Here is a 72,089-nt window from a genome sequence, read left to right on the forward strand (position 1 = left end):
CCATTTTTGCCGATAACTTTTTCGCATGGATCCGAATTAAGTCCATGATCCTAAATAGAAGCGTCCAGACCTCCAAGTATGCTTCAAGAGCACATGTATCACATTAGGGATCATGCCACCTTACAAACACGGGCAAAAATTTAGGTCCTTTCTGTGTAGGAGGGGGTTATATAGGGAAGGACTTCCTGTATGACTATCTGCCAGTGTCCGTCCACCAGTAGGTGGCGTATAACCCATATAGTCCTTATTATGGTTGCTCTGTGTCCTGTGGTGTAGATAAAAACAATATTTTATATATATATATATATATATATATATATATATATATATACATATATATATATATATATATATATATATATATATATATATATATATATATATATATATATATATATATATATATATATATATATATACATATATACATATACACAGTATCTCACAAGAGTGAGTACACCCCTCACATTTTTGTAAATATTTTATTATATATTTTCGTGTGACAACACTGAAGAAATTACACTTTGCTACAATGTAAAGACACAGCCATTAATGTCTAAACCACTGGCAACAAAAGTGAGTACAGCAAGTGAAAATTTCCAAATTGGGCCCAATTATCCATTTTCCCTCCCTGGTGTCATGTGACTCCTTAGTGTTACAAGGTCTCAGGTGTGAATGGGGAGCAAGTGTGTTTAATTTGGTGTTATCGCTCTCACTCTCTCATACTGGTCACTGGAAGTTCAACATGGCACCTCTTGGCAAAGAACTCTCTGAGGATCTGAAAAAAAGAATTGTTGCTTTACATAAAGATGGCCTAGGCTATAAGAAGATTGCTAAGACCCTGAAACTGAGCTGCAGCACAGTGACCAAGACCATACACCGGTTTAACAGGACAGGTTCTACTCAGAACAGGCCTCGCCATGGTCGATCAAAGAAGTTGAGTGCACGTTCTCAGCATTATATCCAGAGGTTGTCTTTGGGAAATAAACGTATGAGTGCTACCAGCATTGATGCAGAGGTTGAAGGGGTTGGGGGGGTCAGCCTGTCAGTGCTCGGACCATACGCCGCACACTGCATCAAATTGGTCTGCATGGCTGTCATCCCAGAAAGAAGGCTCTTGTAAAGATGATGCACAATAAAGCCTGCAAACAGTTTGCTGAAGACAAGCAGACTAAGGACATGGATTACTGGAGCCATGTCCTGTGGTCTGATGAGACCAAGATAAACTTATTTGGTTGAAATGGTGTCAAGCGTGTGTGGCGGCAGCCAGGTGAAGAGTACAAAGACAAGTGCATCTTGCCTACAGCAAGAATGGTGGTGGGACTGTCATGGTCTGGGGCTGCATGAGTGCTGCCAGCACTGGGAATCTACAGTTCTTTGAGGGAGCCATGAATGCCAACATGTACTGTGACATACTGAAGCAGAGCATGATCCCCTTCCCTTTGGAGACTGGGCCGCAGGGCAATATTCCAACATGATAACAGCCCCAAACACACCTCCAAGAGGACCACTGCCTTGCTAAAGAAGCTGAGAGTAAAGGTGATGGACTGGCCAAGCATGTCTCCAGACCTAAATCCTAGTGAGCATCTGTGGGGAATCCTCAAATAGAAGATGGAGGAGCGCAAGGTCTCTAACATCCACCAGCTCTTTGATGTCGTCATGGAGGAGTGGACTCCAGTGGCAACCTGTGAAGCTCTGGTGAACTCCATGCCCAAGAGGGTTAAGGTAGTGCTGGAAAATAATGGTGGCCACACAAAATATTGACACTTTGGGCCCAATTTGGAATTTGAGTGTACAGCACATTTACACTGTTATACAAGCTGTATACTCACTACTTTACATTATAGCAAAGTGCCATTTCTTAAGTGTTGTCACATGAAAATATATAATAAAATATTTACAACAATGTAAGGGGTGTGCTCACTTTTGTGAGATACTGTAATAGGCCAGGGGCTGGCTCCATTTATAAAAAATATCACCTTTGGTGGGCTGACCCCCTAATTCTTCTCTCTACAAAACACAGCGGGATGGAGAGGTTGAAACAGCCCCTTCCTTTTTGTACTCTCACACACACACATGCATTTTTCATTATCCTTTGACTTTTGTCTTATTACATTTTGATCACAACTATAAATAGGTTAAATCAGACCAAGTCATACATGGAGAGAAGAGGGCTGTGATTTTATATTACTACTTCATGCTACCTAGTCCAAAACACCACTTACTATTTCATTGCAAACCATGTACTACTTTGCTATCCTTGTGTAGGATAACACCTAGTGAATAAGTATACTACTTCATCATTGGGTAACTAAAGATACATGCTGATTAGCGACTTCCTGTTTGATATGGGGTGCTGCCAGTCTACATAATAATAAACTAGTCTCTGGACTATTTTTTACTAGTTCATCATTATCCCAGATAAAGCAAATATTTGCCTGTTGAAAAAAATAGAGTGGATTGTCCAATATTTGTGTATCTCTAGTTCCTAATATTTTGGGCAAAATGTCATAACCATTACTGATCTTTAGGCCACCTCCAAGAGGCAGCCTGCCAAGATCTGAAAGTGTTTGGCATGAAACATTAACCCATATGCTCTGCCCTTGTTTAACCTATCAATGGAAGACATTTACACAATGCATGTACTCCATACTTTTCCTCAAGGCCGTTAAGTCCAAATTTGACAACCATATATACCAAATCCCAAGAAACAATTATTCTGGTTATTCAGGTCCATTAAAACACACACACACACACACACAAAATAAAATCATACTGATGAATGTGACATAATAATAATGTAATCATCAGTTAATATAAATATCCTCTGTCTGGGTTTGTTAACCACTTTTTGTGTCTTCTGTCGGGCTTACTTTAACAGAGTTTGTTGTGTAATAGGGCCATCTGGCTACAATGGGTTATTAGCTAGTGGAAAATGATGGCTCTTGCCATGATCTCATGGAGATATCATGACAAGGAGCTGCAACAAGACTATTTACAGTGGGCTTGGACTGCAGTTATAGATCTTTATGTGATTCGGATTCAGGTAAATAAAAATGAACAGATGGGATTGGGGTAGACGGGATGGATAGGTTGTTATCTGATTTTGCCTGGTGAGGGGCTTTCATTTAGTTTGGTCTAGATGACAGCAACTTCATATACACAAAATATATTGTAGAAGGAAACATATAGATGTGCCTGGTATGACATTAGTTCAAAAAACAGTTGCAACCAAAACATATTGTTTTAGTTTTGGTAAGGGTCTGAATGGTTTAGAACCTCTGTTGGGTTTTTTCTTTTTTTTTTGCAGTTTGTATTTTAATTGGAAAGATTTCTGCTCAATTTCTGTCCTGGTGAAAATGAGACATATTTCTCCCCACTGGGGATACAGAAAATATCTAAAAACCTGAGAGAGAATTTAACCTTCTGCTGAACATCTAAAAAATAAAAAAGACTGCCTGTAAGGAGATATGTTGGTGTCTTGTGTGGCAAGAGCCTGCTCACCTTCATTGATGGTAGAAGTTAAAATCCAATTGGGAGGAAGACCATATGGAGACTGGGAATTGTAGTAGACTTAGCTTGACTAGTAAGGCAAATACATCCTTTCATGTTGTGGGGAAAGAAATCTATCCAGGCCCACTTTATAAGGTGTGCATCATTGTTCCCCTTCATGATAATGCCTCCAGGGAATATGTGGTTCTCCCTATTGGAGTGAGTTGTCATTATATCACCAGTCATGAAACAAAGTAAGGGTTATAACAGTGTGCCTGGGCTGAGATGTTTGCTGTCGTGGAAATTCCTGTATTACTGTCAATAGTAAACAGTTGCCAGGTTTACTTCAGATTACTTAAAATAAGACAAACTCTTCAGGTTATTTATTACTACATTATAATTATACCCTTATTGTGTACTTATTTTACTCCTACAGCACCAAAAGAACACCCGCTTGAGAAATAGAGGTAGCAGAGGAAAGGGAGGCTATTTATCTAATCATCCCAGATAAAGCAAATATTTGCCTGTCAAAAAAAATAGAGTGGATTGACCAATATTTGTGCATCTCCAGTACCTAATATTTTGGGCAAAATGTCATGACCATGGCTAATCTTTAGGCCACCTCCAAGAGGCAGCCTGCCAAGATCTGAAAGTGTTTGGCATGAAACTTCAACCCATATGCTCTGGCCTTGTTTAACCTACCAATGGAAGACATTTACACAATACCTTTCCTCAAGTCCGTTAAGTCCAAATTTGCCAACCATATATACCAAATCCCAAGAGACTACTATTCTGGTCATTCAGCTCCATTAAAACACACACACACACAAAAATAAAATCATACTGATGAATGTGGCATAATATAATGTAATCATCAGTTAATATAAATATCCTCTGTCTGGGTGTGTGAACCACTTTTTGTGTCTTCTGTCCAGCTCACTTTAACAGAGTTTGTTGTGTAATGGGGCCATCTGGCCACAATGGGTTATTAGCTAGTGGAAAATGATTGCTCTTGTCATGATCTCTCAGGATATGAAGCATGAATTAAACTAACAAGATTAAAAAAGCAGGAAATACACCATCACACTGAACAATAAGTAAACGTAATTTGTTGAAGGAAAAAAAGAAACAGGATGAAAAGTATATTCTGCTATTAACGGCAAAGTGACTAGCAACACACAAAAGGTTGGTCATTGTGAATATAAATACAATTTAAAGCCTGTGCACAGTAGTAAACTCATTCCGTTTTACTGATAATGAAGTCACCGCAACAGTTATGAACTGTGAATTTATACTACAATAATTCATGCACAATCCAGTGGTGGATGTGTGGTTAGGTAAGTGGGGATTGATTTCTGCTAAATAACATCAGACATTCACTATATAAGACCCCAGCTGGGACAATTAATGGAAACTGATGAAAGGGAGTTCTGAGTCAGAAACTCAAATACATTCAGCACCTGTTTTACCAAAATTGTCATGTCAAGAGGCTCTTGTGTACAATATTGCAACACTGGAGTTCAGCTTAGGACAAGAAACATATTGCCGGGCTTCATGCATTAAATGTCTGATGGAAGAACGCCTTCTTCTAAACACAGCCACCTAATTTGACTCTTCATTTTACTTTGTGGTGCTGGAAATATAAAAGAAAGACCAAAATAATTGTTCTACGTCAGTTTTGCTCAACTTAATTCCGCAAGGCATACTTGCAGCACTTTTTCAGTATTACTAGATAGACGCTTATTTAAATTAATTATTGCAGGTTTCTATAAGTACCTTATCATATTAACCATTTAACACAGCAATGCTTTCTCAAAAGGACATTAAGGCTCCAAATGGCCTTCTGAGAAAATACTATCATGCTAAATGAGTGTCAGGGTTGTGAACTTAAAGTGGAAGTAAACCCTTCTATCATTTTCAGTCAATGAAGCTGCCATCTTGGCCTCTAATGATTCTTCAACTGCCATAATGCTGCACATGTGATCAGTTATGAAACCAGCTATTGGATGGTTTGAAAGGTTGGTTTAGAGCACAACCAATGTGAAAGGTAACATTTCCGGCATGCCGGGAATGTAAGTGTTTTTTGAAACTGGGTTTACTACCGCTTTAAAGAAGCTTGCTAACAGTTCCTCACTGTGCAGTTTGAAGGTTTAAGTAAGCCTTTCTCAACCTTTTTAACATGGAGGAACCCGTGAAACTATTTTCTGGTCTCAGGGAACCCCTGCTAAAAATTACTATAGCTACAACTCATGATACTCTATATGTAATGGCCAGTAGGAAGAATGCTCCTGACACCTGTGGTCATTGGGAAGAATCACCCCCTTACAGATAGCAAACATTTTTAATGATGTGAGTGGGAACTTCTCTGAGAGGCAGAAATTGCTCATTGCTCAAGGAACCCCTAGCAACCACTAGAGTGGGAATATGCAATTAGCGGACCTCCAGCTGTTGCAAAACTATAAGTCCCATCATGCCTCTGCCTCTGGGTGTCATGCTTGTGGCTGACAGAGTCTGTCTGTCTATGCATCATGTGACTTGTAGTTATTCAACAGCTGAAGGTCCACTAATTGCATATCCCTGCTCTAGAGGAACCATATGGTACCATGAAACCCTGGTTGAGAAACCCTGGTTTAAATATTTGTAGGGCTACCACTGAAGGAGCTACTGGAAATTGCCCAGGCTCTTTTCCCAGTGGCTCTTTTCCCACAGTCAGGCACATGATCACTGTCAATATTTGGCTCAATAACAAGTCCAGGGATGTTCTTTTTGGTGTTTTTATTTTTGGGGTAGCTTGGATAGGCTTAAGGAAAACGAGTAGAATACTCCAAAAAGAACTATGTACAAGTTAAGGACAGGGCAAAAGCCCTTGCAAAAGCGAACTGTGTACTTGGCTTTGTAGTGGAAGCAAAACGTCTCTAAGATCTCTCTCGCTGTCTGTACTCACAAATGTCAGTGAAAAGTTGGTTGACTCCCGCCAACATCCACATAACACATTTCTCCTGTAATACCAAAATAGATCTTCAGACAATAGCCCCTAGTAAACTCTCTGTAACTTCAGCATTCAGGCCGCTCAGCTAGCCCAGCTGAGGCCTCACAAACAGCAAACACATGGCAGGAATGCCCAGAGGGCAGAAAGCCCTCCAGGCTGGAATTCCACTCTCTAGGACAAGACTCCCAGCAGCCTTCAGGGCCACCCTCCCTGGAATTGGCCAGGGCTGTATAAATATTCATGCTGCAATTTGCATTGCTCCACACCTATGTTCCAGAGAGTTCTACTGTTCTCTGGAAAACAGAGGAAGCAATCAAACCAGCAAACCATATCAAAATATGTTTGCTGTCATGGAAATTCCTGTATTACTGTCAATAGTAAACAGTTGTCAGATTACTTCAGATTACTTAAAATAAGCCAAACTCTTCAGTTCATTAATTAACACATTATAATAGTACCCTTATTGTGTGCTCTTTTTACTCCTACAGCAACAAAAGAACACCCGCTTGAGAAATATAGAGGTAGCAGGGGAAAGTATCATCAAGAGAAAGGATGAAATATTTGAGAAGAGCAGTGAAGTGAGGAAGAATAGTTAGATGTAACTCCTGAGTTTGGATTTTTCATGTCATGGAGAAGAAAACCATCTGCTATGGCTGCATGCTGGAGCTATTACATTTGAGCAGAAATTAGGCTTTTTCTTGCATAAGCCTGCTGTCATCAAATTGCATTGTGAGTTGCATGTGTAGCACCCTAGTGTTTAGGCAGGGTTGATAACAAATTTAGATTGCCAGTTAGTAATTGTCCTGGCTAATTGTTAGAAGATCCACTGATTTCCCTCTAATTCTGGAATTGCTGCACCTTTTCTCATCTGTCACTAGGTGGCAAGCACTGTGGCTGGTGACATTAGATCATAGGGGCATAGCAAGGTCAGATCATGAATGGATGGGGTGTATCATCTAATTGGCAGGGGTTTCTTTAGTCCCTTGGTCTGCTGGGAGAGTCTACTTATTTGGGTGGAGTCAGGTGATCAGGGTTCTGTGCCACCTGGGAGGCTGTCTAGGTGGATGTGTGGTATGTCGCTCCGGGTTGCTAGGCATGAAGCCAGAGGCCTATCGCAGGGACACCAGGCTGCTAGGCTGCCTGAGACCTATGCAGGAGCAGAAGAAGCAGCATAGGGTTGGGACCGCAGGACTGGAGTCCAACTGAGTTGCGAAGGTTCAGCTGGCCAGGCAACCAGTTGTGGTCGGAGAAAAAGGGGAAGCAGTCGCCACTAAAGGACCATCCACCTTTTTACTGGAGACTACTGTGAGTAAGCTTGAGCAAGTACCAGAGCAGTCTTCTCACCAGCCAGGAACAGTAAAGAAGTAGGAAAGCTTCAGCGAGTGCCAAGCCAGGGACCCAGCAGGTTAGTGGGGGGTGACACTTGAGGAGCATACAGTGGGTTAGCTGTGGAGGAGGAGATCCGGTGATGACAGGGATCTGGAAGTCTAGTGAGAGAATGGGAGGTCAGCAAGTGAAGACCTACAGTGGGATACTGTGAGATAAGAGAGGAACTCTAGCTGGAGACCTTTCCCTGTATAGTTGTCAAGTCTACCTATAGTGTCTCATAGTAAATACGTATATAAAGTGTAGTGCTAAAGATGATAGTCTGGTTAGAACATGTCAGGACCCCCAGACATAGAAACCTACATGAAATGATACTATAGTGAACTGGTGATCTATACTAAAAAATATCAAATAAAATTACAAAAGGATGTGATAATATCAAATTCAAAAATACACAGAGTATAATTGGTGATACATATTAACGACCCGTGCAGATATTAACATTTCACATATGTAAACCTGAAGCTAGGCTAGTGATGAACCTGCACAGAAATCCTAATTAATACAACATAGGTAAGCATAAAGCATGTGAAAAAAAAGTCTTTAGGTGAAAAAGTTCAATGTACAAGAAAATCCCACGTGGATGGATATGGGCTTTCTTCAAAAACCTCAAAGAAGAGAAGTAAGTTGATGCGCAATCGCTACTGTGACAGTCCCACCACCTGTAAAGATGTGAGCTTACCAAATAGCTCAGACCCGAACGTGCGTTCTATGAGACAAAAGAGCTTAGAAGTGTCAGCTGGCAACCTGGGTGCGATATCTGGAACTGCGTCCATGAACCTTTCAAAAGGGGTCCATCTCCACACAGGGATCCTGTCTCCATGTGTTCATCTCTAGTGTCTCATAGTCTGCCAATTAACATTGCATCTACCTAAGGGTGTCCTGGCCCTAGCCTGCTCTCCCACAGTTCTTGTCTCCATGTGTTCATCTCTAGTGTCTCATAGTCTGCCAATTAACATTGCATCTACCTAAGGGTGTCCTGGCCCTAGCCTGCTCTCCCGCAGTTCTTGTTATAAGACAATATCTCCTGTTCGCATTCAAAAAGTGACTGGCGCCCAATTATTCTATCTTGAATTACACCCACTATGCCTAGTAACTCACTCTACAAAGAAGGATGTCAGCTCTCCCTGACTCTGGAGGCCACCATCAGGCCCCTAGAGTTCCGGGAGGTGGCTACACATGCACTGTGTGGAAAGTAGCCTGGAATTAGTGTCCATAATCTGTTTCACTGTGTCTATACAGAAGCATCTGACAGTCAGTAAAAATTCCTGGTCTCTCTGTGTCTATGAGCCCCATAGGTATCTACCTCCCTGCAGCCTACACTAGGCAAAGTAAGAGCCTCAATGCATAGGAGGCACCATATGAGACATAGAACTCTGGCAAAACCCCCAAAGGTATGGGCTATTTCTCAGCTGGACACTTATCTCTGCTGCTATCTGTCTGTAGCTTAAAGGGGAACCGCAGTCTGCTCATATGATTTGTAAAAACGGCTTCCCTCCAACCACTTTGCATATTATTTCATATATACTTTGATTCTCTACTTGCCAAATATGTTGCAGACATCTCCCTCCACTGAGTCTGGGTGCAGCCATTTTAACTGTGGGAAGTTGAAGCTACTGCCTGTTCCCTTCCTGGATTTACACTGACACACAGAGACACACCTCATGTAGCTCTCATTGGTCCCTCTTAAGACTCTCCCCACCCCCCTCCTGGTAAACTCTCATGGGGGTGATGGGAGAGAGAGCTGCGCATGATGTTATAAGCCTAGGCTTTTTATCAGACAAGAAACAGAAAGTGGGCTGTATAAGGTATTTACTGGCAGAAATGTTTTACTATCCAAAGTTAAAACAAGGGCAGAAGATTTAATAGACGGAAAGATGAAAAATGACTGAAGTTTCGCTTTAAGGAATGTGCTGTGATTGTTGGGATGACTGAATGTAAATATGTAAATCAACTGTGTTCCAGTTGTCACGTACCTTGTAATAGAGCCTTTCTTGTAGAAGGAGACCTCTGTTACAGCCTTGGCTCAGGGACCACTGAAGTTGGGACAGTGACCACGAGAGCACAGAGAGGTATGAGTGCCTATGAGATCTGCGGTAGCTGGCACAGTTGGGTAGATGATGGGTTGGCAGGACAGACCAGAACTTGGATGGCAGCAGATGCAGACGCAGGTCAGCGACCCAGGGCACTAGATGATGCAGGATCAGCAGCAGGCTGGAGTAAGGTGAGACAAGTCAGGTCAAACACAGGTAATTAGATATAGCAATGCAGCAGGCTGGAGCAGAGTAAGACAAACTGGGTTAAACACAGGTAATCAGATATAGCAATGCAGTAGGCTGGGGCAGGGTCAGTAAACAGGCAGAAGTTAGCAGCAGGATATCAGGCATTTAGTGGTTTAGCAGAGTCAAGGCAAGCCGAGGTCAGGGTTGGAGATAATGGATGTAGTCAGCAGAGGCAGGTCAATACAGGTATCAGATACAGGTTCAGAACTCAGGTAAGCTGCAGATCAAACAGCACTGCACAAGTGCAGCTGCTGTTCTTTTAAAGGCCTATTGGCACCAAGCAATGGCTAGCGTGGGCACACGTGCGCACACACACATCACTGCCTGGTCCGGCGGACCAACAATGGAACCCGTGTGTGCGTTAGCACACGCATGTATCTCTGCCCTGCTGCAGCGCATTCCTGACATTGTCCCCTCCCAAGGGGAAGCCTCCGGATGCCTAACTGGCCTTTCTTTTCTGGGCAAGAAAAAAAGCATGAACTAACTTTCTTGCATGGATATTACATTTGGGCTCCCAGGAATTGTCTTCCGGACCGTACCCTTTCCACTTTATTAGGTATTGTACTTGGTTTCGCCTTCTCCTACAATCTAGAATAGCCTCCACTTCATATTCTTCACTAACATCAACCAGAACAGTTCCCCATGGTCTAGACCCTCTGTCAGGGAAGGGATCAGGTACTGCAGATTTTAACAGTGAAACATGGAACACAGGATGGATTTTTAATGAGTCAGGTAAAGATAATTCATACAATACCTCATTTAGTTTCCTTTTCACTTGAAATGCTCCTATAAACTTGGGTGCCAGCTTCTTAGATGGGCATGCCAACCTGAGGTTAGTCGGGGAAAGCCATACCTGATCGCCCAGCTGCAGATTCGGTTCCCCTCTTCTCTTCCTATCGAAAGCCTTCTTGTTGTCAGCCTGTGCCTTTACCACTTCCTCCTGTAGGTGGTTATTGCCACTGAGAAAATCCATGGTGCTCCGGCCTGCTGGAACTGAAGACTCTGGAAAAAAGTCAGGTAAAAATGACAGATGAAATCCATAATTAGCAAAGAAAGGGGGCTGTCCTGTAGCTGAGTGACTGGCATTATTATAGGCAAATTCTGCTATGGGCAGTAATGACATCCAATCGTCTTGAACAAAGGACATGAAACATCTAATATACTGCTCAAGTTTCTGATTAGTTCTTTCTGTTTGCCCATTTGTTTGGGGGCGGTAAGCTGAGGATAAGGCCAATTCAATTTTCAAGACTTCGTATTAAGGCCTTCCAGAAACGTGAAGTGAATTGCACACCTCTATTCAACACAATGTTTGCAGGGATTCCGTGTAATCTAACAATTTATTTTATAAACACTCGGGCAGTTTGCATAGCAGATGGGGTACCCTTTAGAGCAGGGGTCTCAAACTGGTGGCCCTCCAGCTGTTGTGAAACTACAAGTCCCATGAGGCTTTGCAAGGCTGACAGTTACAAGCATGGCTCCCACAGGCAGAGGCATGATGGGACTTGTAGTTTCGCAACAGCTGGAGGGCCGCCAGCTTGAGACCCCTGCTTTAGAGTCAGGAAATGGGCCATCTTGGACAATCGTCCCAATACTATAAAGATTGCAGTACATCCTTCAGAAGATGGGAGTTCCGCTATAAAATCCATAGAAATTATCCTCCATGGTCTATCAGGAACAGGCAAAGGTTTCAATAGTCCCCGGTCCCTACTTCTTGCCCCCTTGTTTTGAATGCAGAAAGAACAAGAATTCACATACCTCTTGCAAAATATTTCCAGACCAGGCCACCAGAATGTACCAGCTCAAGAGTCTTATAGATGCTAAAATGACCTGCCAGCAGATGATCATGAAGTAGCTTCAAGACCCCTACCTGTACATCTTCTGGAACACAAATTTTACTTCCCCTCCAAAGCAAGCCATCTCTAGATGTCAGGGTGACCCCAAAGGGGCTAAGCATGTCCGTGGAGGCTTGTTTGGTTTGTGAGAGGAGATCTGTTTGTAGTAGAAGAAAGTTACCCACAGACAAGATAGTGTCTGGAACAGATAGATCCTTGGGGTCATCGTACATACAGGACAGTGCGTCTGGCTTTACATTCCTTGATCCAGGTTGGTAGGTAATATGGAAGATGAAGGGTGAGAAAAACAAGGCCCATCGAGCTTGCCATGGTTTTAGCTGCCTGGCAAATACTCCAGATTTTTATGATCGGTGTATATTAATATTGGATGAACTGCGCCCTCCAACAAGTACCTCCATTCTTCCAATGCCACGTTGATGGCCAGTAATTCACTATCCCCTACATCAGGGATATGCAATTAGTGGACCTCCAGCTGTTGCAGAACTACAAATCCCATGAGGCATAGCAAGACTCCGATAGCCACAAGCATGACACCCAGAGGCAGAGGCATGATGGGACTTGTAGTTTTGCAACAGCTGGAGGTCCACTAATTGCAGCTCCCTGCCCTACGTCATAATTCCTTTCTGCTAGGGAGATCCTCCGTGAGAAAAAGGCTACAGGATGCATTAAGTCCTTAATACCCTGACACTGGGAAATAACTGCCCCAAGTGTCATTTCAGATGCATCTACCTCAAGGATGTAGGGCAATGACGGATCAGAATGACTGAGGATCAGGGCTGAAGGGAAAAGTCTCTTTAGTGTCTTAAAGGCATCTTGTGCCTCAGGGCTCCAGCAGAATCGCAGGTTTTGTTTGGTCAGCTAAGTGATGGGGGTGATTATGGCAGAAAACCCTTTAATGAACTTCCTATAAAAGTTTGTGAAGCCCACAAAACATTGTACTCCCTTCTTGTCTGCAGGTACAGGCCAATCTAGTATGGCAGACACCTTCTGAGGATCCATTTTAATTCCTGTCGTGGAAATCACCAACCCCAGAAATGAAATGCTCTGCTGCTCAAATTCACATTTTCTGTGTACAGTCCGTGTTGGTGGAGCCGGCATAACACACTGCTGACATGTCCTTGATGCTGATCAAGAGATCCTGAGAAAATCTGACTATTGTCCAGGTACTCGATTACAAAAAATGTTTAAAAAGTCTCTAAACACATAGTTGATGAAATGCTGAAAGGTAGCAGGAGCATTTCAGAGTCCAAAGGGCATGACCAGATACTTGAACTGACCAAATCGGGTAGGAAAGGCTGTCTTCCACTCTTCCACCTCCCGGATATACAACAGGGTATAAGCTCCCCTTAGATCCAGTTTAGTGAAGATAATTGCAGACCTTAATCACTGAAATAGCTTGGCCCTCAAAGGCAGGGGATAGCGTTTTTTCACCGTGATTTTGACGACTTCTCGATAATCCACACATGGACGAAGGGACTGGTCTTTATTTGTTACAAAGAATATCAATGCACCTGCTGGAGAGGTAGAAGGGCAGATAAACCCCCTTTCAAGATTTTCGTTGATGTATTCCTTTAGTGCCTCCTGTTCCCGTTCTGACAGCAGAAAAATGCATCCAAAAGGAATCTCAGCTCCAGGGAGAAGTCTGATCGGGCAGTCGAATGGACGATGAGAGGGAAGTGTGTCTGCCCCTTGTTTGCTGAAGATGTCAAGAAACTCATGGTACGGTTCAGGCACCGACTGGAGTATGTTTTGATCAGTGTCCATACATAACAATGTGGCTGGTGGATCATGGGGCTTTGATATACAATGTCTCTGGCAGTATGATGACAAGAACTTGACTTCTCCGGACACCCAATTGATTTGGGGGTTGTGGGCCTGAAGCCAGGGTAGGCCCAAAATAACAGGGAACAATGGGGAAGTGATGGTGTCAAGACTCAGTAGTTCCTTATGTTGGGTGGAGGTAATAACAGGTAATGGGGTGTCTCCTGGGTTACCAGTCCTGACTTGATACATGAGCCATCAGCCTAATAGACAGAAAATCCATGCTTCTTTGGTTGCAGGGGGATATGTTGTTGAGTGGTGAAAGTCAAATCAATGAAACAGCTGCATACTCCGGAATCAATGATAGCGTTGACTACGATTGTTCCTCCTTGAATCTGGAATTAGAGTGGAAGAGCAAAGCGAGTTGCATTGGCAGACAACTTCGACAGGCTAGCAGGAACAGAAGATGGGCACTTACAAGTCTTTGCAGGGAAGCTGCGCACATAGTGGCCAGTCTCCCCACAGTAGAGGCAAAGGTTGTTCTGCCGGCAGTGTACTCGCTCTTCAAGGGACACGGCGGTACGCATTAACCCTAGTTGCATAGGTTCGGGAGCATCGGATGCTGAACTAGTACTCTCGCTACCAGGCTAGTACCGGTGTCATCCATACAGGACCGCTCTGATAGGCGCTCACGGAGCTGTTGATCAATCTGAATGGCCAGAATGATTAATCCCTGAAGGGTATTGGGTATTTCTACTCGGGCAAGTTCATCCTTAAGGTTTTCGGAAAAACCCACGCGAATCTGGTGTCGCAGAGCTGCGTCATTCCACGGAGTGTCTGCACTCCAGCGTCTGAAGTTCGTAACATAGCCCTCAGCCACTCTGCGGCCTTGCTGGAGTTCATTGAGGGTGGTCTCTGTCATGGCAGTCTGCTGCGGGTCGTCATAAAGCTGGGCCATGGTATCAATGAAGGATGACATGGCATGCATTTGTACATTGTTCTCTTCAAGCAACCGGTGGGCCCAGGTCTGGGGTTCCCCTTGAAGCAGAGAAATCATACCCTACCTTGGTGGATTCTAGTGAAAAAGTCCGGGATTGCAGAGCGAAATATAGCTGGCATGCATTGCTGAAGGCCCAGAATTTAGTTTGGTCCCCTGCGAACATTTCCAAAGTGGGGACTCAGGGTTCAGGTTGTAGCATCACCACAAAAGGAGTGTAGGTGCAGCAGAGGATGCTGAGGCTGCACTAGGTTTGCACTCGTTCTTCTAACTTAATGGCTTGTGTGAGGGCTGCGAGGTGCTGACAAATCTCCTCCATTGGTGAGGTTCTTCCTGCAGGCTCAGACATGGCTGTTTGATACTGTCACATACCTTGTAATAGAACCTGACTTGTAGAAGGAGATCTCTCTTACAGCCCTGGCTCAGGGGCCACTGGAGTTGGGACAGTGGCCATGAGAGCGCAGCGAGGTATGAGTGCCTTTTAAGATCTGTGGTAGCTGCCAAAGATGGGTAGATGATGGGTCACCAGGACAGACCAGAATGTGGATGGTAGCAGATGCAGACACAGGTCAGCGACCCTGGGCACTGGATGATGCAGGATCAGCAGCAGGCTGGAGCAGGGTGAGACAAGCCGGGTCAAATACAGGTAATCAGATATAGAAATGCAGCAGGCTGGAGCAGAGTGAGACAAGCCGGGTCAAACACAGATAATCAGATACAGCAATGCAGCAGGCCGGAGCAGGGTCAGTAGACAGTAGACAGGAAAAAGTTGGCAGTAGGATATCAGGCAATTAGTGGCTTAGCAGAGTCATGGCAAGTCAAGGTCAGGGTTGGAGATAACGGGTGTAGTCAGTAGAGCCAAGTTAATAGAGGTATCAGATACAGGTACAGGTTCAGAACTCAGGTAAGCTGCAGATCAAACAGCACTGCACAAGTGCAACTGCTATTCTTTTAAAGGCCCTTTGGCGCCAAGCAATCACTAGCGTGCGCACACATCTGGCATGTGCCCCCGCTCACACAAGTCGCTGCCTGGCTCAGCGGACCAACAACGGATCCTGTATGCGCATGCCCTGCTGCAGTGCGTTTCTGACACCAGTAAAGAGTTTTACTGTAGGTCTGTTGATCTCTGGGCTATCAGGCCATAAGGTCTGAGGAAGGTATAAAATGGATTACCGATGGTACCGGTTATCAGTGGGCCTAGACTGCTGCTCATGGAAGGATCCCCTGCGCATAGCACCTCAGTGAGTCTAAGGGGGCCAAAATATGGCAGGTAGAAATGGGTTGAGTAGAAATGAGTATATGTGCTCCCCCACAAGTTGCCTAGGTAGCCACTAGAGGGCCCAAGAGTAGTCAGTGGGATGTACTATAGATATTGATGTAGTGCCAGCTCAGCCCCTGCCAGTGTGGAGCATCTTGGGAAAGAGGGCTCCGTAGTCTGGCTGGAGATTGCCTGTTGTTGGTCAGGTCATCATGATAAGCATTGTAAGGACCAGGATTTGGCAAATATGTAATCTTTGTGGCATTAGCTTCCAGGAGCTTCACTTAAAGGGTTAAAGGGTGCACATGCTCTTCCACCGCATATATAGCTGTGCACATGCTGGCAATGCAGCCCATCATGTGGATAGGCCACTTCACAAGTGATTAAAAGCGGCAAGTGAAACTCAAACTAAAAGAAGGAAAACATACAAAGTGCATCCCTGGTGGGAACTCAGAACTACAAGGCTAAAGTATTAACAACTAAACCATCAGTGTACTTCTGCTGTCAACCTTTACACAGAACAAGTAATTTAGATTAGCAGTGGTTTCTCTAAAAAGCTCTGTTTCCAATACCTGTTTAACTGACTATGTAATAGCTTTGTAAAATAAAGGCAGCCGTAAAAAAGGGCCCACAAGGGGAAGCCCTCACTTTTGATCTCTTGACAGAACATATATCTCACTAAGTCAGGTGTGTCCATTTTCATATATTACTTCTTTGAGTACTGAGAATATAGACAAGTGGAGAGACGGATCAAGTAAATAAAACAATGGAAAATAACCATTTCTCCCATGTGTTCTATATAAAGACATTTTTCTTCTACGTAATGAATATTTTACAACAATACTGACATCCAGAGTTTTCATTCTTAGCTTATCTAAATCCCCAAGCACAGTTCGAAGCCCTGCTCACTCTGGCAGGATATGCGGTGAGATAATGGCAACAGAAATATGTTCTAACAAAAACTAAAATTCGCTGGAGGAAATGATTAACTGAAACCAAAGAAAAACAATACACCGGTCATTTTTAGGATTCCTTTTAATATTAGAGATAAATATTTGAGGTGAGATTAAACACCATAGAGAGATATTCCTTCCCCGAGACTCACCTCTACCCCCTAGAGGCTGCCAGACATTCCTGAGCAAAAAGCAGACAGTTACAAGTGCCAGTAATGGCATCATATGGGAATCATGCTTATTAGAGAGACAGCAAAACACATCTACTGCTGGAAGGGGACCAATTTGCTTCACCTAAGTACACTGGAATTCTATGTTACAGCAGAGACGTTAGAGGCATTATTTTATCTCAGTGCTCATGAGTAGGGAGTGTCCCGATGTTCAAGTTGAACGTAAGTTCGACTTGAACATCGGGTGTTCGCCCATTTGGCGAATACCAATCATTATGGGGCAGTTGCGGAAAATTAGAGGGGCGTGGAATGCCCCACAATGCACTCCGGGATCGCAGTGCATTAATGACTGTTGATTGACCAAGGCATGCACCTGACCTGCATGTTTTGGCCAATCACAGCATGATCTGCTGTGAGAGCCATGATTGACAAAGGCAGGGTACCTTTAGCCAATCATGGCTCAGGGGGCTAAGTCCACACCCCACACTATATAAGGCTTACACGGCAGCCATATATAGTGTTATGAATGAGAGAACGTTAGCTAGAGGCAGGTTTGTTATTGGTGTGCAGACAGTTTAATATATATGTAGTGAAACCCCTGAAGGAGTTGCTTAAGTTAGTTCAGTCAGCCCCCTCTGGCACACCTGGTAATAGTGTAAGTGCAATGACCAATGAGAAACACACATTATAATAAAACACAGACATTGCCTTTACTGCAATATTTCTGTGGAAGGATAAGAGACAGTAACAATATATGATCAAGTAATCAACTATAGATCAATAACTGAGATTTAAGAGCAAAATAGCTCTCAATCCAATATTCAAGCTGCTTTCAGAGGATTCCAAACCTGAGAATGTCCCCAAGAACAGACTTGCCCCCGGCGCCCCGACATCCACAGTGACAGACTGGCCCCCGACATGCCGCCGTTGCCGCGCGGAGACATTGAACTGTGGCGCCGCCCACTGCACTTTACACACACACACTGGCTGCGGGGGTGGGCAGCGCCACAGGTTCTCTATTGAAGACCAACTTCTGGTCTTCTTAAAAATGGCGGCAATGTCTCCACCGGCCACGGACCTCTAGCGGCCGGCGGCAAAAAAACGGGAAATTCAATTTCCAGGGATAAACCGAATTTCCCGGGACATTTCCCGGGACAAAATTAATTCGGGACAAATGTCCTAATCCCAGGAATGTCCTAGGAAATTCGGGACAGTTGGCAACTATGGTCTACCATTTACATCCAAAATAATTGGTGCTACATATTGTAATGGCAGAGAAATCGAATCTTGATGAAATTCTATTTTTGACACTGGCAATAATCCCTCTCTTTCAGTGACAGCACCTTGTGCCATGTTGTCTGAACTGCTGTTGACAGTCAAATTACTGATCTGTTTGACTTCAGTGGCATAAGGAAATTCAGTCACAATTTTATCTTGACATCTTTACAAAAGCTGATTTTTCATTCTTCATATCTTTAGTTTTTATTTGTGAGTCTCTCGTAAATTTACAGCAATATTTCTACATATGGCCAGATCAATGACAGTAAAGACACGTGATAGGCTCTCCTTGCCTCACTTGTCTGCACCTGTCATCGTTATTCTTGGTAAGAACTGTAGTTTCTGACATATCTGTAGCCTGACTCGTGTGTGAGATTGCTTTAATTCAGTTGTCTCCCAATTTTATCAATGAAGCTTACTATATCATTTCAATTTTGACATTCTTGTGCTATTGCTACTGAAGTTGGGTCAGGGTATTTACATTTTTTTATGAAAGCCATTTTCAAACCTGTATCATAGCAATTATCTACTCCATTTTCAAACCTGGATCATAGCCATTATCTACTCCAAATATCAATATTTGTTTCTAAAATGCCCATGGAGGGCGGGGGGTTAAGCCCAAATAGCAGGGGCTGTGGTAGTGCAGATAATGATCCCCCTGCACACCAGGGTAAGCCACAAGAGTCAGCAAAGAAGGCTTGTACACACTATAAGAAAATCGGGAGAACATTCTCATGTGAGTAACAATCGTACGATTTTCTGATAGTGTGTACACAACTGTCAACAGCCAATATCAGCCTTCTGAACAAAAATTTTGGAAGGGACAAACTCACACATTTTTCTCATATGGGGCCAGAACGAACGAGTTTTGTTTAATATGTACTGTTTTCATATGATTTACGTACAAGCAAAACAAAAGACTGTGCATGATCAGAAACAATAAACAACAATAACAACAACAAAAAATTTGTTTACCCGAATTTTCTTATAGTGTGTAACCCACTTAAGGCAGTACTGATGGCCCACCTGTGTGCAGCTGCCCCTTTCTCCAGCCCTCTTGGCTAAACTCCCACAGCCCTCCCAGACTGACTCTGCATCAAACTCAGACTGCTCTCGCCTAGTCCTCTCAGGCTGCCTCTCAGTCCTCTCCGACTGTAACACTCATCAGCCTACCTGGCTGTCTTCTTCCCTGGAGCGTGTTCTCCTCCTGCTGTCCTTCTCCTGCTCCCCTGCCTCCGGTCAGGACACCCCTGTGTGTTGTGAAGAGTGTCCCTTCCACACCCAAGCTCCCAGACCCGAGTTAACCGCCCCACACTAGGAGGCTACCCTCAAGGGTCTCCAACTCTATCTCCAGCTTCCAGCCGAATTCTACTGCCCCAGCTGAGCTGACCCAGAGTAATTGAGGGGGCCTGACCCCTGTCAACCCTGGGGATTGACCAGGGCCCTCAGAATACTCAAGACAGCTCCTCCTCACCTCCACTCACATTCTTCTGGAAGTTTCCAGATAGTTCCAGAAGTAGGGGGAGTTCTCAGAAGTGCTGCCTGTGAGTCATCCAGCCCTCCCTGAGTCACTCACCCTAACCCAGATAAAAAAAACACAGGCTTGGCTGCCAGCCAAGCCTGAACAATTTTCCTACACTAACAAAAACCTATTCTAGCACAGTAAAGGGTGCTTCTGAAGTATTTGTGGTCAGTGGTGATTTCACCCCCCCCCCCAAAAAAAGCATTGTTGGTCAGTGGTGCCCCCCCAAATGCTTTGATGGTCAATAGTGTGTTCCCTCCTTACCTCTAAAGTGGTCAGTGGTGTTTTTCCATTGATGCCATTGGCGGTCAGTGATGTTTCTCCCCTCTGCCCAAAATGGCTTTGGTAATTTGGTAATCTGTAATATATTCCAACCCCAGTGGCGGTTAGAGTTCCTCTTAATGGCATTGTTTTTCAGTAATAGAGTATAATTGGCTTACCTTTCTCCTACACTGGAGTGTCCCAAGCTGCTACCTATACTGTTAGCAGTCTGTCATTCTACTGCACTGAACATTGTGTGTGGCTTATAGGGGTGTAGGTAATTAGAGTCTCAGCCTACTTGCAGTATGCAAAGCACCAGACCAAAATGAGAAGGAAAGAGGGACAGAATGACTTTGTTCCTAATCAGGGACACTCCCTTGAAATCATGGACAGTTGGGGGCAATGCACGCCAGGCAGGACAGCTTCATTCTATATTACTTTCAAAAAATGAAACGTTTCCATTACATTTGCTTTTCTGTATACAGAATATAGACAGAGACCTAACACTTTGCCTGAGCCTATTTTAAAGAAAAACCCAATTAAAACAGTTGTAGACTACATAGAAAACAGCAACTGTTAAGGCAATGCAAACTTACAAATTGCTGCATTTAAGACAAGTTACATAGTTAAATAGCTACATACCGTAATTGGTCAGGTTGAAAAAAGTCCATCTAGTTCAACCAATAAAGGAGGGAAAAAAATCATACACTCCCATATACCCAATCCTATACCCACAGTTGATCCAAAGGAAGGTGAAAAATCCCAGCAAAACATGAGCCAATTTACTGCAGCAGGGGGACAAATTCCTTCTCTGAATCAAATTTAACCATAAATGTTAGTATACAGTTATATAAATATATTGGTCAACATAGCATATCGGATGCAGGAAAACATGCCCCAATTTTGGGAGTCAGTCCTTGGAAATTTGTGTTTATAGCAGGAAGACTACCCTAGTAAAAGAAAGAATGCATTGGTGTCACCAGGGCTGTCTTTAATATTGATTGGACCCTGAGCAAACATTTTCTTGCCCCCCCATTGCAATTTCATTGTCCACCTGCTCTGAGACATACAATAAATAACAGCTAGACTTAAATTCAGTTTACTGTATCAGATCAGGCAGCAATTGCAATTGGTTGCCAGCGGTTACAGCATATCGTTACTGCTTAATGACTGGTTGCTAGAGGTTACAGCACATATTACGGCTCACTGATTAGTTGCTAGAGGTTACAGAAAATGATTTCTGCTTGTTAATTGGTTACTAGAGATTACTGTACAATAATACTGCTCACTGATTGGTTGCTAGAGGTTACAGCACATCATCTCCTCACTGCAGGGGAGCATGATATACATATGAATGCCACCTTTATTTACATATGAATGCTGCCGCAGCTATTTACTTAGTAATGCTGCCGCTATTTACATATGAATGTCGGTTATTTACATGTAAACACAGGGTCTGCAGGTGAGTCATCTGTACACAACAATAGGGCAGTGCTGGGCAGCATTAGTAGCAGCACTTCACACTGAGATATTGGGACACAGCACAGGACTAAAACTTCAAGGGACAAGGAAATTTAAACTGGGATAGTTGGCAAGTATGAAGCAGCTGCTTTGGGCCCCAAAACAATGACAGGGCCCAGGGCAGCTGCCCCTTTTGCCCTGCCTTAAAGACGGCCCTGGGTGTCACTGGTCAGTGGGAGGAAGATTTCCCTATGTCATTTGTTAGTGGAAAGAAAGTTGCACCAATGTAATTGACTGATGGGAGGAAGAATGCTCCAGTTTTAACAATCAGATGAGAGAAAAAATGTTCTGGCATTGGGGGTCAGTGGAAAAACAATGTCTGTTCACTGGCAGTCAGTGGAAGGAAAAAAATGCCCTGGTGTTGGTGGTCAGTGGAAGGAAGAATGCCCCAGGCATTTATATCTATGGCAAAAACAATATCTTATCATCTTTGATCAGTGGGAAAAAGAATGCACTGGCATCGGTGGGAGCAAGAATGCTTTGGCATCATAGGTACGTGGAGAAGAAATGCCCTGGTGTCAGCTGAAGCAAAATTGTTCAACACTCTTGTTTGTTGGTGTCAAAGTCTGTGGAAGAAAGCATTGAAAATCCCCCCTAAAGTAGACATTCCTGTTCCACATTGCTGAATTTCTCTCTCAGGTCTGATGATGTTGATGCTGAAACTATGCAGGCATGCAAGAAGACACTGCTGAGCATCTGCCAGTGCAATGATGGGCCAGGTTCTGGAATGAAATTTCCAGCACCTGACATTGGGACACTGCCCATGACCCTATGATTTTAACATTTCATGACAATCCTGGATCTGGGATAGCTGGGGTGGATCTGGTTAAGGGATAATTCTACTAAAAATAAAGTTATCCATTAAAAAATGAAGCTAATCAATTACTGAACTCTATAGTCATCTGGTATAATATGACACAGTGACTGCAAGAGCACAGAGTTTACATTACCCTTTGCTGTCTAAAGTCTGAATAGGCAGAGTGTCACTGCCCAAATATGTCAGCGAGCACTGAGACTTTAGGAGTGCACAGGGGTTGAACCTGGGGTTCATCCTGGCATTTTACTCAAAATGCAGGACAGGCCTGGGAAATTTGGGAATGTTGGGAGGCATGCACATGCTATCCAATGTTAGTTCAGGCAGCACACAGTAACAGTCTGAATCTCCCTCTTGCACTCTTTCAGTAAACTAATCAAGGTTTTCTCTCCTGGCTTACATACCTCCCTCCCATATTCTGACATCACCCCTTTCATATGCAGCTTCTACCAGTACTGTAATGCACTACCCCAGTGTGATGTCATGTGGACAGTGTTAGGGAGGCAGAGCAGGGCAGAGTGGGATTATCCTAGGGTTCACAGGCCTTGGGATTTTACTTGGAATGCGGGACAGTACTGAGAAATCTAGGACTTTTTAGAGGTATGAACTAGACAGAATCTTGTTTCTATTTGATAAATTGGATTATTTTACTTAGAATAAAAAAAAATATTAGTTTATTTAGGGACGCATGGAGTCTCAAACCTTTAGGCTATACTGCTGCCTATAAGAGAAATGGAAAGTTCAAACAGAGAAACTGTTAACCAACCCAGAACAACCCTGCCCACAAACATCATGCTTCAGTTTTGTAGAAAAGTAGCACTAACAGCATGAACATAAAAACAACGGGGTGGGATCTGTGTCCCCCAGTGAACTTAAAGAAGAGGATTTTATGGTGAGTACAAAAAAACTTTCTTTGTGGTGTATCGATGGATACAGGAGGTTTTACAACTTCAGGAAAATGCTAACAGGCTCAAGAATAAACATAAACTGGGACTTCCTGCACCCTAAAAATCTGACTGAAGGGCCTGGCATGAAATAAGGCTCTCGCAGGTCTAGCTGAATGCATCTGGACAGGAAAGGGTAGAACCCAATCCATGAAACTATAAGCTTGGATGATGGTCTGCCTGAGCCACCTAGAGATGAGGGGATGAGAATCCAGAGCACCCTTATGGGGCCCATCAGGGATGACAAAGAAGAAATCAGTAATTTTGAAAGAATTAGTAGCTGAGAGAAGAACAGGAATAGAAGAACAATGTCCTGGTTGAGATCAAAGATAGGAACTAACTACAACAAGAAGGAAGTCCTGGGCCTCAACAACATCTTGCTCCTATTCAAGTCCAAGAAAGGGTTCTTTGCAGGATAAAATTGCCAGTTCAGACACTCGCATTGCAAAATGATGACCACAAAACATACCATCTTAGAGAGAGCAATGTCTCCAATGGAGTCAAACAGTGGTTTCTGAGAAAACCTTTTTCAGATTACATAGAGTCACGGGGAAAGGATTAGAGAGAGCTACAGTATATGAGACTGTATAAAGAGAGAGAGAGAGGGGCCAATTATCTTTAAATCAAGACAGAAATGGTAGAAAGCTGGCCCTTCAGAATTCTGAGGGGCAAATGTTGCTCCACAGCCAGCTGCAGGAAGAAGAGGAATTATTCCACAGAAAAACTCATAAGGATGGAAAATCCAAGATTCACTCCCAGTGAAATACGCCTTCCGTATCAAATGATAGACTTTGCAAAAATTTGTCTTAGCTTTTAACATTCTTAAAATTACAGATAAAGAGATGCCTCTGTCGCTCATAACCCTGTTTGCAATAACCGTGCCATTAAAGCCAACAACCATAAAGCAATATGGCAAATTGTTTTTTAAAACAGAAGAGCCTGATGATTTGGCAGAGCCCACAAAGTGTCTTACTGTCAGAGCTGGGCTCATCCCTTCCTTCTCTGAGCTGGCCACTCAGTTGTCTGTTAATTGCCAGCTCCTATCTCTCCACAGTGACTTACCTGTTGATGATATCCTGCTCATCAGTCCTGCTTACTTAAGCCATCCAGCCTAGATCTTCTCTGCCTTCACTTGGTCAACATCACAGAGACTCTCTCCTGTGTGCCTGTTAAAGACTTGCTTGACTGACGTCCCTTCTGGTTCCAGATGCTGCTTGCTGTTCCACTTGACTGACTATCCGCTCCTGTTACCAAACTTTGGCTATGTTTTGTGTTTCAAAGGTTTTTATTGGCAACAAGTACAGAGAATACAAAGATGTCAGCCGTTTAGCACCATTAGAAAATAAAAAGCGGGAGCCAGGTGCGTTACAAACAAAACCAAACGAAATACAACATAATTGCATGGTGATACAGAGTACGGATTTCTAATAACGACCAGGTAATGTGTCCCAGCACTGCAACGGGCACCAAAGGAAGCATACTACGTGGCAGGGCGGGGACTGCAGCGTATTTAATATTCGGAATACAATATGTTGCAAGCTGCAGAAGATGTCAAGGACCAAACCGGGGGTGATAATAACATGTTACCTCACTTTGGCTATGTTTTGACTACGTTTGTTCTATTTACGTTTATTATTATTATTAAACATGTGTGATTTAACTGTATTTTTGTCTTGGACTGATTCATGCTTTCTGAAACTTACCATGTCAGCTACCACATTTATCTGGACCATTACAGAGCAATAATGATCACCAGAATGCCCTCCATCACAATCCTGCAAAGCAAATGAGAAATACGTTTCGGGGAGGAAAGTCAGAGATTAGGGTGTACTGATCCCATGTCATCCAGAGCATCTACTGTTATAGCTAGATTCCTGGAGACCTCCTGCACTAAAAGGGTAAATAGGACTTCTCTCCAACTCAACAGGCTTGCATACGAATGTAAAGGATTTTAACTCCTCACAAAATGGCCACACAGCTACCATAAGCCTTTAGGGGTAGGGTTGTAGCTGTCTCATCCTCTATGTTTCCCTCCTTGTTGGGTACCAAGCAAGGGTCACATGATAGACCTACCCTGGGGTGGGTTCTTCTGGGCTATGCTGGGAACCTTGTACAGTGGCACTTTACTACACATGGGATACCTTTGCTTTGTGTCATTTTCATCATAGCTCTGTGACAAGGCCGAGGCTGCCATGCTGTACTCTTAGTGATGAATGTACACCACATACACTTGCACTGTAACTGTTCTACAGTTAACTCTTGGGCCCCCGTACACTTTCTCTGTATTTAGAAGAGACATGCTGAGCCTTGTCCACATCCACCTGTCCAGCATTTTCCACTACCACCCCCTGAAGTGGAGTGGGCCCCCCCATGCACCCTGCACAGGCTCCCCACGTGCACTCAACTCTTGAACTTTTGTACCTCCTGTAGTCTCTTCACTGGATCTCTCTCAGGGGGACTCTCTCCTGGGGAGGCTTTTCTGTAAGGGACCACTGTCCCATATTTATATATCACAGGATTAGTGGGCCAGACCCAGAGAAGAACCCACCAAAAGACCAGAGAACCAGAAAAAGCATTAACTCCCACCCTCTCGGTCGGGTCAGCGCCTAACTGGCTATTTTAACCTGATAGCTGCTCACGTCAATGAGTTACAGAGGTGAGAAGAGGAAAACTGTCTCATCTCTAGATTGATAAATGTATACAGACTCCTCAGACATACTGGCATGACCTGAATCCTGTGTGAATTGGAACACAGATGGGTAGGCACTACTCATTGCAGGATTGCCACAGAGAGAACATGAGTATAGATAATTAACTGGCTACGTGCGCTGACTGGCAAACTGGAGAACTGTCCAAGATTCCCATATCAGGCCTAAATCTTCCAGTACCTGTAGATGACTGGAGAATTTTCCAAAAATTCAGGGTTGTTACAGAGAAGAAAACATGTTTATTTTCCTAAGGACACTATCAAAATATTGAGGCATACTGGTTGTGGTTGGGGTAATTCTGGGTTAGCTAAAAGTTTTAGTTTTTTGACAGTGTCCATTCCTCCTGTAGGTGACAGTATATTCCAGAGGTTGAAGACTTTTCCTGTCCCTCAATGGAAGAGAGAAAAACATTGGTTTGCATTAGAACACAAGTTCACTTTACAAGATTGCACAAAGCAAAGTTACCCCACTGCTGGGTAGCAGGCACCACACCATTGGACTCCTGATCTGTCCATGTCAATGGGGTCTGCAACCCCATGAAAAAATCCATAATTTCAAAATGCTGACTTGAGCACTTTCACAGTACTGGTGTGGTGGTGTGGTGCCTAACCTTATGCAAATACTGACTTCCAAAAATGTTTGAATAGTATGTTAGTGGTTTGGAGCAATCGATGGGGAGCCAGACAAAACCACTATAGTTTCTAAACTCAGGATCTTACAATGAGATAGTTTGCATAAAATTGCACAAAAGGGACCTTCTAACAACTTTTAAAAATGAATAGCTTGCATTATAAAAAAAATTAACAACATAGCACATATCTTGTAAATATGGTGGCTATTAAGGCAGGTTACACAATTTATCATCAACATGAAAGGGGTTCCAGTAAGATGGTGCCTTTTTTGATGAGTTTAGTTCTAAAGTTGCCATAATAATGGAGCGTGTACTACTGCCATGCCATGCCATTTGCCATGTTAAAAATGATTTGGATGTGCACGCACTTTTTAGAGCCTTAGCACACGGCTAATCAAAGATGGCAGAATGACTGCACTGCATACTTTTTCTCAGCGTACACCGCCGCAATGCAGTGGTGTGAACCAGGCAGATAGGGAGACAAGGCATTTTGCCTTTTCATTCAGTGGGACTGCACTCAAATAGCCACCCAATGCAGTCCAAACTGCATCTGGTGTGAACCTAGCCTTAAAGCATGAATTATTTACACTGAAGTATTTAAAAACACATGCCTAATGACTCTTATACTTTAATAAACTACACCAATCCAAATTATAAAAAGAGTGGGCATAGAGAAAACAGAAAAAAGTGGCATTTTTGACTTCTCCTTTTGGAAATCCTAATCGCCAATCTGTTATGCCGGTCCTCTAGCTTCAATAAATTTAATAATTCAGAACATGTATGCAGATCAGATGCCCTGACTTCACAGGATGCATACTTTTTCTGAGTCAGTATTTTAAAACAATATATGAAGCCAAAGAGAGCAAGAGTGTGGCCTCCTGCTTAACAGGAGAGACTGTGAGGTAAAATACTGTATAGCAGCTTTCCTGCCTAACAGGGGAGCTACATTTGTTCAGCTAGAGCAGGGGACTCCAAATTGCGGCCCAAGGGCCAGATGTGGCCCTTTGCTAGCCTTTATCCTGCCCTTCGGTCACAATTCCTCCCACTGATATGACCCACTATTTCTCACAGTGACACCAGCAATCCACTGATACCAATGATGGCACTATTCCTCCTACTAATAGGGGGTATACGCCTCTTCCTATTGACCACCAACCCTGAGGCCATATTTATTCTCACTGATGCTGGGCCAGTGACATTTTCTGCCCCTGCTGGCCACAATCCGGCCCTCCTAAAGTCTGAAGGACAATAAAGTGGCCCTTTGTTTGGAGACCCCTGAGCTAGAGAGTCCTGTGTGTTTAACAGTGCTGCTGTAACTATATCCAGGCAGTTTTGGAAATTGCTGGATGGACTGGAGTGACTCATGCAGTAGTAACATGAATATAAATGCCATCCCAGCCAATTACAGGCATATTGGGCCCCATGCATGCTGGGAAGGGTATTTATATCCGGTGAGACACACTCTCCGTGTCTCTGTTATTCACCCAGAGAGGAAAGTCCAGCTGAGGAGGGGACTCTCTGCCCTTCTCAGCACCTGCTGCCATTAGGTTTGCCACTTCATCCCTTTAAACCTAAAGCTCAGTTTCCACTAGTGCAACTTGTCATGCGACTTGAGACTGCAAAGTTGCATGACAAGTCATATCCCATGATTTTCAATGATTACCGTTCATATATGTGCGGCTTCAAGTTGCAGCGACTCCAAATTAGTCCCTGCACTACTTTGGTCCCGCTTTGATGTGACTTGAGGTCCATAGACCTCAAGAATGCAGAGGCATTGCTTCAAGTCACATCAAAGTCGTGATAAAAATTGCAGAAAAATTGGGGGAAAAAATCATGGCAAAATCGAGCCACTTTCAGTTCCCAATAGTGGAAACCTAGGTGAACCCATATGAAATACACAGATTCTGAGGCTAATTTAATGCAGATAAGGCACCAAGTGAATATGACTACCACCTTAGAGGGGTTGCAAACCCTCACGGTTTTTCACCTTAATGCATTCTATGCTTTAAGGTGAAAAACCTCCTGTGCTGCAGCAGCATACCTGAGCCCCCCTTATACCTACCTGAGCCCCATAATTACCCTGACAGGAACTCTCACACCAGCTCCGGCTGGTGTCTCATGTCCTGATTGAATAGATTGATAGCAGCGCAGCCATTGGCTCCTCTGCTGTCAATCAAATCCAATGACACGGGCGCCAGGGGCAAGCCGAGTTCTGCTGTCTATGTCTATGGATGCAGCAGCAGGACATGGGAGCACGCCCGCACAGGTGTCCACGAAGAAGAGTGCTTCTCCTTGTCCACGACAAGAGTGCCCTCCTTGTCCACAATGGAGGGCACTTGAGAAGAGGAGGGGCCAGGAGCGCCATGGAGGGACCCCAGAAGAGGAGGATCGGGGCCACTCTGTGCAAAACCAACTGCACAGCTGAGGTAAGTATTGACATGTTTGTTATTTATTTATTTTTTAACCCAAACCTTTACAACCACTTTAATCAACCACAGAACCTGTGTAATTAATATATGTGTGGTTTTAAAGGGAACAGGTGGCAGCCCTAGCTCAGGTTTCAGGTGGGAGGCCTGAAAGTTGGAGAGCTGACCCAAGTGTTCTGAAGAGCTGACTGAGGGGAGCCATGCTGGAGAGGATCTGTTTGAGACTCCTGTGAGGACAGACTGTAGAGAGCAAAGTAACCAGTATATGATTAATTATATATTGTAGCTTTGTCTTGGTATGCCCTCTGTGGCTGCACAGCGCCCATGTGTCCCCTGCATCGCCTGGGTGGCTCTGGTTTGGCACTATTGGGAGACTCTGTCTGGGTAAGATATTGAATGGTTGGACATGGCTAAAATACATAAAAATGTATCTTATTTTTCTTATTTTCTTTTTGTGATTACATTTGTATTGTTCTATATTATCATGGTATATATTGTCTCTTTTAAACAGTGATTATTTAATAAATCCCCCGAGGAAGCTCTTAGTGGCGAAACATGTTGGGATAAAACATCAAATCGTCACTGTCCTTTGAAAATATCTTCTGTGATTTATCAAAAAGACAAGTTTTTTAATGTTAAATTTTTTTTATCGATGTATCAATAAAATGTGTTATTTTTATAAAACCCTCTCTGTACTATTTTGATTATTGTACTGTTAAAATCCCACTAAAACCTTCCTGTATACTGTATATATTCTATGCAGGGATGTTGGTGCCTATTTCAATCTGTCACCAGCCCACATCACTATATCTAATTGAATAACATAACTAACCTTGTTGGTATAGTGAAAGGACAATAATACTTCCCAGTGTGGAAACGTAATCTCATTAAATGCAGAACACTTAGGAAAGCTTGTTCTTCATCTGCCTACCCTGCTAAACCTATGTTCTGAGGACAGGGTCCCTTAAGGCTCTGACAGTGATATGGCAGGACAGAGCTGTAAGAGGTTCTAGGGAAATGATCATTTCAGTCACAAACTGTCTGGAGTTCTACTATTCACCTAAAAAACACTGTCAGTGGATTTCAGCTGTTACATTGCCAGTTATATAGTAATTATCCATCTTTCCTCGAGGTTTTGTTAAATTAATATAGCAATAGTTCATACCTGGGTGTGATTTGCTGTGCATGGCAAAATTCCATTTTTAGTTTGGCACACCCAGTCTTCATTTTAATATATTAATAACAAATTCAAATGACAAAAAAAGCATGTGTACATACAGTATATAATATCTCTTTATTAGTTTTGGATGGAGTGGAGAAAATGTTGACTGCTTGTCAAGTTTAATTGCTCTACATCCCTGCTAGGGAGAATCACCCCCATATTTGTCCTTGTAAACATTGTCACCAAGACAGAAAGTAAGGGGAGATTGAACATTTTATAGTTGTTATGAGAACATATTCAAATGACACATATTCTAGTGACCACTGTCTAAGATGAGAATTCTCCTAAGGGAGATTTCCTTTAATTTCCTGTTGCATCTCTGGGACAAGAAGGGTAGGGGTTTCGTTTCAACCCTTCTCTACTCTATAAAAATCTCAGAAATTTTTTTTGGGCTTTGCATACACTTTACTTATGTACTTTATACACCCCAGTTGCCTTGAGTCTATCACTTGCTGTCTGCCCTGACTTATCCATCACTCTTTGGCAGTTGCTTCACTTTACTTGCTATTGACTCATTCTACTAAGTGCCACATTATCATTAGCAGATTCTAATGAATATAGACAAAACAGATTTGCTAGATAAGTGGTCAGAAGAATTTTTTTTTTTTCACACAATCCAGAAGTTTGGCTTGATATGCATATATAGTCATATTCACAACAGATTGCAATAGCCATCTTAAGTCATCTTACATCTTAAGTAGTTTTGGATAGAGTAATGCAGGCTACATGGTCGAATTTTGAACAAATTTTCTTTTCAAAATCAGAAAATTCTTTTTTTTTGTGATCCGATGATGCCACCATTGATTTTCGAAATTCGGCCGACCAAGCCTTCAATTTCACCTCATGTTGCTACATAAAATAATTTTCTTGGCCGGGAATCTTCTTTTTCTCCATAAATTTTCTTTCATCTCCGTAAATTTTCTTTTCTTATTACATTTCTCGTACGATTCTCCCATCATTGATTAGAAAATCGTTCGTTTTTCAAAAAGTTTCCAACATGTCCGATTCCTCAAATTTTATTTCTGCACAAAAATCGGCTGTTGCTGCAGCCCACTAATGGTGCGAAATTCATACGAAAATTCTTAGGCCGCGTACACACGGGCGGACTGTTCGCCCAACTTAGTCCGCTGAACAGTGTTTCAGCGGACAGTCCGCTCGTGTGTGGGCTTCAGCGGACTGTTTCAGCGGACAGTCTGACGAACAAAGTTTTTCGGAATTTCCGTAAGACAGTCCGCTGAAACTTGGTTTCAGCGGACAGTCCGCTCGTGTGTAGGCTTGTTCGACAAACTAAGTTTCGCGCATGCTCAGAAAGGATTTACACGGCGAAGGTTGCATTGCAGTGTATTGGACGTCGAATTTCTCGTCCCGTCGTACGTGCCGTTCACGTCATCGCGCACGCTTTCAGCGGACTGTTCGTTCATCGTGTGTGGTCAAGTCCGTTCATACAAATTTTGAGCGGACTGTTTGTCGGATTGTTTGACGAACTAAGTTGGGCGAACAGTCCGCCCGTGTGTACGCGGCCTTAGATACGATTTTCGTAAGAAAATTCTTTAGAAATTCGAACCGTGTATGGCCGGCATAAGGGCCCTTTCACACGGGTGGACTGATTGGGTCCACCTGTGAGTTATTCAGACAGACCCAATCAGACCCTTCAGTCTCCTCTATGGAGCAGCAGACCAGCCATCTGCTTGCCCAGCGGGGATCAGCAAGCGGATTCACTGCTGAGTTGGTGGAGTCCAACGGAGCCCGCCCCGTATGTAAGAGGCCTAAGGAAACCCTAGTAGTTAGTGGATAGCACTAGCAGTTAGAATCTATATTCTCAGTTTTCTGTCCCAAAGACTTTACAGGAAATACATACTGTAGAAACCTTTCCAAAATGAAGGAAAATTTAATTTTAGACAGCTGTCTTTGGAAGAGATGTCACCATTAGAAGATTTCCACTCGACTCCAAATCTGATGAGAGCTGTAACATTTTAATTTCCAATCACAATCACTCCCCAGTGGGTACACAAGCAGAAGTAGAAACCTGAGCGGGGTTCTAATCCTTCCCTACAGTATTTAAAACAAACATAAAAACAAACAAGCATATTTTTATTTGAGTTATGTTTTAAATGAACAAAACAGCTGCAAGTCTAACTCCACAATACACACACTGTTTAAGTCTAATGATGTAATTGTATGAGAAGGGGCTGATCTATGGTGTGCTTGTGAATTCATACTTTCAATAGAGAATGTTTTTAGTGCGTGTTATGTTGACAAGTATAAGTTGGACAATAAAACTATTGGTATATTTAAATTCTATTTATAAAAGGCTTATCTCTACACAGCTGCATGAGATCAAATATCTGACCTTAAACATATAAGCATTCATAAAAGTCATAATAAAAGCAAAATTCATAAAAATTAAACTTGTGGCAGCTTGTAAAATAAACCCACCTAGCCACCTAGGGGTCCCTAAGTACCTCCCAGGGATAAGGGAGTCTTAAATTGATTGTAAGGGTTCCTTTTTTTTTTTTTTTTTAATAACAAATATGTCATATTTACCTCCACTGTGCAGCTCATTTTGAATAGAGTAGCCCCGAACATTCTCTTCTGGGGTCCCCCGGCGGCTCTCGCGGCTCTTCCCCACATCAGATAACCCCCCTAGGAGACGCACTCTCACGAGGGGGTTACCTTGTGGGCGCGCTCCAGCATTCGGCGTCCATAGCCGCCGAATGTATTACTCGGCCCCGTCTCCCGGAACTCGCTTCACTGGATTTGATTGACAGCATCGAGAGCCAATGGCTGCCCTGCTATCAATCTATCCAATCAAGAGTCGAGAACCCTGGGCAGAGAGACCAACCTCCAAGTTCCGGGGCTCAGGTAAGTTAAAATGGGGGGCTGGGGGACCAATCACTGCCAGGTGTTTTTTCAAGCCCTTTAAGCCTTTAGGCAGGTAGAGTTTTATGCTGCCCAGTTCAGGAAGGTTTGTGCTAATTGTGTTTCTCGGTTCCGGGTCTGGGCCAGGAGGAGCAAAGGAATTACTAAAAATCTGCTGCTGCTGTTTAGTGATGGACGAACTTCCGACGGGACGTTTCGCGAACGCGAAACGCGAACGGACACAAACGTTCGCGAAAACGACCGTTCGCCGCGGGCTCCATTGACTTCAATGGGAGGCGAATTTCGCAAACCTTTAGGTCGAATTTGCGGCCACGGGGTAATTATTAGGGGGTAGCACGTAGTCCCACCACCTGGACAATAGCATAATACATGTATGAGGTGAATTTGGGATCGATAACTACAAGCATTTTTTTTTTATTTGGGAAATTGTTCTGACAATTCAGGACTATGGAGCTAATGAAGGCAATGGAGGAGAGGGAAGGTCAGGGACCAGGGTAGGCAAACAAGAGGGTGCAGGAGATACAGAGCACTGACAGCAGCACCGTAATACAGAGCACTGACATCAGCACCGTGACATACAGCGCTGACAGCAGCTCCGTGACATACAGCGCTGACAGCAGCTCCGTGACATACAGCGCTGACAGCAGCTCCGTGACATACAGCGCTGACAGCAGCTCCGTGACATACAGCGCTGACAGCAGCTCCGTGACATACAGCGCTGACAGCAGCACCGTGACATACAGCGCTGACAGCAGCTCCGTGACATACAGCGCTGACAGCAGCTCCGTGACATACAGCGCTGACAGCAGCTCCGTGACATACAGCACTGACAGCAGCTCCGTGACATACAGCGCTGACAGCAGCTCCGTGACATACAGCGCTGACAGCAGCACCGTGACATACAGCGCTGACAGCAGCTCCGTGACATACAGCGCTGACAGCAGCTCCGTGACATACAGCGCTGACAGCAGCTCCGTGACATACAGCGCTGACAGCAGCTCCGTGACATACAGCGCTGACAGCAGCTCCGTGACATACAGCGCTGACAGCAGCTCCGTGACATACAGCGCTGACAGCAGCTCCGTGACATACAGCGCTGACAGCAGCTCCGTGACATACAGCGCTGACAGCAGCTCCGTGACATACAGCGCTGACAGCAGCTCCGTGACATACAGCGCTGACAGCAGCACCGTAAGCAGCCCCAGGAGGAAGTCAGCACAGCACAGGGATGGTGTGATCCCCTCATAATAAGAACCCCCAGGAGGAAGTCAGCACAGCACAGGGATGGTGGGAGCCCCTCATAATAAGAACACCCAGGAGGAAGTCAGCACAGCACAGGGATGGTGGGAACCCCTCATAATAAGCAGCCCCAGTAGAAATATGACACCGCTCAACCTCTTCAAAGAGGAGGGTAGGGGCATATAGTACGGTGTGCTTTTTTGGGTCAGGGAAGTGAGCCAAATGAATTAAGAAGGTCTGTGTGCTTGATTCCAAAAATTGTTTATAGACATATACATGGTCTACTGATCACATGTGTTGAATTCCTCCGAGATCCATGCCTCATTCATTTTTAGAAATGTGAGGTAGTTAACACTGTGGTGAGCTAGGCGAGTACGCTTATCGGTCACAATCCCCCCTGCTGCGCTGAACGTCCTTTCGGACAGGACACTGGATGAGGGGCAAGCCAACAGTTCGATTGCAAATTGGGCAAGCTCTGGCCAGAGGTCAAGCCTGCCCACCCAGTAGTCTAGGGGTTCATCACTCCTCAGAGCGTCCACATCGGCCGTTAACCCAATGTAGTCGGACACCTGACGGTCTAGGCGTTCCCTGATGCTGGATCCGGATGACACCTGTCGATGGGTCGGCTGAAAGAATGACCTCATATCCGAAGTCACCAACACATCTTCAAACCGGCCTCTTCTTGCAGGCGCTGTTGGATTGGTACCCGCAAATCCTTCTCTGGGAGTGGGAATTGCTCCTCTGCCAGCGCACGCAAAAGCAGAATGCAGCATTTCTCGAAGCAAGGCCTGGAAGTGCTGCATTCTGACAGCCCTCTGCGACGGCGGTAACATTTCCGCCATTTTGTGTTTGTACCGGGGGTCTAAGTACGTTGCCACCCAGTACTGGTCCTTGACCCTCATGCTTTTTATACGGGGGTCCCTATTAAAACACTGGAGCATGAAGGCCCCCATTTGCACTAAAGTGGAAGCGGTGTGGTGGCCTGGCTCCTGCTCATCATCCAGGATAATGTCGTCCTCTTCATTCTCCTCTCCCCATCCTCGCACAACAGGGATCCCAGAAAGGTTTAAAGCATGCTCTTCTTGCTCCTGCTCATCCGCCCCGGCACCATCCTCCTCTGACTCCTCATCAGACTCCTGTTGTTGACTTGTCTCAGATAGAGTAGCCCCCCCTGGGAATTCATCCAGCATTGCGACTTCCTCATCTTCCCGCTCCTGCTCCTCCACAGCCTGATCAATGACACGACGCAATGCACGCTCCAGAAAGAAGGCATAAGGTACCATGTCACTGATGGCGCCATGGCTGCGACTGACCAGTTTGGTGATCTCCTCAAATGGCCGCAGAAGTCTGCATGTGTCGCGCATGAGCAGCCACTGGCGCGGTGAAAAAAAACCCAGCTCCCCAGAACCGTTTCTTTCGCAGAGTTCATACAGGTAGACGTTAACTGCACGTTTCTGCTGGAGCAGCCTATCAAGCATATAGAAGGTTGAGTTCCATCGCGTCGGGCAATCGCAAATAAGACGTCTGACCGGCAGATGGTGTCGCCGCTGAATGTCAGCAAGGCGAGCCATGGCCGTGTAAGATCTTCTGAAATGGGCCGAGATTTTCCTTGCCTGCCGCAAGATGTCCTGGACCCCAGGGTATTTGACAAGGAATCGCTGCACGACCAAGTTTAAGACGTGTGCCATGCACGGCACGTGCGTGATTTTGCCCTGTTTCAATGCGCTAAGCAGATTGGCACCGTTGTCACACACCACTTTACCAACTGTCAAATTGAGCGGTGTTAGCCACTCATCTGCCTGTGAACGCAAAGCTGAAAGGAGTGCCGGGCCAGTGTGGCTCTTTGCTTCCAGGCACAACAGACGCAGCACGGCATGGCAACGTCTCACCTGGCATGTGGAATAGGTTCTGGGGAGCTTGGGCGGTGCAGTGGAAGAGACGCTAGCAGCGGAAAAGGAGGAGGCAGCTGAGGAGGAGAGGGAGGAGGATGGAGTAGGAGGAGGAGAAGAAGAGTCAGGCCTGCATGCAATCCGTGGCGGTAAAACCAAATCTACACGGGTGCCACGGGTTACATGCTTGACGGCCGTCAGAAGGTTCACCCAGTGGGCAGTAAAACTGATATACCTTCCCTGCCCGTGTTTGCTAGACCACGTGTCTGTGGTCAGATGTATCTTGGCACCGACACTGTGTGCCAGAGATACATTCACTTGCCGCTGAACATGGCCATATAGCTCTGGGATGCCCTTCTCTGAGAAATACTTCCTTCCTGGGACCTTCCATTGTGGTGTTCCAATGGCCACAAATTTGCGAAAGGCCTCCGAGTCCACCAGTTTATATGGCAGTAGTTGGCGGGCTATGAGTTCTGACAAGCCAGCCGCCAACCGTTGGGCAAGAGGGTTATCCGGCGTCATCATTTTTTTACGCTCAAACATTAGGCCCACGGAAGCCTGCCTTTTTGCAGAAAAATGTGAGCTTGGCGTGATGGAAGGTGGAGTGGAGGACAATTGTGAGGAGAGAGGAGAAGGAGAAGTAGAAGACGAGGCTGGACGGTGAGAGCCTGCAGTGTGGCTTTGTGTGTTCCGTTGCTCCCACTGGGCTCGGTGATGGCTGCTCATGTGCCTTCTTAAGGCGGTCGTCCCTAGGTGAGTATTGGGCTTACCGCGACTAACGCGTTGACTGCAAAGATTGCAGATGGCAACGCTATTGTCAGCAGCGGACACGTTAAAAAAAGCCCACACTGCGGAGCCATGTGCCGGTGTCCTGGGAGCGCCAGATGTGACCGTACATGGTCGATGACTCGCTCCTGATACATTTGCAGTCTGCTTTGTCCCTGCTGTGCAATGTAAGTCATTGCTGCTTCTCCTCCCTATCTGCTGGTCCATATCTCCCTCTGAACTCCCCTCCTCTTCCTCTCTTGTGGGCACCCACGTGACATCACTAGACACGTCATCATCAACGTCACCTTCCCCACCGCTATAAGTAGAGTAGGCAGCAACACCGGGGACCAACCTCCTCCTTGGGCTGATCTGGGTACTGGCGTCAGACTGCTGAGTAGCGCTTGTTGCTACCTCCTCTTCCTGATCCAATACCAAGAGTGGCTGCGCATCAGAAATGTCCTCTTGATATGGATCGGAAAATAATTCCAGTGACTCAAGCGGAAGGTATGTGGTGGTGGTGGTGGTGGTCGTGTTGTTGGTGGTAGTGTCTTTGGGGGTGCACATAGCAGAGAGTGAAGAAGAGGGTGCAGATCGAGAGGATGAGGAGGGTGCAGAAGAGTAAGGCTGAGCGAGCCACTCAACCAAGTCTGGTGCATCCTTTAAAGTAATTGAACGCACCTTCTGCAACTTCCCACTTTGGCTCAAGCCTGTTGCTCCTGCCCTACCCCTACCACCCCTGCGGAAGGGCCTGCCTCTTCCTCTGCATGTCATTTTTTAAATGACCCTGTGACAAAACTCTTAGTCCCTATACCGCTGAAGGACTGCTGCAGTATAGGTGAGCGGTCAGCAGTGGTGCACGTCAACCCTATCTATTGTGGACCGATAGCGGTCCTTACAGAACAGCAGACTGTACCGCACTCAAGCCTATGTACCGTAGCACCCTATACCAAGTTACCAGTCCTTATAAGAACTTTTGTGGACCAAGCAGGTTGTGTATTAGTGTTTAGCAGACTGTACGTCAGTCCCTATACCGCTGAAGGACTGCTGCAGTATAGGGCAGCGGTCAGCAGTGGTGCACGTCAACCCTATCTATTGTGGACCGATAGCGGTCCTTACAGAACAGCAGACTGTACCGCACTCAAGCCTATGTACCGTAGCACCCTATACCAAGTTACCAGTCCTTATAAGAACTTTTGTGGACCAAGCAGGTTGTGTATTAGTGTTTAGCAGACTGTACGTCAGTCCCTATACCGCTGAAGGACTGCTGCAGTATAGGGCAGCGGTCAGCAGTGGTGCACGTCAACCCTATCTATTGTGGACCGATAGCGGTCCTTACAGAACAGCAGACTGTACCGCACTCAAGCCTATGTACCGTAGCACCCTATACCAAGTTACCAGTCCTTATAAGAACTTTTGTGGACCAAGCAGGTTGTGTATTAGTGTTTAGCAGACTGTACGTCAGTCCCTATACCGCTGAAGGACTGCTGCAGTATAGGGCAGCGGTCAGCAGTGGTGCACGTCAACCCTATCTATTGTGGACCGATAGCGGTCCTTACAGAACAGCAGACTGTACCGCACTCAAGCCTATGTACCGTAGCACCCTATACCAAGTTACCAGTCCTTATAAGAACTTTTGTGGACCAAGCAGGTTGTGTATTAGTGTTTAGCAGACTGTACGTCAGTCCCTATACCGCTGAAGGACTGCTGCAGTATAGGGCAGCGGTCAGCAGTGGTGCACGTCAACCCTATCTATTGTGGACCGATAGCGGTCCTTACAGAACAGCAGACTGTACCGCACTCAAGCCTATGTACCGTAGCACCCTATACCAAGTTACCAGTCCTTATAAGAACTTTTGTGGAACAAGCAGGTTGTGTGTTAGTGATTAGCAGACTGTACGTCAGTCCCTATACCAATGAAGGACTGCTGCAGTATAGGGCAGCGGTCAGCAGTAGTGCACGGCAACCCTATGTATTGTGGACCGATAGCGGTCCTTACAGAACAGCAGACTGTAACGCACTCAGGCCTATGTACCGTAGCACCCTATACCAAGTTACCAGTCCTTATAAGAACTTTTGTGGACCAAGCAGGTTGTGTGTTAGTGATTAGCAGACTGTACGTCAGTCCCTATACCAATGAAGGACTGCTGCAGTATAGGGCAGCGGTCAGCAGTAGTGCACGGCAACCCTATGTATTGTGGACCGATAGCGGTCCTTACAGAACAGCAGACTGTACTGCACTCAGGCCTATGTACCGTAGCACCCTATACCAAGTTACCAGTCCTTATAAAAACTTTTGTGGACCAAGCAGGTTGTGTGTTAGTGTTTAGCAGACTGTGCGTCAGTCCCTATACCGCTGAAGGACTGCTGCAGTATAGGGCAGCGGTCAGCAGTAGTGCACGGCAACCCTATGTATTGTGGACCGATAGCGGTCCTTACAGAACAGCAGACTGTAACGCACTCAGGCCTATGTACCGTAGCACCCTATACCAAGTTACCAGTCCTTATAAGAACTTTTGTGGACCAAGCAGGTTGTGTGTTAGTGATTAGCAGACTGTACGTCAGTCCCTATACCAATGAAGGACTGCTGCAGTATAGGGCAGCGGTCAGCAGTAGTGCACGGCAACCCTATGTATTGTGGACCGATAGCGGTCCTTACAGAACAGCAGACTGTACTGCACTCAGGCCTATGTACCGTAGCACCCTATACCAAGTTACCAGTCCTTATAAGAACTTTTGTGGACCAAGCAGGTTGTGTGTTAGTGATTAGCAGACTGTACGTCAGTCCCTATACCAATGAAGGACTGCTGCAGTATAGGGCAGCGGTCAGCAGTAGTGCACGGCAACCCTATGTATTGTGGACCGATAGCGGTCCTTACAGAACAGCAGACTGTACTGCACTCAGGCCTATGTACCGTAGCACCCTATACCAAGTTACCAGTCCTTATAAGAACTTTTGTGGACCAAGCAGGTTGTGTATTAGTGTTTAGCAGACTGTGCGTCAGTCCCTATACCGCTGAAGGACTGCTGCAGTATAGGGCAGCGGTCAGCAGTAGTGCACGGCAACCCTATGTATTGTGGACCGATAGCGGTCCTTACAGAACAGCAGACTGTACCGCACCCAAGCCTATGTACCGTAGCACCCTAGACAGACCAAGTTACCAGTCCTGATAAAGAGCTTTGTGGAACAAGTGAGTTGTGAATGATTAGCAGACTGCAGCAGAAGGGCAGCAGTCAAGTATAATATTCTTTCTATATTTGGAAGAAAGAATATTATACGTGTACAAGCCTATTACCGTACCACTGATACCAGTCCTGAAAAGAACCTTTGTGGAACTAATAGTAACAGCAAGTCTTTAAAATTATCCTCACTGCCTGACACACTGCTTCCTGCCTGTCCCTATACAAATTGGCAAAAAAGAGTAGGCTGGAACGATTAGCTGGAACAGCTCTTTTGTGGACCTGATAGTAACAGCTAATGATGATGATGATGATGATGATGAAGAAAGACTAATCTGGCTGAGCTGTCCCTAAAATAGCAGCATACAGCGCTCTGTCCCTTTATCTAAACTGACAAAAGAAACTCAGGCTGCTGACCTAACACCTATACCAGTCCTGAAAAGAACTTTTGTGTACCAAATAGCTAGCGTTTTCTCTGTCCCTACTCCACACAGGATCCTTTCCCTACAGTGACAGAAGAAAGAATGTAAAATGGCCACCGGATCGGGTGTATTTATAGGTTAGGGGGAATGTCCAAGTGTCCATGAGCTGTCATGTCTCAATTGGTTGTCCTGTAACACATGATAAACGTGTCACGAAAGGTTAAAGTTCTTGTATACATTAAACACGTAAGTCCGCCGGGGCGAACGACGGAAAAAGGCGTTCGAACCCGCGGACGGCGAAAGTCGGAAATTCGCCGCGAAACGACCGCCGGGCGAACCGTTCGGCCATCACTACTGCTGTTGTTGCTGTTCCTGGAGTCTGTCTTGCTAGCCTGTTGATATGCCAAGACTGGAGTGCCAACTAAGGAACATCTGGCCTCAGGATCTTTCTACAGCTTAGGGGCAAATGCCAATCCTGAATACTACCATCATGGACACAGCTAGATATGGACACTACCCTGTGCAGGCATACTGGGGCAGCTAGAAGCCTGAGTTAGGGATTCATTTAGGGAAAGATTGTTGCCATTGTTTGACTGTCTTGCCAAGTTATCTAAGTAAGGCTTTTAAAACTTTGCCCTTGCCTGGTCTGAAGTTACTCAAGGGGTAACAAGTAACCGGCACACATAGTCTACAGCTTGGGTCAACTAAGCACAGTGGGTCATAAAGACATCTCTGTAAGGCTACTTTCACACTGGGGAGTTGTGGGCGCTTGCGGTAAAGCGGCGCTATATTTAGCGGCACTTTACCATCATTTTAGCGTCACTATGCGGCCACTAGCGGGCAGTTCTAACCCCAGCTAGCGGCCAAAAAAGGGTTAAAACTGCCCGCAAAGCGGCGCTTTGCAGGCAGGCTTGCAGCGCTGCCCCATTGTTTTACAATGGGAAGGGGCGCTTTAGGAGCGGTAAATACACCTCTCCTACAGCGCTACAAAGATGCGACTTGCAGGACTTTTTTGACCGCCCTGCAAGCGCACCACTCCAGTGTGAAAGCCCTCGGGGCTTTCACACTGGAGACACAGCAGTGGCTGTTTCAGGGTGCTTTGCAGGCACTATGTTTAGCACTTTAGCACCTGCAAAGCGTCTCAGTGTGAAAGCAGCCTTATGCCCCGTACACACGAGAGGAATTAAGTCTGACAGACCTCCAAAGGAGTTCCGCCGGAGTTCCGCTGGAGTTCCGACGGAGTTCTGGCGGACTTTTCGACCGAACGGACTTGACCACACACCATCACACCAAACTCCGACGGAGTCGAACGTGATGACGTACGACTGGATTCGACGTAGGAAGTTCATAGACAGTAGCCAATAGCTGCCCTAGCGTCGGTTTTAGTCCGTCGGAGTAGCACACACACGAGCGGATTTTTCAAAGGGGACCGGGTCCGGCGGAGTTCCGTCGGGAAAATTTAAAGCATGCTTCATTTCTAAAGTCCGTCAGACTTTAGCTTCGCTAAAGTCCGTTGCAGCCCACACACGATCGGATAGTCCGCCGGACTCAGTCCGTCGGAGTTTGGATGTCGAAAAGTCCGCTCGTGTGTACGGGGCATCAGAGTATGTTAATAGAGTGTGAAGACGCAGGTAGTTACCAAGGGTATCGAAAGTTTCTCTAGCAGCCTGTCATACGCATGTAGATGTGCAGGAGGAGTGTTGTCGGCACTCTGTCCGTGAGCAGGTCCATCTACCATAGCAACGGAAGCACATTGGCATCGCAGAGGCCATCAGCCTGAGTACAGATACGGTGGAGGAAAAATTAAGTGAAGTGCGTGCATGGAGTCAGAGCTAGGTGTATGGGGGTGTGGTAGTGGTGATACGCTGGACTGGTGGACAGCGCACTGGTTCTGCATGTCCCTCCCAAGTGCATTAGTAACCATGGTGATGTGTCATAACATCAATAGTGTTTACTAGAGTTCAGTTATCTGTTCAAGTAAACGTACACCATGTGTAGGGCAGTGACCGTAACCAAAGTGCCTAGCATAGCTCAGAAGAGCCCACACCAGGGCAGGCCTCTCATGTGACCCTTGGTTGGCACTGAAAAAAGAGGAACATGGAGAACCTGACTACCACCCCATGACCCCTGCTACTATAAGCTGGCCATACATGGATTCAAATGTGTCTGGTTCAGCAGGAACCAACTGAATTTCGATCCATGTATAGGCAGCCTGGTTGTACAGAAATAAATCTACCAATTGACTTCTGTACAACCAGTCTGTCGGTATTTTCCTGCTCATCACCGCAGGCTATAGCCCATAGGGCTGATCAGTGTATTCTGACACAGGGAATTCTGTCTACTGTCAGAATGCAACTCATAAGGGAGGATTTGCCCACCCAACTCCAATTATCCACTGGTAAAATAGTTTACACATGTAGCACCTTCTAGTGTGTGCTACTAGAATTAGACTAGGCAAACTATGTTCAGGCCCAGGGATTACCCTGAGTCATTGAATCTGGGTCAGGGTTATTAGAGGATGGAGGACTCATCCTGGCAGCTCTCTGATGCCTCCCTGTTTCTAGAATGTCTTAAAGATACTGGGCAGAAGCTAGGAGGGGTTGTCTTGAATATTTAGGGACCCTTAGCCAATCCACAGGTTGGGGGCTTGGCAGGGAACAAAGAAGCACTTAAATTGACATGAGCCATGCCAGCAGGGAAGTCGAGTGGAAGATGGAGAAACAGTGCTGAGGAGAGTCTGTCGGTGGCCCTCGAGGGACCCCGGCCAGGGAGTGTTTTTTTTACCTCAGGCTGATTTTAAGGAGAGGCAGCAGAGAAAGACAGTGAGCATGGTGCAGAGACAGACAAGGAGAGAGACTTCCAGCTGTAGCAGTGCTCTCTTGAAGACAGCTTTGTGCCACGTCTTTATCCAACCTTTCCCTGGGGAGTCTCCATGTGCATGTAAGCTAGGATGACTTTCCGTGTCCGCTGATGAAGTCCTGCCCATAGGGACGTAACGTACGGACGGAGATCACGTGACGTCACCCGCAGTCATTGTTCATTTTAACGATCGTATGAAGCTTCGTTATTATAAGTGTGTTTTTTATGTATATTCATCATTAAAACGTTTTTCTATGGAGAGCACTATGGCCTGTCTTTCTATCCACATGGTCTGAGGAAATGTGAATACTGCTATATACCTATCCAGTGTGGGTATTCCACGAACGTGTCAGTTCATTTGACTCTGAATGGGAGAAAGCTGTGTTTTCGTTTGTGAACCGGCCGGATATTGTCTGAGAGGAGTACAGCGATTGGATGAGTTGATAAGCATTCGTTGATATTTAAGTGCATACGACCCTCTGTAATTTAAAGGGTCCATACGATGAGGTGAGCAGCCAATTTTACCATTGGTGGTGGTCCCCCTCTTGGCACTAAGTCGCTTTATGCATGAACTGACTGTATACCACTGAAGATTCCTCACGTGGACTTTTTGACACAAAAGCTATCTTTGGACTTTTAATTCATTTTAATATGTTAGTAATCATTTTATTTTGGTTAGAGCGCTGTACCATCTGTTTGATATATTGTATTTTGGGATTTGGTAATTGATCCTTGGTGTTAAGCAGCTTTTCGTAACGGGTTTGTACTGCGCTGATTTTTTCTGTATTTATATTTTGAACATACTGTACATTTATTGGCATATCCTGGGTGGTATGAACCAAGAAGTTCTCAACTCTGAGCACTTTGGGATTCAGAGCTGTCAAACCTTAGGTAAAAAGCTGTACTTGATCACAGTCTATACACAACCAGCTTCAACAGAGTGAAGGGGTGACATTAGGGAGTCTAATAGACCCCTGAAATCTCATTGAAAAGAAACTATCACCTGCATTATGCTGTCACAAAATAGGCTTGTCATAGCAAAAAAAAATTAAGGTAAAAAAATGATGCTGCCCCCATAGGAAGCTGCAGACTGTGGGGGCACTCAATAGGAGGGAGGGACCAGGAGCAGCAAAGAGGGTCCCGAGGAGAGGAGGATCAGGGCTGCTCTGTGTAAAACCAACTGCACAGAAGAGGTAAGTATGACATGTTTGTTATTAAAAAAAAAAAAAACACAAATGTGTTTTAGATGCCCACATGTATAAAAAATATAACTGGTATTGCCATGCAAATTGGAGTAAAAGTAATAATTCTAGGTCCAATTAACCCTAAACTGATGACCTGTAAAGGATTTTATAATGTCACCTGTGGACAATTTTGGTTACAGTATTGTTATTGGATATTGGTAAAGATAAACTATAGAAAGACGTTTTAGACAATTGTGTGCTTCCAAACTTGTGGCAACAAATTGGGGAATGTCCTCTTCGCCAGAATAACTGTGCCCATGTGTACAAAGCCAAGTCCATAAAGACTTTGGGGTTAATTTACTAATTTACTAAAACTAGAAAGTGCAAAATCTGGTGCAGCTGTGCATAGTAGCCAATCAGCTTCTAGCTTCAGCTTGTTCAGTTAAGCTGGGTTCACACTTTTGCAAACTGAATGCAGGTTTCGCATGACATGAGAATGTGAATGGAGCCGGTTTTTTACAGGTCTGGGGTGGCTGCGGTCTGCATTGGAAAAGGGTCCTATGCATCTTTGGCTCAGTTTCAGGTGCGAATACAGGCAAAAATTCAGACCTGATTTGCACCTGAATCAGAGTACAGGGACACACAAGACGCCCTGCTGGGACCCACGGGCGTATCAGTGTGAACCCAGCCTCTAGCTTTGACAAAAAAACTGGAAGATGATTGGTTTATTTGCAGAGCTGCACCAGATTTTGCAGCAGGTTTGGGGTGGGGGAACTTGACTGTCCTGACCTCAACCCAATAGAATAACTTTGGGATGAATTAGAGCAGAAACTGAGAGCCAGGCCATCTCTTTCACATCAGTGCCTGACCTCACAAATGCAATTCTGGAAGAATGGTTAAACATTCCCATAGACACACTCCTAAACCTTGTGGACAATCTTCCCAGAAGAGTTGAAGCTGTTATAGCTGCAAAGGGTGGGGCAACGCAATAATGAACCCTGCAGACTAAAACGGGGATGCCATTAAAGTTCATGTGTATGTAAAGGCAGGCGTCCCAATACTTTTGGTAATATAGTGTATGTGTATTGTATGGCTTGATTAGGATCTTTCCTACCTGTGTTATTTCCCAAAATGTGAAGGCAATCTTCTATTTACTCTACTGAGTGAAAACAAATCACTGCCAAAATCATATGCTTTTTTTAACCTCAGCAAAATGCAGTCTGTCACATGGCTACACTTCAGGGGCAACTGCAGCTGTGGTGCTGGTAGTTGTCCCTGTTGTAAGCACATAATATAGGGCAATATTGTACATTCCTACTCAACTGGTAAAGAACACAGGCTGCAGTCATTTTTCAATTGTTACACTAGGAATGTGGTGTATGTCATCACATGCAAATTGTGTAATGTGCAATATATAGGACGCACAACTAGACATCCTAGGGACAGATTTTATGAGAATATATTTAATATTGAGAAAAACCAAACTTCTAATGTTGCTCGACATTTCAACCAGCACCATAATGAAGATACCTCAGCAGTGGGGGGGGGTACAGATTCTAGAGAAGGTTGGTGTTCAAAAGAGAGGGGGTGATGTCTTTAGACCTCTGTGAAAGAGAGAAGTCTTTTGGATTTTTAATTTTAAAACACGTATACCATCTGGCTTAAACTTTGACTGGGATATTACACATTTCTATGATTAATGTTTACTGTTTCAAATTAACTCTCCAGTTTGTCGTAGTTTACATTTTCCAGTATATTGATTATGGGTTATATTCTAGTATGTTTTTTTTTTTAAGCAAAGTAAACTGTGTTCCATTTATGTATTCATCCTAGGGGGTGCTTTTTATGTTTTGACACTCCCCCTTTGGAATTAACTCTACCCATAGATGTAGTTCCATTTTCTTTTCCTCATATAAATGAGTTTAGGTGTATGGCCAAATAAATATTTTCAGATATGTTGACATAGTACTCTTTCTGCCCCATATACACGGTCAGACATTCTGATGACAAAATCCGTCTGATTTTTTCCGATGGATTTTGGCCAAAACTTGTTTTGCATACACATGGTCGCACAAACTTGTCAGAAAATCCCATCATTCGCAATGAAGTGACGTCCTAAACATACAACGGGACTACGTAGAGGCCAGTAGCCAATAGCTTTCGTCTCAAAAAAATTTCTGAGCATGCGTGGCACTTTGTGCGTTGGAATGCTCTACACGCGATCGGAAAAAGTCCGATCGGATTTTGTTGTCGGAAAAATTTAGATCCAGCTCTCAAACTTTTTCCATTGGAATTTCCGACGGTAAAAGTCAGATCGGATTATGTTGTCAGAAAATCCGATTGGACTTTTTCCGTCAGAATTTCCAACCGTGTGTACGGGGCATTAGGCCTTTTTTGATATGCCCCTTGTATGTTAGTCTTTTGCAACCTAGAATGTCCACATATAGTGTATACAATCTTGTCACCACAATCACACAGATATAGTATGTAGTGGAGTTTTATTATGAATATATGGTCCAGATTGGACACATTGTTTTTTTAACTTATTATAACTAATTTATCTCTTTGTTTTTGTTTTCTTTTTAATGGATACATTTGTTGTTCTTTAATATTCTTTTTGTTTTTACACTTCTTACATTTTTTGTTGGATATCTTTCACTATCCATATTATCATTTAATTTTTTTTTTGTTTTTGACTTCCTTTTTTTTAGTGCTATGTTATCTAGGCTGATTTAAATGATTTTATCATGTGTGTTTATTTGCCATTTTCTTTTTGTAAAAATAAAAAGAAGAAATTAACCCAAGTCATTTCAAGTGCTTCTTTTTGCGTTGTGTTAGGGCCACATTCGTGTTGTGAACAAGCACAAGCTGCTCGTGTGAAATGCATCAATCAATGTTCCTGTGACATTCATCTGGCATTTTGACAAAAAAGTTTACTTGAATAGCAGCCGTTGGGTTGCAGTTTGTGACCATTTGCTTTTTTCTTCATATCAAAATCATATGCTGCTATTATTAATATACATTTTTTTGTTTTTCATGTAATCCTTTTATCTTTTTTAATCAATCACCACATGGTCTTGTAATAGTAATGGGTTACCTTTAATAATAACCCCTAAAGGGGAAGTTCATGGAAACTTGGTATGCTTCATCGCAATGTAAAGTGTTCTATAACCACTTTAGCCCCAGAAGATTTTACCCCCTTCCTGACCAGAGCACTTTTTACAATTTGGCACTGTGTCGCTTTAACTGACAATTGCGTGGTCATTCGGCGCTGTAACCCAAACTAAATTTGAGTCCTTTTTTTCCCCCGACAAATAGAGCTTTCTTTTAGTGGTATTTGATCACCTCTGCATTTTTTTTTTTTTGTGCAATAAACAAAAAAAGAGTGACAATTTTGAAAAAAAACTATCTTTTTTTACTTTTGGCTATAATAAATATCCCCAAAAATGTTTTTTAAAAACACATTTCTTCATCAGTTTAGGCCAATATATATTCTTCTACATATGTTTGATAAAAAAAATAAAAAATAAACGCAATCAGCATAAATTGATTGGTTTGCACAAAAATTATAGGGTCTGCAAACTATGGGAAAGATTTATGGCATTTTTATTATTATTATTTTTTTTAACTAGTAATGGTGGTGATCTGCGATTTTTAGCAGTACTGTGACATTGCGACAAACAGATTGGAGATTTTTGACACTTTTTTGGGACCTTGGCATTCAGTGCTAAAAAAAATACACTGATTACTGTGTAAATGTGACTGGCAGGGAAGGGGTTAACACTAGGGGGTGATCAAGGGGTTAATTGTGTGTTCCCATAGTGTTCTGATACACATATAGTTATTCCTATTCAGTAGGAACAAACAATATGGCTCCTCTCCTCTGACAGCACAGGGATTTGTGTGTTTACACACACAAATCCTCGTGAGGGTGCTCGTGAACATGATCGCGCGTGGCCGGCGGTGATCGTGCTCGCTGGCCATGCGCATCAGGTCCCCCGGCGTGCAGCATGCCCACACGCACCCCCTAGGTGGCCGAAAAAGGGTAGGACATACACGTACGGGATTTCGCCCAGGAGAGCCATTGTGCTGCAGTATAGCTGCGTGACTTGGTCGGGAACCAATTAAAGGCATGAGGTAATGAAGTCCAAGTTTTTCTTCCCTTATTCCAAAAGCAAAATCTTTTCCCCTCTATGGGCCATGGCAGTAAGCAATTACAGCTAGCTAGCAAGGTTTCATTTTAGGGGCAGCACCTTAAAGGGGAAAGATAACTCTTCTATGCCTAATATTGGCCATGTAAAACAACATCTATGTTGCAAAAGGCAACCTGAATTCACTGCATACAGACAGATACTGTAAAATATGTCTGCAACAGATATTTTCTATTTAGGCACATCTGGTATACGAGACTCTCTGTCTACCTCTGTCTGTCTAGCAAATAGTAAACACATACATACATAATTTTATTTTATGTCCATATAAAAAAATAATACAAAATCTATATAATTGAGTTTTAATAATTGTCTTTGAAAGCTAAAGTGTACATGCAGCTATACATCGTTTAATCTGACTGTTAGCAAATTTGATTACTTCTACATCATGATTAAGAGTACGAAAATGGAAGTTTGTCTGGGTATTTCTTAATCACTTTAAAGAGGAAGTAAACCCTGATAGGTTTTATTTCATCTTTTTTCCTCTGCAAAGTAAAAGCATAATGGACTAGTATGCATTGCATATTACCCCATTAGGTGCCACTTGCCTGCAATCAAAGCCAGTGCTGTCCCTGCTGGTGGCCGCTTTCATCTTCGTCCCTCTTCGTTCCGGGGCAGCGGACTCTGGCTCTGTGACTGGCCTATAGGTAAGCCTTATTATAGGCTTAGGGATAGGTACAACATCCACAATTGGGGGGTATACAACCACTTTAAATGTATATTTTTTTAAATAAAGGATGAGTTATAGTATATGCTTGCCCCTACCTGGAGGCTTTGGATATTTAGCTTCCCTCTCAGTGGCTGAATTTCACACAAAGGAAGCAATGCACAGGATATATTTTTAAGTACATGTTATAGTGGGCACATATAAAATATGAATATCTGGGTTGACATATTTTTTAATGATTACAGAGCTGTATTAAATTGTGTCTTTTATATCTGCCTGGAGTCAGATTGTTATTTGATCTTTTGAGGGCATACAAAGAAATATAATGAACTTTTAATTATAAAAAAATGATATAAAAATAAAAGAATCTGCCTACACAAAGGTTCATTATTATCTTCCCTCAAAAGTGACATTTATTTGCGCACCAGCTTTTTTGACCTTGTGCTACCTTCTATAAAATATGAATATATTATATAAATATTCCTGTACGATTGTATGTGCACCCATAAGGGTAGTCATTTTCATTGGTACGTGCGCTTGTTAAACTCACAATGGTTTCAGTCTTTAGAAAACCTAATATAGAGCAATTACGCTTGCTATTAAAACATAAGGGATATTTAAAAAATAAAAAAAGATATTATATATATATATATATATATATATATATATATATATACACATACATACACACACACACACACACACACACACACTTAAGTGATGCTGGCTATAAAAATGCATTGTAGGGATTTTTAGGGTAGTTGTTAAACATCTGAGGCCACAAACTGCTATATAAAACTAAAAAACTAATTGAATAAAACATTCAGCGTCTAGGAGTGATTACATGTCTGTATTTACACACACAAATGTTTCCCAGGCAACAAGAGGGACGTGTTTGTAATGGGTGTCTGAATGAAACATCTCACATGTGACCACTAAACATTTAATGGTTGTGCTTCATCACTGTGATTCCAGATTGTGAAATGGAAAGGCCTCAGCCCCATATGGAAGTAATGCTTCATATACAAGCTCATTTAGTATTCTAGTTTAGTAAATTGTTTCTAAATATATTTAACCTTATTTGACATGGTACATATCCTAATACTAGCACTGTCCTGGTAGATATAATAAACATATAATGTACGGTACATTTTTTTATTTACAGTGACTAATTTACTATTTGATTCTTCTTCTTAATCACTACTTTCGTAGTTTAATATAGGGGAGGCTGGGATCCCAGCCATTGATAAAAGCCAATTATTGATAAAAAGCAAACAGTCCTTTTAATTTCAAAACACAGGCAAACAGAAAACAGTGAATCTTTAGATTGGGAAAAAAACAAACAAAAAGGTCCATCAATTTCTGGTACAGAAAAATAAAGGCTCGGCACACTGCCCGTAAATATGTTGCTTAACTACTCGGCTTCCGAAAGATTCCCCCCCTTCATAACCAGGCCATTTTTTGTGATACTGCGTTAATTTAATTGACAATTGTGCGGTCATGCAACACTGTACACAAATAAAATATAAGTTATTTTTTTCTCACAAATAGAGCTTTCTTTTGGTGGTAATTGATCACTGCTGTGTATTTTATGTTTTGCGCTATAAAAATAAAATACGAGCATTTTGCAAAAAAAAACTGTATTTTTTTACTTTCTGCTATAAAACATATATATTAAAAAAAAGTTTAAAAAAATCGAATTTCTTCATAAATGTAGGCCAATATGTATTCTGCTACATATTTTTTGTGAAAAAAAAAAACTACCAATAAGCGTATATTGATTGGTCATAGCGTCTACAACCTATGGGATATATAGTTACATAGTTAGTAAGGTTGAATAAAGACACCAGTTCATCCAGTTCAACCTGAGTGAGTGTCTACAATTGTCCCTATCCCTGTACATTGCACACTCACATTGGTCCCTACCCTCTAGAAGCCCACGATCCAAGGTCCCCATTCATATACTAGGGTCAATTTTGGACAGAAGCCATTTAACCTACATGCATGTCTTTGGAGTGTGGGAGGAAACCGGAGTGCCCGGAGGAAACCCACGCAGGCACAGGGAGAACATGCAAACTCCAGGCAGGTAGTGTCATGGTTGGGATTTGAACCAGCGACCCTTCTTACTGCTAGGCGAGAGTGCTAACCACTACACCACAGTGCTGCCCTTATACTGGAATTTTTCATGTATTTTTTTTATATACTAGTTATGGTGGCAATCAGTGACTTATAGCGAGACTGCACTATTGTAGCAGACATTCTGATACTAACTGACACTTTTGACTCTTTGTGGGAACCAGTGACACTAATACAGTGATTAGGCATGGGCCAAACATTCCCCGGTTCAGGTTGCACCAGAACATGCAAACAGGCAAACAATTTGTGCGAATATTCAAACTCTATTAAAATCTATAGGACACGAACATGAAAAATCAAAAGTGCTCATTTGAAAGGCATATATGAAAGTTATTGCCATAAAAAGTGTATGGGGACCCGGGTCCTGCCCTAGGGGACATGTATCAATGCAAAAACAAGTTTTTAAAACAACAGTTTTTTCAGGAGCACTGATTTTAGTAATGCTTAAAGTGAAACTATAAAAATGAAATATTTCTTTAAATATTGTGCTGGGGGGGGGGGTCCCCTTAGTCTGCCTGTAAAATGGCACATCTGTCTGATGTGTTTTACAGTGCTGCAGCGAAATTGCATTTCTAAAGGCAAAAATGTCATGTAAAATTGCTTGTGGCTATAATGTATTGCCGACTCTCCGCAATATAGATGAAAAATCAAGGGGAAAAAAAAGCGTGGGTTCCACCCCTCCAATCCATACCAGGCCCTTAGGGTCTGGTATGGATTTTAAGGGGAAAATCCATACCAGACTCTTATCCTGCCCTCCCCCCCCCCCCCATGTGAATGGGTATCGGGTACATTGTAATCCTACCAATTCACCAAAAAAAAAAAAGTGTTAAGAAGTAAAAGCCACAAAAGTCAGTTATTAACAATTCCTTTATTAAAATAGAAAGAAAAGTGTCCCGCAATGTACATCCATCGTTAATTACGCCACCCGATGGACCTGAAAAATAGGGAAAAAAAAAATACTGGGAAGCGTCCCACCGACTGCTGTCTTTTCACTGTGACAGTTGCTATATAGGCACAGAAGTCCACCATGTAATCCTCCACCAGCCGCCACCCTTGCTGTAGGGTGGGCAGGGCAGTCTCAGCATTGGCCACCAATACAGATGGCCTTGCGGTGCGCCCAGCGGTCGGTTCGTGGCAAATTTTGCTCGTTCGCGATTTGCCAAACCGCCGGACTTCTGGTGCTGTTCGCGCAGCGGACATATGCGTTTACATTGTGAAGAACTTTGACCCATGACACATCCATCATGGGGTACAGGACAGCCAATTGAGACATTTCAGCACATGGACAATTGGACATACCCCCTACCTTTTAAATAGACCTGATCTGGCAGCCATTTTACATTGTCTTTTGTCAGTGTAGGGAAAGGATGCTGTGTGGAGCAGGGACAGTCAATTTAATCACTAGCTATTACTACTAGGTCCACAAAGGTCCTTTTAAGGACTGGTATAGGAGTACAGTATATAGGGTTGTACACGTATAATATACTTTCTTTCAAATATAGAAAGCATATTATAGTGCACTGACTGCATGCAGTGCTGCTCGATTCTGCAGCTGTCTTTTATCAGTGTAGGGAGGGACAGTTTGGTGTTTGGAACAGGGACAGTCTGCAAATCACTAGCTACTAGGTCCACAAAGGTCCTTTTAAGGACTGGTATAGGAGTACAGTATATAGGGTTGTACACGTATAATATACTTTCTTTCAAATATAGAAAGCATATTATACTTCACTGCTGAGTGCTGACCGATTCTGCAGCTGTCTTTTATCAGTGTAGGGACTGAGGGACAGTTTGGTGTTTGGAGCAGGGACAGTCTGCAAATCACTAGCTACTAGGTCCACAAAGGTCCTTTTAAGGACTGGTATAGGTGTACAGTATATAGGGTTGTTCACGTATAATATACTTTCTTTCAAATATAGAAAGCATATTATACTTTACTGCTGTACTGCTGAGTGCTGACTGATTCTGCAGCTGTCTTTTATCAGTGTAGGGACTGAGGGACAGTTTGGTATTTGGAGCAGGGACAGTCTGCAATTCACTAACTACTAGGTCCACAGAGGTCCTCTTAAGGACTGGTATAGGTGTACAGTATATAGGGTTGTACATGTATAATATACTTTCTTTCAAATATAGAAAGCATATTATACTTCACTGCTGTGCTGCTGAGCTGACTGCTGACCGATTCTGCAGCTGTCGTTGCTCAGTGTAGGGAGGGACAGTTTGGTTTTTGGAGCAGGGACAGTCTGCAATTCACTAGCTACTAGCTAGATACTACTAGGTCCACAAAGGTCCTTTTAAGGAGTGGTATAGGTGTACAGTATATAGGGTTGTAATACACGTAGGGCAGTCTCAGCATTGGCCACCAATAGAGATGGCCTTGCGGTGCGCCCAGCGGTCGGTTCGCAGCGAATTTTGCTCGTTCGCGATTTGCCAAACCGCCGGACTTCTGGTGCTGTTCGCACGGCGGACATATGCGTTTACATTGTGAAGAACTTTGACCCATGACACATCCATCATGGGGTACAGGACAGCCAATTGAGACATTTCAGCACATGGACAATTGGACATACCCCCTACCTTATAAATAGACCTGATCTGGCGGCCATTTTACATTGTCTTTTGTCAGTGTAGGGAAGTGTGGAGCAGGGACAGTCAGTTTAATCACTAGCTATTACTATTAGGTCCACAAAAGTCCTTTTAAGGACTGGTATAGGTGTACAATATATAGGGTTGTAATACACTTATAATATACTTTCTTTCAAATATAGAAAGCATATTATAGTGCACTGCACTGCTGTGCTGCTGGCCGATTCTGCAGCTGTCGTTTCTCAGTGTAGGTAGGGACAGTTTGGTTTTTGGAGCAGGGACAGTCTGCAATTCACTAGCTACTAGATACCTACTATTAGGTCCATAAAGGTCCTTTTAAGGACTGGTATAGGTGTACTATTTGGTGTGCAATATGCAGTATAGGGGTGTAATACACGTATAAAATACTTTCAAATATAGAAAGCCTAGTATAGTGCATTTCCACTGTGCAGCATTGTGACTGCTGAGCGGTTCTGCAGTGATACTACAAAGAGTGACAAACGTAATTAGAAAAAAGTATTATAACTGGTGTGATAGACCAGTGGCCCCCCAAAAAAGCTTGAAGCGGGGTGTTATATACCTTCTTCCACATATACTGCACTTTTCTAGAGACTTTTGTCACAGGGTCATTTAAAAAATCTGCACCCTCTTCTTCACTCTCTGCTGTGTGCACCCCCAAAGACATTACCCCCAACACCACCACCACCATATACCCTCCGCTTGAGTCACAGGAATTATTTTCCGATCCATCACAAGACATTGCTGATGCGCAGCCACTCTTGGCATTGCATCAGGAAGAGGAGGTAGCAGCAACCGCCACTCAGCAGTCTGACGACAGTACCCAGATCAGCCCAAGGAGGAGGTTGGTCCCCGATGTTGCTGCCTACTCCAAGATCTCTAATTATAGTGGTGGGGAAGGTGACGTTGATGATTACGTGTCTAGTGATGTCACGTGGGCGCCCACAAGAGAGGAAGAGGAGGGGAGTTCAGAGGGAGATATGGACCAGCAGATAGGGAGGAGAAGCAGGGGGACCTTACATGCACAGGAGGGACAAACCAGACTGCTAATGTATCAGGAGCGAGGCATCAACGAAGTACGGTCACATCTGGCGCTCCCAGGATGCTGGCACATGGTTCCGCAGTGTGTGCTTTTTTTAACGTGTCTGCTGATGACAATAGTGTTGCCATCTGCAGCCTTTGCAGTCAACGCATAAGTCGCAGTAAGCCCAACACTCACCTAGGGACGACTGCCTTAAGAAGCCACATGAGCTGCCATTACCGAGCCCAGTGGGAGCAACGGAACACACAAAGCCACACTCCAGGCTCTCACCGTCCAGCCTCGTCTTCTACTTCTCCTTCTCCTCTCTCCTCACAATTGTCCTCCACTCCCCCTTCCATCATGCCGTCATCACGTTTTTCTGGAAAAAGGCAGGCTTCCATGGGCCAAATGTTCGAATGTAAAAAAATGATGATGCCGGATAACCCTCTTGCCCAACGGTTGACGGCTGGCTTGTCAGAACTGATAGCCCGCCAACTACTGCCATATAAACGGGTGGACACGGAGGCCTTTCAAAAATTTGTGGCCATTGGAACACCACAATGGGAAGTCCCAGGAAGGAAGTATTTCTCACATAAGGGCATCCCAGAACTATATGGCCATGTTCAGCGGCAAGTGAATGTATCTCTGGAACACAGTGTCGGTGCCAAGATACATCTGACCACAGACATGTGGTCTAGCAAACACGGGCAGGGAAGGTATATAACTTTTACTGCCCACTGGGTGAACCTTCTGATGGCCGTCAAGCATGTAACCCGTGGCACCTGTGTAGATTTGGTTTTACCTCCATGGATTGCATGCAGGCCTGGCTCTTCTTCTCCTCTTCCTACTCCATCCTCCCTCTCCTCCTCGGCTGGCTCCTCCTTTTCCGCTGTTAGCCCAAGATCCCCAGAACCTATTCGACATGCCAGGTGAGGCGTTGCTATGCTGTGCTGCGTCTGTTGTGCCCGGAAGCCAAGAGCCACACTGGACCTGCACTCCTTTCAGCTTTGCGTTCACAGGCAGATCAGTGGCTAAAACCGCTTGATTTCACAGTTGGTAAAGTGGTGTGTGACAACGGTGCCAATCTGCTGAGCGCATTGAAACAGGGCAAAATTACACACGTGCCATGCATGGCACACGTCTTAAACTTGGTTGTGCAGCGATTTCTTGTCAAATACCCTGGGGTCCAGGACATCTGGACCCCAGGAAAATCTTGATCCATTTCAGAAGATCTTACACGGCTATGGTTCTCCTTGCTGACATTCAGCGGCGACACAATCTGTCGGTCAAACGTCTTATTTGCGATTGCCCGACGCGATGGAACTCAACCTTCTATATGCTTGATAGCCTGCTCCAGCAGAAACATGCAGTTAACGACTACCTGTATGAACTCTGTTTCAGAAAAGGTTCTGGGGAGCTTGCAGACTTCTGCGGCCATTTGATGAGATCACCAAACTGGTCAGTCACAGCCATGACGCCATCAGTGACATCGTACCTTATGCTTTCTTTATGGAGCGTGCATTGCGTTGTGTCATTGATCAAGCCATGGAGGAGCAGGAAGATGAGGAAGTCGCAATGCTGGATGAATTCCCAGGGGGGCTACTCTATCTGAGACAAGTCAACAGGAGTCTGAAGAGGAGTCAGAGGAGGATGGTGCCGGGGTGGATGAGGAGGAGCAAGAAGAGCATGCTTTAAACGTTTCTGGGATCCCTGTTGTTGTCCGTGGATGGGGAGAGGAGAACAAGGAGGATGACATTATCCTGGATGATGAGCAGGAGCCAGGCCACCACACCGCTTCAAGTTTAGTGCAAATGGGGGCATTCATGCTCCAGTGTTTTAACAGGGACTCTGTATAAAAAGCATGAAGCTCAAGGACCAGAACTGGGTGGCAACGTACTTAGACCCCCGGTACAAACACAAAATGGTGGTAATGTTACCACCATTACAGAGGGCTGTCAGAATGGAGCACTTACAGGCCTTGCTTCGAGAAATGCTGCATTCTGCTTTTGCGTGCACTGTCAGAGGAATTCCCACTCCCAGAGAAAGAGTTGCGGGTACCAATCCGACAGAGCCTGCAAGAAGAGGCCGGTTTGAAGATGTGTTGGTGACTTCTGATATGAGATCATTCTTTCAGCCGACCCATCAACAGGTCTCATCCGGATCCAGCATCAGGGAACGCCTAGACCGACAAGTGTCCGACTACATGGGGTAACGGCCGATGTGGACACTCTGAGAAGTGATGAACCCCTGGACTACTGGGTGGGCAGGCTTGACCTCTGGCCAGAACTTGCCCAATTTGCAATGGAACTGTTGGCTTGCCCCTCATCCAGTGTCCTGTCCAAAAGGACGTTCAGCGCACCAGAGGGGGTCATGACCGATAAGCGCACTCGCCTAGCTCACGACAGTGTTGACTACCTCACATTTATAAAAATGAATGAGGCATGGATCTCAGAGGAATTCAACACATGTGAACAGTAGACCATGTATATGCATAACTCTATAAACTATTTATTTAATCTAGCACACAGACCTTTTTTCTACCTTTGGCTCACTTCCTTAGCCTATGCCCGTACCCTCCTGTTTGAAGAGGTTGAGCGGTGTCATATTTTTGGGTCCCGCAACGAGTTGCTGGTATCAGTGCTGGTGTCAGTTCTCTCTATCTTGGTGCTGGTGTGGTGTCAGTGCTCTCTATCACGGTGCTGGTGTGGTGTCAGTGCTCTCTATCACGGTGCTGGTGTCAGTGCTCTCTATCACGGTGCTGGTGTCAGTGCTAGTGATGGACGAACTTCCGACGGGACGTTTCGCGAACGCGAAACGCGAACGGACACAAACGTTCGCGAAAACGACCGTTCGCCGCGGGCTCCATTGACTTCAATGGGAGGCGAATTTCGCAAACCTTTAGGTCGAATTTGCGGCCACGGGGTAATTATTAGGGGGTAGCACGTAGTCCCACCACCTGGACAATAGCATAATACATGTATGAGGTGAATTTGGGATCGATAACTACAAGCATTTTTTTTTTATTTGGGAAATTGTTCTGACAATTCAGGACTATGGAGCTAATGAAGGCAATGGAGGAGAGGGAAGGTCAGGGACCAGGGTAGGCAAACAAGAGGGTGCAGGAGATACAGAGCACTGACAGCAGCACCGTAATACAGAGCACTGACATCAGCACCGTGACATACAGCGCTGACAGCAGCTCCGTGACATACAGCGCTGACAGCAGCTCCGTGACATACAGCGCTGACAGCAGCTCCGTGACATACAGCGCTGACAGCAGCTCCGTGACATACAGCGCTGACAGCAGCTCCGTGACATACAGCGCTGACAGCAGCACCGTGACATACAGCGCTGACAGCAGCTCCGTGACATACAGCGCTGACAGCAGCTCCGTGACATACAGCGCTGACAGCAGCTCCGTGACATACAGCACTGACAGCAGCTCCGTGACATACAGCGCTGACAGCAGCTCCGTGACATACAGCGCTGACAGCAGCACCGTGACATACAGCGCTGACAGCAGCTCCGTGACATACAGCGCTGACAGCAGCTCCGTGACATACAGCGCTGACAGCAGCTCCGTGACATACAGCGCTGACAGCAGCTCCGTGACATACAGCGCTGACAGCAGCTCCGTGACATACAGCGCTGACAGCAGCTCCGTGACATACAGCGCTGACAGCAGCTCCGTGACATACAGCGCTGACAGCAGCTCCGTGACATACAGCGCTGACAGCAGCTCCGTGACATACAGCGCTGACAGCAGCTCCGTGACATACAGCGCTGACAGCAGCACCGTAAGCAGCCCCAGGAGGAAGTCAGCACAGCACAGGGATGGTGTGATCCCCTCATAATAAGAACCCCCAGGAGGAAGTCAGCACAGCACAGGGATGGTGGGAGCCCCTCATAATAAGAACACCCAGGAGGAAGTCAGCACAGCACAGGGATGGTGGGAACCCCTCATAATAAGCAGCCCCAGTAGAAATATGACACCGCTCAACCTCTTCAAAGAGGAGGGTAGGGGCATATAGTACGGTGTGCTTTTTTGGGTCAGGGAAGTGAGCCAAATGAATTAAGAAGGTCTGTGTGCTTGATTCCAAAAATTGTTTATAGACATATACATGGTCTACTGATCACATGTGTTGAATTCCTCCGAGATCCATGCCTCATTCATTTTTAGAAATGTGAGGTAGTTAACACTGTGGTGAGCTAGGCGAGTACGCTTATCGGTCACAATCCCCCCTGCTGCGCTGAACGTCCTTTCGGACAGGACACTGGATGAGGGGCAAGCCAACAGTTCGATTGCAAATTGGGCAAGCTCTGGCCAGAGGTCAAGCCTGCCCACCCAGTAGTCTAGGGGTTCATCACTCCTCAGAGCGTCCACATCGGCCGTTAACCCAATGTAGTCGGACACCTGACGGTCTAGGCGTTCCCTGATGCTGGATCCGGATGACACCTGTCGATGGGTCGGCTGAAAGAATGACCTCATATCCGAAGTCACCAACACATCTTCAAACCGGCCTCTTCTTGCAGGCGCTGTTGGATTGGTACCCGCAAATCCTTCTCTGGGAGTGGGAATTGCTCCTCTGCCAGCGCACGCAAAAGCAGAATGCAGCATTTCTCGAAGCAAGGCCTGGAAGTGCTGCATTCTGACAGCCCTCTGCGACGGCGGTAACATTTCCGCCATTTTGTGTTTGTACCGGGGGTCTAAGTACGTTGCCACCCAGTACTGGTCCTTGACCCTCATGCTTTTTATACGGGGGTCCCTATTAAAACACTGGAGCATGAAGGCCCCCATTTGCACTAAAGTGGAAGCGGTGTGGTGGCCTGGCTCCTGCTCATCATCCAGGATAATGTCGTCCTCTTCATTCTCCTCTCCCCATCCTCGCACAACAGGGATCCCAGAAAGGTTTAAAGCATGCTCTTCTTGCTCCTGCTCATCCGCCCCGGCACCATCCTCCTCTGACTCCTCATCAGACTCCTGTTGTTGACTTGTCTCAGATAGAGTAGCCCCCCCTGGGAATTCATCCAGCATTGCGACTTCCTCATCTTCCCGCTCCTGCTCCTCCACAGCCTGATCAATGACACGACGCAATGCACGCTCCAGAAAGAAGGCATAAGGTACCATGTCACTGATGGCGCCATGGCTGCGACTGACCAGTTTGGTGATCTCCTCAAATGGCCGCAGAAGTCTGCATGTGTCGCGCATGAGCAGCCACTGGCGCGGTGAAAAAAAACCCAGCTCCCCAGAACCGTTTCTTTCGCAGAGTTCATACAGGTAGACGTTAACTGCACGTTTCTGCTGGAGCAGCCTATCAAGCATATAGAAGGTTGAGTTCCATCGCGTCGGGCAATCGCAAATAAGACGTCTGACCGGCAGATGGTGTCGCCGCTGAATGTCAGCAAGGCGAGCCATGGCCGTGTAAGATCTTCTGAAATGGGCCGAGATTTTCCTTGCCTGCCGCAAGATGTCCTGGACCCCAGGGTATTTGACAAGGAATCGCTGCACGACCAAGTTTAAGACGTGTGCCATGCACGGCACGTGCGTGATTTTGCCCTGTTTCAATGCGCTAAGCAGATTGGCACCGTTGTCACACACCACTTTACCAACTGTCAAATTGAGCGGTGTTAGCCACTCATCTGCCTGTGAACGCAAAGCTGAAAGGAGTGCCGGGCCAGTGTGGCTCTTTGCTTCCAGGCACAACAGACGCAGCACGGCATGGCAACGTCTCACCTGGCATGTGGAATAGGTTCTGGGGAGCTTGGGCGGTGCAGTGGAAGAGACGCTAGCAGCGGAAAAGGAGGAGGCAGCTGAGGAGGAGAGGGAGGAGGATGGAGTAGGAGGAGGAGAAGAAGAGTCAGGCCTGCATGCAATCCGTGGCGGTAAAACCAAATCTACACGGGTGCCACGGGTTACATGCTTGACGGCCGTCAGAAGGTTCACCCAGTGGGCAGTAAAACTGATATACCTTCCCTGCCCGTGTTTGCTAGACCACGTGTCTGTGGTCAGATGTATCTTGGCACCGACACTGTGTGCCAGAGATACATTCACTTGCCGCTGAACATGGCCATATAGCTCTGGGATGCCCTTCTCTGAGAAATACTTCCTTCCTGGGACCTTCCATTGTGGTGTTCCAATGGCCACAAATTTGCGAAAGGCCTCCGAGTCCACCAGTTTATATGGCAGTAGTTGGCGGGCTATGAGTTCTGACAAGCCAGCCGCCAACCGTTGGGCAAGAGGGTTATCCGGCGTCATCATTTTTTTACGCTCAAACATTAGGCCCACGGAAGCCTGCCTTTTTGCAGAAAAATGTGAGCTTGGCGTGATGGAAGGTGGAGTGGAGGACAATTGTGAGGAGAGAGGAGAAGGAGAAGTAGAAGACGAGGCTGGACGGTGAGAGCCTGCAGTGTGGCTTTGTGTGTTCCGTTGCTCCCACTGGGCTCGGTGATGGCTGCTCATGTGCCTTCTTAAGGCGGTCGTCCCTAGGTGAGTATTGGGCTTACCGCGACTAACGCGTTGACTGCAAAGATTGCAGATGGCAACGCTATTGTCAGCAGCGGACACGTTAAAAAAAGCCCACACTGCGGAGCCATGTGCCGGTGTCCTGGGAGCGCCAGATGTGACCGTACATGGTCGATGACTCGCTCCTGATACATTTGCAGTCTGCTTTGTCCCTGCTGTGCAATGTAAGTCATTGCTGCTTCTCCTCCCTATCTGCTGGTCCATATCTCCCTCTGAACTCCCCTCCTCTTCCTCTCTTGTGGGCACCCACGTGACATCACTAGACACGTCATCATCAACGTCACCTTCCCCACCGCTATAAGTAGAGTAGGCAGCAACACCGGGGACCAACCTCCTCCTTGGGCTGATCTGGGTACTGGCGTCAGACTGCTGAGTAGCGCTTGTTGCTACCTCCTCTTCCTGATCCAATACCAAGAGTGGCTGCGCATCAGAAATGTCCTCTTGATATGGATCGGAAAATAATTCCAGTGACTCAAGCGGAAGGTATGTGGTGGTGGTGGTGGTGGTCGTGTTGTTGGTGGTAGTGTCTTTGGGGGTGCACATAGCAGAGAGTGAAGAAGAGGGTGCAGATCGAGAGGATGAGGAGGGTGCAGAAGAGTAAGGCTGAGCGAGCCACTCAACCAAGTCTGGTGCATCCTTTAAAGTAATTGAACGCACCTTCTGCAACTTCCCACTTTGGCTCAAGCCTGTTGCTCCTGCCCTACCCCTACCACCCCTGCGGAAGGGCCTGCCTCTTCCTCTGCATGTCATTTTTTAAATGACCCTGTGACAAAACTCTTAGTCCCTATACCGCTGAAGGACTGCTGCAGTATAGGTGAGCGGTCAGCAGTGGTGCACGTCAACCCTATCTATTGTGGACCGATAGCGGTCCTTACAGAACAGCAGACTGTACCGCACTCAAGCCTATGTACCGTAGCACCCTATACCAAGTTACCAGTCCTTATAAGAACTTTTGTGGACCAAGCAGGTTGTGTATTAGTGTTTAGCAGACTGTACGTCAGTCCCTATACCGCTGAAGGACTGCTGCAGTATAGGGCAGCGGTCAGCAGTGGTGCACGTCAACCCTATCTATTGTGGACCGATAGCGGTCCTTACAGAACAGCAGACTGTACCGCACTCAAGCCTATGTACCGTAGCACCCTATACCAAGTTACCAGTCCTTATAAGAACTTTTGTGGACCAAGCAGGTTGTGTATTAGTGTTTAGCAGACTGTACGTCAGTCCCTATACCGCTGAAGGACTGCTGCAGTATAGGGCAGCGGTCAGCAGTGGTGCACGTCAACCCTATCTATTGTGGACCGATAGCGGTCCTTACAGAACAGCAGACTGTACCGCACTCAAGCCTATGTACCGTAGCACCCTATACCAAGTTACCAGTCCTTATAAGAACTTTTGTGGAACAAGCAGGTTGTGTGTTAGTGATTAGCAGACTGTACGTCAGTCCCTATACCGCTGAAGGACTGCTGCAGTATAGGTGAGCGGTCAGCAGTGGTGCACGTCAACCCTATCTATTGTGGACCGATAGCGGTCCTTACAGAACAGCAGACTGTACCGCACTCAAGCCTATGTACCGTAGCACCCTATACCAAGTTACCAGTCCTTATAAGAACTTTTGTGGACCAAGCAGGTTGTGTATTAGTGTTTAGCAGACTGTACGTCAGTCCCTATACCGCTGAAGGACTGCTGCAGTATAGGGCAGCGGTCAGCAGTGGTGCACGTCAACCCTATCTATTGTGGACCGATAGCGGTCCTTACAGAACAGCAGACTGTACCGCACTCAAGCCTATGTACCGTAGCACCCTATACCAAGTTACCAGTCCTTATAAGAACTTTTGTGGACCAAGCAGGTTGTGTGTTAGTGTTTAGCAGACTGTACGTCAGTCCCTATACCGCTGAAGGACTGCTGCAGTATAGGGCAGCGGTCAGCAGTGGTGCACGTCAACCCTATCTATTGTGGACCGATAGCGGTCCTTACAGAACAGCAGACTGTACCGCACTCAAGCCTATGTACCGTAGCACCCTATACCAAGTTACCAGTCCTTATAAGAACTTTTGTGGACCAAGCAGGTTGTGTATTAGTGTTTAGCAGACTGTACGTCAGTCCCTATACCGCTGAAGGACTGCTGCAGTATAGGGCAGCGGTCAGCAGTGGTGCACGTCAACCCTATCTATTGTGGACCGATAGCGGTCCTTACAGAACAGCAGACTGTACCGCACTCAAGCCTATGTACCGTAGCACCCTATACCAAGTTACCAGTCCTTATAAGAACTTTTGTGGAACAAGCAGGTTGTGTGTTAGTGATTAGCAGACTGTACGTCAGTCCCTATACCAATGAAGGACTGCTGCAGTATAGGGCAGCGGTCAGCAGTAGTGCACGGCAACCCTATGTATTGTGGACCGATAGCGGTCCTTACAGAACAGCAGACTGTAACGCACTCAGGCCTATGTACCGTAGCACCCTATACCAAGTTACCAGTCCTTATAAGAACTTTTGTGGACCAAGCAGGTTGTGTGTTAGTGATTAGCAGACTGTACGTCAGTCCCTATACCAATGAAGGACTGCTGCAGTATAGGGCAGCGGTCAGCAGTAGTGCACGGCAACCCTATGTATTGTGGACCGATAGCGGTCCTTACAGAACAGCAGACTGTACTGCACTCAGGCCTATGTACCGTAGCACCCTATACCAAGTTACCAGTCCTTATAAAAACTTTTGTGGACCAAGCAGGTTGTGTGTTAGTGTTTAGCAGACTGTGCGTCAGTCCCTATACCGCTGAAGGACTGCTGCAGTATAGGGCAGCGGTCAGCAGTAGTGCACGGCAACCCTATGTATTGTGGACCGATAGCGGTCCTTACAGAACAGCAGACTGTAACGCACTCAGGCCTATGTACCGTAGCACCCTATACCAAGTTACCAGTCCTTATAAGAACTTTTGTGGACCAAGCAGGTTGTGTGTTAGTGATTAGCAGACTGTACGTCAGTCCCTATACCAATGAAGGACTGCTGCAGTATAGGGCAGCGGTCAGCAGTAGTGCACGGCAACCCTATGTATTGTGGACCGATAGCGGTCCTTACAGAACAGCAGACTGTACTGCACTCAGGCCTATGTACCGTAGCACCCTATACCAAGTTACCAGTCCTTATAAGAACTTTTGTGGACCAAGCAGGTTGTGTGTTAGTGATTAGCAGACTGTACGTCAGTCCCTATACCAATGAAGGACTGCTGCAGTATAGGGCAGCGGTCAGCAGTAGTGCACGGCAACCCTATGTATTGTGGACCGATAGCGGTCCTTACAGAACAGCAGACTGTACTGCACTCAGGCCTATGTACCGTAGCACCCTATACCAAGTTACCAGTCCTTATAAGAACTTTTGTGGACCAAGCAGGTTGTGTATTAGTGTTTAGCAGACTGTGCGTCAGTCCCTATACCGCTGAAGGACTGCTGCAGTATAGGGCAGCGGTCAGCAGTAGTGCACGGCAACCCTATGTATTGTGGACCGATAGCGGTCCTTACAGAACAGCAGACTGTACCGCACCCAAGCCTATGTACCGTAGCACCCTAGACAGACCAAGTTACCAGTCCTGATAAAGAGCTTTGTGGAACAAGTGAGTTGTGAATGATTAGCAGACTGCAGCAGAAGGGCAGCAGTCAAGTATAATATTCTTTCTATATTTGGAAGAAAGAATATTATACGTGTACAAGCCTATTACCGTACCACTGATACCAGTCCTGAAAAGAACCTTTGTGGAACTAATAGTAACAGCAAGTCTTTAAAATTATCCTCACTGCCTGACACACTGCTTCCTGCCTGTCCCTATACAAATTGGCAAAAAAGAGTAGGCTGGAACGATTAGCTGGAACAGCTCTTTTGTGGACCTGATAGTAACAGCTAATGATGATGATGATGATGATGATGATGAAGAAAGACTAATCTGGCTGAGCTGTCCCTAAAATAGCAGCATACAGCGCTCTGTCCCTTTATCTAAACTGACAAAAGAAACTCAGGCTGCTGACCTAACACCTATACCAGTCCTGAAAAGAACTTTTGTGTACCAAATAGCTAGCGTTTTCTCTGTCCCTACTCCACACAGGATCCTTTCCCTACAGTGACAGAAGAAAGAATGTAAAATGGCCACCGGATCGGGTGTATTTATAGGTTAGGGGGAATGTCCAAGTGTCCATGAGCTGTCATGTCTCAATTGGTTGTCCTGTAACACATGATAAACGTGTCACGAAAGGTTAAAGTTCTTGTATACATTAAACACGTAAGTCCGCCGGGGCGAACGACGGAAAAAGGCGTTCGAACCCGCGGACGGCGAAAGTCGGAAATTCGCCGCGAAACGACCGCCGGGCGAACCGTTCGGCCATCACTAGTCAGTGCTCTCTCTCTATCTTGGTGCTGGTGTCAGTGCTCTCTATCACGGTACTGGTGTCAGTGCTCTCTATCACGGTGCTAATGTCAGTGCTCAGTCTCTATCACGGTGCTGGTTTCAGACAGTGAGGGAGATAGCAGTGGAGAAGCCAATCAGCAGGCAGTGCCAGCACCATGGCTGAGGATCAGCACTGGACTGGCACCTCCGGATCCACCGCAGTGGAGCCCTGCATAGGTGGGGGTAAGGGCTGGGCAGAGGGAGGGACTCAAGCACAGGTTGGCACACTGGGACACTGGCACAGGACTGCGCTGCCCTGACTGTGGCACTGATCATCTCCTGCACCCCCTTCATAGCCTGCCCTGACCTTGCCTCTCCTCCTTGGCCTTCCTGCGCTCCTGAATTGTCAAAATTTCACAGATAAAAAAAGAATGCTTGTCGTTGTCGATCCCAGATTCACTTAATACTTTTGTTATGTCAGTGTCCATGTTGTGGGACTATGTGTGCACAGCTAGTAAGTATTTTGTGGCTGAAAATATGACCTGGAGGTTTTTAAGGTTCGCCTGCCATTAAAGTCAATGGGGTCCGCCACAAACCTTGCCACCTTACCAACTTATGGCCATGTTCTTGGTTCGCGTTTGCGAAACGTCCCGTTGGAAGTTCATACATCACTAGCCACCAGCTGTGGATCATTGTACAACTGTGCCATCGCCTCAAAGAAGGCATCTAGGGAATTAATGATGGGGCACTTTTGTTCCAGCAAGCCGTGGCCTGGGTACCAGGCCTGGGTACTGACCATTTTCATTGGCTCAGCCGAAATAACCTTACTCCTGCACATGCATGAGAGTTCATTCTTTTCGGCATCTAAAAAACACACAGCTCAGTGTACAGCTGAGTTGATCCACCCTTTGCCGCTATAACAGCTTCAACTCTTCTGGGAAAGCTGTTCACAAGGTTTAGGAGTGTGTCAATGGGAATGTTTGACCATTCTTCCAGAAGTGCATTTGCGAGGTCAGGCACTGATATTGGATGAGAAGGCCTGGCTCACAGTCTCCGCTCTTATTCATCACAAAGGTTTTCTGTCGAGTTGGGATTAGGACTATGTGCAGGCCAGTCAAGTTCCTCCACCCCACATTCGCTCATCCATGTCTTTATGGACCTTGTTTTGTGCAGTGGTCCGCAGTGACATTGGAACAGGAAGGGGCCATCACCAAACTGTTCCAACAAAGTTGGGAGCATGAAATTGTCCAAAATGTCTTGGTATGCTGACGCCTTAAGAGTTCCCTTTACTATAACTAAGGGGCCAAGCCCAAACCCTGATAAACAACCCCACATCATAATCCCCCCCCCCCCCCCCCCACCAAATGATTTGGACCAGTGCAAGGTTCATAAAGACATGGATGAGCTAGTTTGGGGTGGAGAAAAAGTTGACTGGCCTGAATGGTCACATATTCCCTAGACACACTCCTAAACCTTGTGGACAGCCTTCCCGGAAATGTTGAACCTGTTATAGCTTCAAAGGGTGGGCCAACTCAATATTGAACCCTACAGACTAAGACTGGGGTGCCATTAAAGTTTATGTACGTGTAAAGGCAAGCATCCCAAAACTTTTGGTAATATAGTGTATCTACTAAGAATATCTTTATTAGCTGCTAAGAGGTCATGAAAGTCAACATCTTAGAAACAAAGTGAAATCAGGGTAAAGAGGTACCAAAATTAGAATTTTTTGCTGAGCAAAAGATGTTATAACATGTGTAGCGCTGGTACTCCTAACGAGTATGCGCTATATGTTAAAATTTAGTTTTTGCCCAAAACTGTAATGAGTTTTGGGGCTAATTGTGCTAAATTGTACTTTGGCATCAGTTTGGCTGGGCTGTATAGAAGTTCTGCCTGGTCATAGGTGGAGTTGTACACCTGTGGGAGGCTATAGAACGCAGTCTGGTTGGACGCATTGGGTACCAATCTCTATCTCGGAAACCAATCAGTGGGCATGTTTGTCTCACTGCGTAATCTGCGAAGGGGTACTTAAGGTGCTGAAGTCACGTGGTTCGGGGTTCCGGTCCAGAAGTTGTTGCTGACTCCGTGGTCCTGGTCCTCCTGATCAGCCCCCAGGAGCCCTCATGGCCTGGGGTGCAGATCCATCCGTTTCCGAGCCTCAGAACTGGCTAGTTTGAGGCACGGTAACTGGAAGGAGGATTCTAAGGTGTTCTGGCGCAGTCTCAGGTTTTGGAGAGGCCCAGAAACTCCACATGCGACCAGGGGAGGACTCTTCAGTGAGAGAGTGTCAGGGCTGGCTTAGCCCTTCCTTCCCTGGGCTAGCTGCTTAGCTGTCAGCTAATTGCCAGCTCTCTTCTCTCTCCACAGTTACATCCAGCTCACTTCACCTCTGCCTTCGCCTTGGTCACATCACAAGAAACCATCTCCTGCGGTTTGTTTAAGGACTGGCTTGCTGACATCCCTTCTGGCTCCTTATCCTGCTTGCTGTTGCTCTACTTGGATCGCTGACTTCTGGCCTGGCTGACTACCCGATCTGGTTATTGAACTCTGGCCTGGCTGACTACTCGATCTGGTTACTGGACTCTGGCTATGCTTTGACTACGCTTTTTCTATTTACCTTTTTATTTTTATTATTAAACAAGTGTAATTTAATTGTACTTCTGTCTTATTCATGGTTTCTGACAGAGAGCCACGCACAAGGCTGGCTGCTCGGTAAGAGCCTGGAAGCTGAGCTGCCATGGACATTGATTGAATCCATAATTCTTACAGTATCGCCGGACCGGCTGAAAGATTCTGGTACAAAAAGAAAAGTTCCTACTTCTACCCTTCCAGTTGTAACCAAGTTTCCAACCAAGTCTGTGTGAGAGACTTTGAATGCTAGAATTACCTGTTGGCTGCTAAACCCAAAGTTAAGCATTTATCCAACAGTTAAAGAGTCCAGTTGTGAGCGGCTGTTCCCTGGATTGTGTACATAGAGAGAGACTTTTATTGAAGTCAGCAGTTCCAAGCACCTGAGCTAAACTCTACCCTGATACCCTTTATTCCCAACGTACAGACTGAGTTTGTTCAACCGATTTATGCAAAATAAAAATCCTAACAAGGAATTCAAGTGTCGGATTCTACAGTTACTGGGTTATCAACTCTGAGAACCCCTAGTCAAGGACAACGAGTGCGAGCTGGAGGAGGTAATCGGTAAGTCCAGAAAAATTCAGCAGCTCCTTCGGGGGTTAGTGCTACACACGCATTTTTAATCAATCCAAAAATGTTGCCAATGGCCACAAAAAGTGATAACTACTAATGTATGTTATATTATTCTTATTATTATTATTTATTTTTTTTACTGGACATTGTGATATTGATTAGAAACATATAGATCCCCACCCTTCAATCCTAAACACTGCTTCAGGAAACTATAATGCAGACAATCAAAGATCAAAAGAACATTCCCTTCAAAAAGCACTGTTTTCTATAGTGACAGGAAAGTCAACCAATTTGGAATGGTTTCCCATACGTTTTAGTTAGCTGAGTTTTGTCTCCTTGTTTGCACAGACTAAACACAAAGGGTAAAAGAATGTATAGCTCAAATGAAACACACAAAATACTGTACACCCACACAATAAAAAGATGCTGCTATTTTTGCACTCATTTCTAAGATAGCATGGACTTTTTTGAATAACTACTACTAGAACTGAGTTGCATAAAAAAAGAGGAGATACTTGTAGCTGGAAATATTAGATTCTACCCTCAAGTCCTTAAAAAGGGTGCACTTTACAGCTTTCTGCACAGAATTACAGTGGAAATATTAACCGCTTTCAGACCGGACCATTTTGCTGGCTTAAGACCAAACCACTTTTTGCGATTCAGCACTGCGTCGTTTTAACTGACAATTAGAGCTTTCTTTTGGTGGTATTTGATCACTCCTGCGTTTTTTATTTTTTGCGCTATAAACAAAAATAGAGCAACAATTTTGAAAAAAAAAAAACACATTATTTTTTACTTTTTGTTATAATAAATATCCCCCAAAAATATATTTAAAAAAATGTTTTCCCTCAGTTTAGGCCGATACGCATTCTTCTACATTATTTTGGTTAAAAAAAATCGCAATAAGCGTTTATTGATTGGTTTGCGCAAAAGTTATAGAGTTTACAAAATAGGGGATAGTTTTATGGCATTTTTATTAATAATTTTTTTTTACTAGTAATGGCGGCGATCAGCGATTTTTATTGTGACTGCGACATTATGGCGGACACATCAGACATTTTTGACACATTTTTGGGACCATTGTCATTTATACAGCAATCACTGCTATACAAATGCAGTGATTCCTGTGTAAATGACACTGGCAGTGAAGGGGTTAACCAGTGGGTAGCAGTGTAGGGTTAAGTGTTCCTAGGGGCATGTTACTAACTGTGGGGAGCTGTGCTTTGTTTTAGTGAACACTGATCTCTGCTCCAATCACATGGAGCAGAGATCAGCATCACTTGTTGCTAGGCAGAACGGGGAGATGCTGTTTACAACGGCATCTCCTCGTTCAGCCGCCCTGTGAGACCATCGCGGGAATGCCCGTGGCGATCGAGTCCGCGGGACCCGCGACCGGACTCACAGGGTTCCTGACCGACACGCGGCTGCGCCGCCGCCGGCGCACTCGCGATGGCAGGACGGCATTTAAAACTGGACGTACCTGTACGCCAATATGCCTGCCCGTGCCATTCTGCCGTACATCGGCGTGCGCCGGTCGGGAAGTGGTTAAGGACATGTTTCTGGGAGAGGGGGTGTAAAATGATTTAGTTTGCCCCATAAGAAACTAAAGTAAATTAGTTTGAGTACTCACTCTGATTCTACTCTTTCCCTTCCTTCTCTTTCCAGCATGTGTTAAATCATTCATGAAAATCTCATGGGTTCTTCTGCTGTATACAAACAGTTTTCCTTCTAGGAAAAAATAATGTCAAATCAATAAGGTCATATTTGACATATTTTATGGATTAAAGAAAAGCTGTAGAGAGAGAAAGGCCTCATGCACATTGGACACTTAACCACATGGGACTTCGGTATTTAAGTGCAGGTGAAAGGCACAGGCACACAGTCCCATACCTCCCAACTTTTTTAGATGAGAACGAAAGACACCTATTAGTGAATGTAGGTAGGCATAGGACACACCTTCTGCCACGACTCCCGTTAACTGATTCCAGGTTGCCCACCACACATTTACTGCGACAGGGCGGCCTGGCTGTGCGAAACAAAGTGAGTTGTTTCTGCCTCAGGGTCTGGGGAGCGCGCACGCCAGGACCCACAAAACATTCGCTGGAGAGGCAGAATGGCAGTCTGCCAATGTAAACAAGGCAGACCACTATTCTGTCAGAAAGAAAGAGGGAGATATTCTGCTCTTGCTAATCAGGAACACGGATCTCTCTCTTCCTCCAATTAAACCATCCCCCACACAGTTAGAAATCACTCCCTTGGAGCACAATTAACAATTAACCCTTTAATCACCCCTGATGTTACTCCTTCTCTGTCAGTGACATTTATACAGTGACAGTGCATTTTTTTTACCACTGATCACTGTAATGGTGTCACTGGTCCCCAAAAGGTATCACTTAGTGTCCAATTTGTCCACCGCAATATCACAATCCCACTAAAAATCACTGGTAATCACCATTACTAGTAAAAATAAGAAT

Source organism: Lithobates pipiens, unplaced genomic scaffold, assembly GCF_037356315.1.
Source record: "Lithobates pipiens isolate NorthernLeopardFrog02 unplaced genomic scaffold, aLitPip1_a1.2 Scaffold_8, whole genome shotgun sequence".
NCBI lineage: Eukaryota > Metazoa > Chordata > Amphibia > Anura > Ranidae > Lithobates > Lithobates pipiens.